Raw genomic sequence first — 61021 nt, forward strand, 5'->3', positions numbered from 1 at the left:
GTGTCATGGCAATTGAATCAGAATCAACTATATTATCAACTTCATATTTACAAAAGGGAAGGAACTGTCTCTGTGCTGGGTGTGAGGGCTCTGCAAAGATGCTCCTTCCCTATTTCATGAATATGGACAGGGACAGGTCTTAGATGGAGGGAAGATCAGCCCTGATGATCCTCTCTGCAGACCGGATTGTCCATTGCAGTCTATTCCTGTCCAGTTTGGTAGCTGATCTAAACTAGATAGTGCATGAAATGCAGAGGATAGACTGTGTGATGGCAGTGTAGAAAGTGACCAGCAGCTCCTGCGGCAGGTTAAACTTCCTGAGATGCCACAGGAAGTACAGTCAATGCGGGCCTTCTCCTGGATGTAGTCTATGTAGGAGGTCCACTTCAGGTACTGGGAAATTGTGGATCCTATAAACCTGAAGGTATCCACAGTAGACACTGTGGTGTATGGATCACCCCTAGCCTGAATAAGTGAACTATGTAATGAGGTGAGAGTCGTTATACTCACACTTCTGAGTTGGTTTCACCTCACACCTGTTACTACGTTCGTTAGATGAACACTGGAAGTGAACCCTTTATTTTGATGACATATTTTGATGAGGATAAAAACCAGACTTAACTTTTGGTTTGGGGACTCATGCTACGGCCATACTAGCAATGGTAGAGAAGATCATTCTTCTTTCTAATAACATATGCAGTTATTCTACATTCCACTATAGTGCATAATATCTCCAATGACATAATATTAAATTAAAAGAGTATTGCCATATGAAAACGGTCAAAATTTTCCACCAAAATGTTGAATGACTCAGTGAGTATAGTATGTGATAAGGATGCTTCCCCCTGTGGCCGGTTTTGTGTATAGTAGGTTAGTTATGGCAGCTGTTTGAATGTTCCAGCACCATTTATCCTAAAGGTGAGGTACTCTCCAATTGCACACACTGCATTGATTATGAGAGGATTTCTTCCCTTCTTCACCATGTTTCCTTGGTAATGCTTCTTGAGGAGGCTTGGCAGATGTATCAAGAAAATGTAACCTCAAAATAGAGTTCAGAGTATCTGCAGCAGCTTTTCATCTAGTAGAATAGATAAGGGAAGAGGGTGCAGAAGGGGTGTATGAGAGGTGGGAGATATTTATTTATTTCCCTCATTAGTCATGTTGCTGAAGCCTGTGACAGGTAGCAAACGAGGGATCTAGAAGAGTATTGATAGCATGCATACATAAGGTCCCAACATGATTTTTCAATACAAGTACAAATACAAGACACCTGTCAAACAGAAAAGAGGATACATGTTTTAGAACATTACCCTAAGGATGTAATATCATATGCTATATGTTACATGTATTTTGTAAATCCTCAAACCTTAAATAAATATTCTGCATTGACAATATTTACTTGGGATTTTCTCATATTTTTGTCCTTGTGTTTCTTCACACAAGACCTGTTGTTGTCATTTCCTTAAACTGTGTGAAAATGTTCCCTCCTCGTTTATTTGTTTTCTGCCTCCCACTGGTATGAACAGCACCCTGATCCAGACAGTAGGCAGTGGCAGGTATTATTTGCAGCTTACCAAGAGATTTTCTGTGTAGCTGCAGATCCAACGATTGGATGTCTTGTTTGATTTAATAAAAGAAAGCCCTTGCAGGCAAAGTCCACAGCACTCAACTATTCAGTGTTTCTTCCTGACTACTATCTTCCTCTTGAGAAAGCTGTACATATGAGTGCTCTCCATGCAATATAAGATTTTTTTTCAGTAACAGGTCCATCTACAAGGCTTAGAACAAAAATATGTTTGATTGATTTGCTTTGTCTGCAGAACCGTTGTCAAAAACTAACACGAGTGAATTATTGATCATGTGTGGAAATCTGACAGGTTCCAGACACATTGAAACATCAGCTATCTCTCCAATGCACTATTTTCTTGAAAAAAACACTCTGAGTGAACATCATCACTCAGTCTTGAAATCTGAAATGTTATCATTTAATCATTTTGACAGCTAAATGTACCATTTCTAGTGACCAATACGAGATAATTCATACAAGTGTACAACTTGAGTTGAAAATGGTCCCATTTATGTTCTGTGGGTAAGGAGTTACACATATTAATCCCCTTTGTGTCTAGATCAGGACTTATTGACATGACCTGCTGCTGAACCAGAACCCTTGAGAGGTTTGACCAGGTCACTGAATATCATTGGAGCCTGGTTATTTAGTATAACATTGAAATAAATGTATTGAAATTATGAAAATACTTCTACTAAAATATGACAGTAGCATGTGATAGATGTAAGCTAAATGTAGATATAATTAACAACCTTTCTCATAGTGTCAAACCACAAGTGAACCATCATCAGAGTCTGTACTTCACTTGAGCTCTACCAAGTGTTTTATTGCATTGTATTTCAATGTTTTGGTTTTCATGCAGGAAACTTTATATAACTAACAATGTGTCTGTGTTTTCTGTTCACTGTTATGACCCTAGGTCATATGTGTGACGTTTTACGTGGTTTGTGTGTTGTTAGCTCTCTCCTCCCCGGTTCTTGGTGTGGGTATGTGTGTATGTGTGTATGTGAAAGAGAGAAAGGAGTGGGCGTGGAGCCTAGGTGGACCCATGGGGATTGGTCAGTTCAAACTGGAATGATGTGCCTGGATTGGTCCAGTCCTCCCGCGAAAACTACAAGAAGCTCCCACTGACTGCAGCTAGAGAGCTCATTCTCCATCTCTGCCACTCCCAAACCAGCATTCGTTTTTGTGAACTCTGTGTTCGTGAGAAGTCTAGGATATATATATCAGAACCAATGATTCGTTTGAGTAAGAACTTTTGTGACCATATTTGCACTGTAAATATTGAGCACTAAATATTCTTTTTGTAGTACGAAGCCAGTTATTTCACTTTTGTTTTCTCCTGTTTATTCGGTTAGGAGACTAGGGTAGTATACCTGTCTTTTTGTTTTGTTAGGTTATAGTCGGGCTGCTTCAGCGTTTCTGTTTGTGATTTGGGGCATTTGAGTTAAACAGAAAATAAATGTTTTCTTTTCGTTATATTCTGTGGTCGGCTGGATTCATTTGAGAGTGGGAGAGTTTTTGAGAAAACTCACATCGTGTTATGCCCGGTACCCCTAGGCTAGGCGTAACATCACCTTACTGTGATTCCCACAAGGGAATAGACAATCAGTCAATTCAGCTTTACAGCAGTTTTGGTCAAGGGTTCAAGCAATGTGGGCTCTTGAATAAGTTATTCTTAAAAAGTTTCAATGTCCAAGCCAAATTATCTTCATAATTAACATTGAGCCATGAATGTCAACTCTGCTGTAAAAGAAATAAAATATATGCAACACTAATTCATTTTAAAAGAACAGTTATTGAGCAATTTAATGAATGAATAAAATGCGCTAAAGAAAATTAGCCTTTCATCTAACCCTCATACTGACTATAGTCCTGCCTCAGTATAATTTTAAAGATAAGTCCAGTTATTTATCCTGACATGTGATTAATAACTTTGGATAAGAAAAGCACAACAGTCAGATCAAGTGCACTAACGCAGAAAACATGCTTAGTTTCTACTTGTGGTTTTGTAAAAGATTTTACCTATAATCTTCAGATTTTCAAAACAATAGCATCTGTTTTGGTGGAGTTTCAGAGAGTTCTAGATTCCTCAAGTACTTTTCAGCTCATAAGTGAGGTGTTTTGTCTGCACAGAATGTCTCTGTTACTGACATCATAAGACACCCCTGGGTTCGGAGAGCACTGACTATGTAATGGCAGTACAGTTTGTGGTTTACTGGTTCTAATTGGCACACAGTACATTACAGTTACAGGTGCAGGAATCACCAAAGCCATCAGTAGTACAAATCTCCACTGTCACTGGTAAGTACCTCTCCAAAAATACAGCTACCAAAGGATACCTCATGATAATATGGAACATTTAGGATGTGAATCTATCCAGCAGCTGGGTCACAGCCCATTTCATCTTCTTGCGTTGGCCCCATGCAGATAAAGCTTAGATGGTCAAGGAGGAAATTATTAAAATAGGCTTAGAGATTTGGCTTTGCATTGCCTGATGTGATTGCATCACCTCAGATGAAGCCCATTATTTGTGCAGCAAAGCTGAATAGCGTGCAAAGGGAAATCACTGCCATCCCTGACAAAATTTGTTGAGAAGATGGCCTCTAATTTCAGCCTGTAATGTAATTATTTCAGCATAGCCTTATGTCCTCCATGACTGAAAGGGACACTGCTTAATGGTCCCTCTCAGGCATTCCCCCATGAACCAGCTGCATTCATCAAGTTTATCATTTATGAATCTGTTACATAGAGACAGTCCAAAAAGGACTTTCAAGTTAGGATGTGCCAGAAGAGGAAAAATAAAGCTCAGTCATTAGAAAGATTCAGGACTTTCTGAGGAAAAATGTGATTTATTTTCAGTGATACACTCTCCAATGTATAATTTTAAGAGCAATGATTATTGAATTGACTATACTGCCAGGCTACTGGCAGTATATATACAGCAGCTGTTGCAGACAGCACTTCACTGAGATGATATAACCAAATCATCTGCAAGCACAAAATAAAAAGTTATGAGATTAATAAAAATGCAATGAATTTTTAACTGCACAAGACATCCAAATATGAGTAAAGCAAGAATGGGTATAACATACCAATCTAATACAGTATCTTAGTCTTAACCTGCATGGTCTGACAGGCACATACAAGATGATGATATAAATATACAAGAATATAACCTGAACAAGTAACAGATTAAGGGCGAGGTCTGAGGTCCTACAGTAGGGACAAGTGACGTACATTGTAAATTAGGGACTTATTTATAATGAGTTGAGAAGGCAAAAAAACCAAAAAAAAAACTATTGAAACTCAGGGATTATTATCCAACTGAATGTTTTCTGGGTTAGTAATGTGCCTCGTGCTTCAAGCATATACAGATTTGCTGTCCATTAAGACGTTGGGCGCGAGAGTGCATCACTTTGGGGGAAATTATGTAGTGGTGGATTGCCTGATGGGCTGATGATGGGCAGGCGCATCACAAGGCTCTGTTGATCTGAAATATGTTTAAGTTTAAAACAAGTTCTTTTGCAAGTCAAAGAGACAGTACAGAAGATTTTCTAAGAACTCTTTTCATGATAAGTGGCCAACGAGGTATTTCACTTGATCAATGTGTTGGACGACTGTGTGTTGTATAATTTCTGATGTGTTTGTACTGTGCTCATTTATGAATACAGTTCTCACGGCGTGAAGGCGTTATGATGTTAACAGCAAGGATATAAAGAAGAATAAAACACCTGTTCTAAAGCACCAAACTGTGTCTGTGTTGTTATGAAGAGAGCTACACCCTTAAAACCCTGTGATGCACCTTCAAAAAAGTCAATAGGAACGTTAATGTCCCTTCGACACAAAAATGTGCTTGAGCGCATCAGAGGGTTAAATAAACATCACCCATCAAAATGCAAGCAGTGTGGGATTTTTTGATGTACCCTACACTGCAGTCTCACTTTAAAGAAACTGTTAATTCAAAAGCATATTCACTCATAGGCTTTCAAGTAGTATCACGGACAAATGTAAATCCACACACACAAACAGACACACCTATTTTCACTGTTTCTGTGTGCTTTTTGCATTGCTTTAATCTGAGACCTTGTCGACACGCTGTCTGGAGATCAAACATCAAGCTACAATTTAGGAACATGAAACTTATTTTGGCTGAGTATGACTTTCCTTGCACTCAAATAAAAACAGGAAAGAACAGAAAAGAAAAGAATAATTAAACACAAGTGCATTAAACACAGACTACAAAGAAAAATGTTTTTCTTCTGACTCCAGTTTGTTTAATATTCCCTAGATGGGCCCGAAAGTGTAGAAACTGTATTTCCAGATGTATTACAAAAGATTGTTGGGTCACAATAAACTAGAAAGTGTCTCCTTTCCAATGATACCAAGCTCATCAATATAAACCTTAAAATGTAAGTACAACAGCTAGTTTAATTTGGGTATGCAAAAGGAGGGTAGGTAACAGTTTAAAGCGCACTAATACAATTTACGTCACACTACAACACATTTACATTTTCAAATAGAACTTCAAATGAATGAATACAAGAAATTATTGAGGTCATTACAAATAATTAATTACGAAACAAATACAGAACATCTGCATAACAGCACTTACAAAGGGGTTGTCTAATTTAATTTATTTAAAGAGAAAATGTATTCATAGAAGTATGGTTGTATGTCAGACAAAGGTTCGGAAATGTTGGATTTTTGTTTTCAATGACAAATTTATAGAGAACATTATCTGACATTTTATCTTTTGTCTCAGGCTTTGAATGTCTAGAAGCCCAATAAGCCATTGCATAATACTTTGCAACATGTTCTGTCACAAGGTAGTACCTGATACTCAGTGACATTGAGGATGTTATACTTAATTATGTTTAATTTCCCTTGTTTGCACTTGCATAATTTAAATGTTAATTGCACAGTGGAAAGAAAATCTCCTTATCTATATGCACTTTATCTGTTACTGCCTCACCTGTGGCAGTTAGCACAACAAGAGTCACCAGTTCTTCTCTGCATATATTCAGTACTGTGCATTATACATGTAATATTAGCTTGTCTCCTTTCAGATACATAGTGATTCATCATCTCATCATCATCCCCTGAGGTTCCTCTAACCTGTGTTCTAATGCTGCTCAGGGAATGTCTGTACTAAACAGCACGTACAGTAAGATGTGTTACTGGTCAGCTTGTATTTCAGCAACATGTGGGAGAGCTTTTATGAATTCTCTTTTGCCGGTATTGACAAGGGACTTCAGGTTTACAGGCTAGCCAGCAATGAAAAACTAACTCTAACTCTGGACAATTTCCCTCACCTTACAAAATGTCAAAGTATAACGGTACCACCACTTTAAATCAAAGAGAGCTGCTTATTCATTGGTCCCTGTGTGCCCACAAGTTACAAAGATTACCTGGAGACACATAATGAAGTGCATCGGGTGGTTACAGAATCCAGCAGGGGCATTTCACATTGAAGCCAGCGGCTGTTGTAGCTGTGACTCATGCTCTGCACCTTGATTTACAGTGCAGGTGGTCACATATTTCAACACACACTTCAAGAGTGTACTCAAGTGTCTGCCTTCTCATCCACCACTTATAGGACCGTCCTTTGTCAAACGATGACTTGTACTGACTCACTGAATCCATTATAGTCTGAAGGTTACCTTTATAAAGGAGCACTATTTTAAAATTAACTTTTTGTGAATAGGAGAGATTATAGCACAATAAGGTGCATGTAAATCTCTGGAAGCAATGCTTCATTTCTTGCTAAATCACTCATACCTCATGAGTGTCCCAGCAACATCATCTGAATATTTTAAAACATCTTTCCGTTATAACATGTTTGCCTGCAGCAGATAATTTTTTAGTGAAGCTAAAGAGTTGTCTGAAGTCTTATCTGAGCCAAACAGGGTTTAACCAAATGAAATCGGCTGGATCAGATACTAATCCAAGTCTTTTGGATAGAGCTGCAACAGGACAGAGAACCTCTAACAATACTTCCAGAGCTGTTATCATACAATTTGGGATGAAGACTGTCTAGGACGACTCTTCAAGGATCTACACATTACATTTAGACTTAGACTATAGACTTCTTCAAGGACAACTGGCCGCTGGCCCAGGAAGCCAGGAAGAGGGGAAAGAGAGCCTACCTGAAGGAGGGCTACAAGCTGATTGATAAGAGAGTGCATCCAGATTCAACTGTCATGGACTGGATTTTTTACAATATAAGGTGTACTTGTACTTAGTAAAAAGGGCTATTGCACTAAACATATATTTATAATGCTACCTTTCTTCATTCCTGCGCATCATCATTGATATATTTGCGCATTTAAGTTGACTGTTATTTTACTCTGTTATCCTTATCGTTGAATACTAGGGGACTAAAAAATAATGTTAAATGTAAGGTTACTTTTTTTTGTAAAGAGCAAAAGGAAAATTGCTTTTTCTTGCAAGGAATGCATTTGGTAAATGAGGACATACATTTGCGGAAACAGCAACGGGGAGACTTTATTTTAGTCACAGAACATCTCATTCAGCTGGGGTTATGATTTTGTTTCATAAATTTCCTGGGTCAATACTTGTAACAGTGGAAATTGATGGAGTCAACTTCAGATTAGTGTGTGTATGGTGAACATACTCTTTTATGCAGAGTTGTGTGAAATGGTAAAGCAATGGAAGGTCTCATATTCAAAAGATCAAGTGATTATAGGAGGGGACTTTAATTTGGTTCCGGTCAGCTCAGTTGCCCGTTTTCCTTCATATTTGATGAAATCTTTAGTTACCAATACTAATCTAACAGACTGTTGGCGGTTAAGGAATCCCATGACTAGACAATATTCTTGGTTTAATGCAGAGAACAATGGCCAATGCTTAAGGCTTAACTACTGGTTACATCCCACATAATGTAAAGTAGATCACTGGAGGGTGAGAACTATTCTTTGTATTTTTTTGATCTTGAGAAACAGAGACAAACAAAAAAAGTAGATTTTAAAATTAATTATTGATGGTGTTATTACTGAGGATTCTAATCAAATCAACAGTGCTATTAGACTTTTATAGTAAGCTATATTTTTTAACTATTCTGAGTCAAATTATCGATCCTTTTATGGAGAAATTAAAGGCTTTGGTGAAACAATTAATGCAGAATTTAAAAATAATATGGAAGATGCTGTACAAGTTACAAATCACTAGCACTAGTTTATGCTAATCTCTTTAATAGTGGTTTAGTTGATGTTATCAATGAATATCAGTCAGCTTTCATTAAAGGAAGGAATATACATAATCATATCGGACTTATTCTGGACATGTTAGATTAGAGACATTTTATTGACTCTTGATATTACCTTGATTTTTATAAAGCATTTGAGTCATTGGAACACTGTTTTATATCTGAAACACTACATATCATGGGATTTGGTCAGAATTTTTGTAATGTAATCAACATGTTTTATGCTGATGTTAGCAGCTCAGTATCTCTTAACCCAGGAATGACCCCCAGTTTTTTTCGGCATGGGTATCCAATTTCACCTAAATTATTTATCTTGACTACAGGCTCATATTACTAATTAATAATACAGTAATCGAATCCTACATGGCATAACAATTTTTGATAAAGAATTTAAAATAAGTCAATTTGCTGATGATACTGCTTTTTCCGAGAAATCTATTGCCTTATTATGGCAGAAGCCGCAGCTTTATTTTTAAAAGATTTATTGTGCTTGTCTTCCCCCCCCCAAAAAAAAAAAAAAAAAAGCCAAACAATATTCAAAAAGTGATAAAAGTTATGTACAATTCCGTGTGAAAAATCACCAAATTGTATATACATATATATTTACAGTATTTACAACAAAACAAACCTTCTTGACTCTTAGGGTTTTACCTTCTTTGTAACTTACAATCTAACAGACAAAACAACTCCTTGCTCCTCTCTCTCCCTCTGCTGGAGGAGGTCTTTTTACAAAGCCCATGAACTCCTTCCAACCGATTCCATTGAAAACTAAAAAAAATGTTTGTGTGGCTTGGAATGATTATGGCTGTAATTGTGCAATTAAAGTGTGCATCCTTGATGCCCTACAATGGATGTTCATGACCAGGCAAGGATACTGGACGGCTGAGAGGTGAGTTATGACTGATCTTTTTGTTTATGTATACAGTGGGTACAGAAAGTATTCAGACCCCTTTAAATTTTTCACTCTTTGTGTCATTGCAGCCATTTGCCAAAATCAAAAAAGTTCATTTTATTTCTCATTAATGTACACTCAGCACCCCATCTTGACAGAAAAAAACAGAAATGTAGAAATTTTTGCAAATTTATTAAAAAATAAAAACTGAAATATCACATGGTCATAAGTATTCAGACCCTTTGCAGTGACACTCATATTTAACTCACATGCTGTCCATTTCTTCTGATCCTCCTTGAGATGGTTCTGCTCCTTCATTGGAGTCCAGCTGTGTTTAATTAAACTGATTGGACTTGATTAGGAAAGGCACACACCTGTCTATATAAGACCTTACAGCTCACAGTGCATGTCAGAGCAAATGAGAATCATGAGGTCGAAGGAACTGCCCAAGGAGCTCAGAGACAGAATTGTGGCAAGGCACAGATCTGGCCAAGGTTACAAAAGAATTTCTGCAGCACTCAAGGTTCCTAAGAGCACAGTGGCCTCCATAATCCTCAAATGGAAAAAGTTTGGGACGACCAGAACTCTTCCTAGACCTGGCCGTCCAGCCAAACTGAGCAATCGTGGGAGAAGAGCCTTGGTGAGAGAGGTAAAGAAGAACCCAAAGATCACTGTGGCTGAGCTCCAGAGATGCAGTAGGGAGATGGGAGAAAGTTCCACAAAGTCAACTATCACTGCAGCCCTCCACCAGTCGGGGCTTTATGGCAGAGTGGCCCGACGGAAGCCTCTCCTCAGTGCAAGACACATGAAAGCCCGCATAGAGTTTGCCAAAAAACACATGAAGGACTCCCAGACTATGAGAAATAAGATTCTCTGGTCTGATGAGACCAAGATTGAACTTTTTGGCGTTAATTCTAAGCGGTATGTGTGGAGAAAACCAGGCACTGCTCATCACCTGCCCAATACAATCCCTAAAGTGAAACATGGTGGTGGGAGCATCATGTTGTGGGGGTGTTTTTCAGCTGCAGGGACAGGACGACTGGTTGCAATTGAAGGAAAGATGAATGCGGCCAAGTACAGAGATATCCTGGAAGAAAACCTCTTCCACAGTGCTCAGGACCTCAGACTGGGCCGAAGGTTCATCTTTCAACAGGACAGTGAACCTAAGCACACAGCTAAAATAACAAAGGAGTGGCTTCGGAACAACTCTGTGACCGTTCTTGACTGGCCCAGCCAGAGCCCTGACCTAAACCCAATTGAGCATCTCTGGAGAGACCTGAAAATGGCTGTCCACCAACGTTCACCATCCAACCTGACAGAACTGGAGAGGATCTGCAAGGAAGAACGGCAGAGGATCCCCAAATCCAGGTGTGAAAAACTTGTTGCACCATTCCCAAGAAGACTCATGGCTGTACTAGCTCAAAAGGGTGCTTCTACTCAATACTGAGCACAGGGTCTGAATACTTATGACCATGTGATATTTCAGTTTTTCTTTTTTAATAAATTTGCAAAAATTTCTACATTTCTGTTTTTTTCTGTCAAGATGGGGTGCTGAGTGTACATTAATGAGAAATAAAATGAACTTTTTTGATTTTGGCAAATGGCTGCAATGACACAAAGAGTGAAAAATTTAAAGGGGTCTGAATACTTTCCGTACCCACTGTATATGTGGTGGCAGCCAGTGCGCATGTTTTGTGTAATGGCAGGGATGCGGGCCATACGTCTATGCCATAAGAATCAGTGATGGTCTACTCCATCACACCTCTATCAGAGTGTGAACTGAGGTGAAATATTTGGGTGTAACAATTTCAAAGAATCATCAGGAGTGAAAAGGTTAATATTAGTAAGTATTTTTTTAAATGCAGAACTCTTTGAGTCATTGATTAACAAGGGATCCTAGGGATCAATCTTTGGAAGAGGTCTTTGTCCAAAGCTCTGAGGGAGTGTCCAAACTGATTTATCCATAATCATTCTTTATTTCTGGAAACAGTATTAAAAAGGCCAATTCAGTCATTTTTTAATTGCTTTGGAAAAACAAACACGCTACTTAAAGAGGTCTCAGTTAGTTAAGGACTACAGTAAGGGTGGAATTAAAGCCCTAGATTTTGAAGCATTACTTGGTTCCTTCAGAATAAATTGGTTAAAAGCCTGACTCCATGTGGTTTTACATTCCCAGAGTCTTAAGTGAAAAGCTTTTACAGAAATGTGATTTTGAGTTGACCAAGATTCCTATCCAGCTGACTAAATTTCACAAACAAAATCTTTATTTTTGAAAATGTTATTCACTCATAACCTCACTCACGTTAATGCAAATTCATTCTTATTAAGGCGCATTTAATGCACAGCACGCATTTCCTGTTTGAGCCGTGGCCTAGCCCATAGTAGGAAATGCATCGAAAATGCAGCCATCAGAAATGGAGAAAGAAAAAGGTCTTCTGAACGATAAATTCATTTACAAAATGATGTCTGATGGTTCTGTCAACGAGACGCATTTATTGTCGATGTGAATTAAGTTGGCTTGTCTGTTTGAGCAACTGGCTCAGTGCAAAGAAAGAAATAATGGGAGCTTATGTTTTTTCTATGTTCTTTTTTTCCATGTGTTTAATAGACATGAACAAGTTCCTTTTAAAACATATCTACTGTCTTTGAAACATGTTCTTTATGTTGTATGTTTAGGGTAGTTTCACTAATAATAAACATACATTTGCTTAAAGCATCCATGTTTGTCCATGCCCATGTTGATTAGAGTATTAAAAACTTGAAAAGTAGTAATTTAAGGTACATTTAGAATTTTAGATAAAAAGTGTGATTAAATTGCAATTAACTGACAATCATGTGATTAATTATGATTAAATCTTTTAATCGACTGACAGCCCTAATTTAAACCTGACTGGTATGAGAAAGGTGTTCTTTGTAATTGACTTAATGGATTGCTCTGCTTGATCATAGCGCTTTTATAAACACATATGATATTGGTTGTACCAGTTGGAAATATTTTAAAATTTTAAAATTTGTAAAGCCATTCCGGCAGCTCTGATCTGCCTAATCCATAACCCTATAACTCAATCTTATGTTACTTCGACCTTACCAAATTTGTTAATTGGAGAGTACAAATTGACTCATAGAAAGTACAATAACAAAGTGAGTACTGCTACCTTTCAATATGTATTGTTCTATGATTATAATAGAAACTGTTATAATTAGACTTCTCAGACTTATTATATAAGGAACACTCTAAATATGTAAAATGTCTATTGTTTTGATTTTATTATTACTATCATTGGTTTTTGTGCGCCTTATTTGCCTTATGATGTTGTTGAATAGTTATTTATTTGATGTCCCCAGGTTTCCATGTTTTGTTTTGTCTTTATAGTGGTGGATACTGTTTGACTGTTGTTAACCTCCGCAAGATTTTTTCAATAAAGGTTTAAAGAAAAAAAAGTGTCATCACACGTGTCAACCAATGAGACCATTTTATGAAATGGTAATTTCATTTCACATGAAATCATTTCTTTCCTTTTCCTTTTTTAAACATTCTCAACATTTCCTCCATCAATAGATACATCAATAATGTATTGTTTTCTTTTGTGCTCTGCATCTCTAATACATGTTTTCTCTGTAGACACGTCTGAAGTGACTGAGCAGCTAGTCTATGAGAACAGAGGAGAGATAATGACATCAAATCATTAAACTATGAAGTCTCAGTTGTCTTGTGCTGTATAACATGGTTTTGAGTGAGAAATATTGAGGTCATGATAATGTGGGAAAAGTAGCACAAAGGAAATTCCATCAGGGCTTTTCTGTATATTTGACCACATGACTTTTACTTTCTTTCACACACAAATTTCCACACACAAGGTGGTAGATTCCAGAGGCACAGTTTCCCTGAACAGAGTGAGTAACAGCCCCACATGATTAGTCGCACAGACGGGCACATTCTTATCCACTGACATCCCATACATCTGCACAAATGCACAACCAAGCATGCACACCTAGAAATACACACACTGTCAATGTACCAAGATGTGTTGCAAGTGATTCTGTCCCCTTTTTAGCCTTCATTTTATCAAAGCAAGAACACATTTACTTTTGGGGTGAGATATTTCAGCCTTTCAAGTGTGGATTGGTGTCTCAGTGAGTCTAAAAGTGTTACTATCTTAAAACAAGACAAATTTTTATTGTACTGTTACTGTGCATTTAACTATTTGTCTGTAAATATACCACAGTCACATATCATGAAATAATGCTTGCCATAAATCTGTCATTACAGGTTACTATAGTACAAATGGCCAAGATAAGAAAAAGGATCCACCCTGTTAAATGATTTGAGAAAGCTATGTGTATTCTGAGAGAGAATTACTGCTGGCTGGGTTATGCAAAGTTACAGATATATTAGTAAAGCGGGATATCAGTCTCTTTAGCCCCACTATGGTCACTAATTTGTTGCTAAATGTATCAAGTGCTGTAGAGTAGGTTTGTTGGATTAAACTTGAAATGAATTGAAACCTACATTGCTATTGATGGATAGCTACAAATGAATGTTCTTCACAGGAGACAGCTTTGTCTTGGAACCACAAATGTGGACTAGCTGATCTGAATACAGTAGACTCCGTCTCAGAATATGAAACCTTTGCTAATGATGACAAACTTTTAAAACAACTCAGCCTGTAGTTCTCATATTGATCTTGGCCTATGTGAAATAAAATAGTCATAGTTTACTCAGGGTGGGCTGATGTGATTTAACTGACTCATAGAGTTGGTAACAGTACCTTACGCAGTTATCTTTATATGATTTTATTTCCAAACCTTTATTTAACTTTGCCTTTTTCCTGCTTTGCATGACACATAAAGTTTCACACAGTCACTCCTAGAGCTGACCAGTATGACCACTGTTTTCTGCTGCTGACTGGGCTCCATGTCCAGCCTGTTAAACCAGTTGTGGTTTAACAGGCTGGCTTCAGGGAGATGAAGCAAATATTAGCCTTCCCTGCAGATTTTCCCAGCTGTTCTGGGGAGCAGAACCAGGATCCCCTGTCACAGTCTTGGACAGAACACAAAGTTTGAATGTGGCCATACATTTCAGAACAATATCAGCTTCCAATATTTTTCACTTCATTTTACACTTGGCATTGATAAAGAAAACTACTAGAATTAATTTGATCAGTTGTGAAAACCGTTAGTCAAGATATGGAGTACAGTGTTACAGTGTTTAACAGTAAACAAAGTAGAGATGTTCAGTACATGTACAAATTAATAATTACAAGGATGCTCATTGTCCGCTCAGTATACTGAGTCATTATTTTCACTGACTGAATCAGTGTTTTTTATTAGCTTTGGCTCTCCCCTTCCCCAGCATGTTGCTTCCTGGCTAAAAGCTGGAAGGCTTGGAAGTCACAGAAACAGCCTTGATGCATTAATGTTGGTGTGGATTGGTGGTCTCTGCTTTAGTAACAGTGTCTGGTGTTGTGCTGAATTGAACAAAATATGGTTAAAACCAGCAGCAAACTGAAGTGTGAACTGTCATAAATAGCACTGTAATGTTGTAGAGTTATGAATGGTGATGACGTGATCACTTGGCTAAAACATATGAAACAACTATGTAGCTAATGACTACAGATCTTTTAAATGAATTAAATGATTCAAATCTGATTGTTCAGAATGTTTACCTGTAATTTAATTTAATGCTGGTTATAAATTACATGACATTTGTATGTGGACACCCAGGCTTTATAATCTCATGTGACTACTGAACAACAACAAACTAGATGACAGCATTGTTGGATTCTTAATTTTATCCCAATAGTTTAGTTAATATATATAATTTAGAAAATACTCCCCAGCTAAAGGAGTTCTGCTTTGTCAGACTGCATAAGTGTGAGATAGTCTTGAGGTCAGGGCTCTGTCCAAGCCACTCAAGTTAATTCCATACCATCCATCCATCATCTATACCCACGTATTCCTTAACCAGGGTCACAGGGATCTGCTGGAGCCTATCCCAGCTCTCTTTGGGTGAAAGGCAGGGGTCCACCCTGGACAGGTCACCAGTCCATCACAGGGCCACATAGAGACAAACAACCTCACACACTCACACTCACTCCTATGGGCAATTTAGAGTCACCAATCAACCTGACATACATGTTTTTGGACTGTGGGAGGAAACCAGAGTACCTGGAGAAAACCCACACAAGCACAGGGAGAACATGCAGACTCCACACAGAAAGGCCGGGTTGTGAACCCAGGACCTTCTTGCTGTAAGGCAATGGCACTAACCACTAAGCCACCATGCTGAATCCATACCAAATTATGAAATTCAATGTACCTTTGAGCACTTGGGAATTGAAGCATGCATAGTTAAAAACATCACTTCATGGTTAAAGGACTATTTTGACATTTTAGGAAAAGTGCAGATTTGCTTTCACTCTAAGAGATTAATGAGTGCATCAGTGCACTTACCAGACTCACACTGGTAAGTCTGTGTGCTAAAAATGAAGCAATTCCTAGAAGTGGAGGGCGCGGACATGCCTGGCTCTGTCTAATGTTAAGAACATCTTATAATTAACATGAACATTCATCCATCCATCCATTAGCTATACCTACTTTTTCCTAACCAGGGTCACAGGGATCTGCTGGAGCCTATCCCAGCTCTCTTTGGGTGAAAGGCAGGGGTCCACCCTGGACAGGTCACCAGTCCATCACAGGGCCACATATAGATACACAGAGACAAACAACTCCTAGGGGGGAGTCACCAATCAACTTAACATGCATTTTTGGACTGTGGGAGGAAACAGGAGTACACCTATGCAAGCACAGGGAGAACATGAAAACTCCACACAGAAAGGCCGGTGCCAGCTTGCTGTGAGGCAACAGTGCTAACCACTCAGCCAAAGTGCTGCCCTAACATGAACAGTAATAATTAATTTAATACATGCAAAAAACAAAATGCAAACATTACAGGTTGCTCTTTTATGAGCGGTGTATCTTCAGCTTTCAAATATTAAGGCTTAAAGGTTGTCACAACTGTGCCTGGCAGTGGCTCTGTGGATTGTCCAGTACACGATCCAGCCCAGTTTACTGAGGCTTTCTCATATGTCATTGCTTTTGTATTTTGCATTGCTTTTTTCATCTGATTTTATTTCTAACTCCTCAAATCACAAACATGTCTCAAAATGCTTTGCCATTTGTACAACAGACGACAGCCATCTCCAAACTCTGATTTAATGAAGAAAAAACTCTTCTAAATTGCCATAAATGACAGTGAATACATGAATTTCTATTCTGGGCGACCTCAGCTGTGTATCAACTGTCTTGGCAGCAGTGCAACCATCTGTATATAAGGTAGCATAATTCCTCCATATATAAAAACCAGAGTGGTATTTAACACAGTGTAATGAATTTATTCAAAGTATGAAATTATCGGGTGCATAGTGGCAGGCAGGCTATAATTCCAGTCTGACAACCTGAAGCTTAATTACACTGTATGTCACTAGCAGAGACCTAAAAGGGGCATCAGAACCTTTCAAATAGGCTGTAACTCAGGTATACATTTCTTGAATCAAGCAGACAGCTGAATCTGGATAATGGACTTCGGATAAAAATTTTGCAGGGTCAGTTTTTCTGCCTGGATACGATTGTAAAGTTTGTCCGCAATTCTTTTATTATTAATTAATTTGCGTCATACTCCTTATATGGAATAATAGTGTAGACCGGTAATATGACTTAATTCTTTATAAAACGTTATGACTCAGGGGGAATATTGTGTTTTTCCTTACTTTGAAACTTCCCTTCAGGAGATTACTGATAATTTCAATTTTATAGTGCCTGCAGACTGACACGGTGTTATCAAACGGAAGTGTGCACCCACCCACACAACTTCAGCCCTTACACTTGATGAAGTTTTCCTCTAAACTTTACATTCAGCGCGGATCAGCCCCCAATTCGGCAGCATGGCTCTGTCAGACAAGTGGTGGATTTTGTGCGCTGTTTTCTGTGTCGCCCGTTTTGGGTCTTGCAGCAGAAATAAACAAGGTAAGATGATTTAAAAATAAATCTATGTGCAGATGATTACTTTAACTGCGTTTCACAGTTCGTCTGGACTCTGACTGCGACGGCAGTGGGGGGAAGTTTTCTCCCGTGACATGTGCGTAAAATGGAACAGAGTTCAAAGTTTGTACGAATACACACTTATATCACATGTCCTGGCTTTAGTTTGTTTTTGTTGGAACACCGCATGTCGTGTGATACCTTACGGATCGCTGTGATGTTTGTTTAATATTCAATGTTTTTGCTGCGTAAACTCCTTTTCAGAGGGAAAAGTCTCTTCAGAGTGACTTCTTAAGCTATACTATACTATACTATACTATACTATACTATACTATACTATACTATACTATAGTAAAATAGAAATTGGCTAGCCTACCTGAAAAAATGTATTATGGATCTTTGCTCAGGACTTTATTGATTATAAGTGTAATACCCCCAAACAAATACATGATCCTATACTTTAACAGATTACTGAAGTTCTGCTCAGCAACACAGCTGACGCACTGGTGAGTTTCTTTTGTTGTGTTGGAGGCCCCTTAAGTCCCTGTTAAAGTCTGCAGAGATGTGGTGTCAGGCTGGGCCAAAGTCCAGATCAAGAACGGTTCTCACTTGGGCCACAACCCACATCAGAACCGCTGGGCACCTCCTTTTGTCCTGTTATGTCGCAACACCTGCCTCGAAGGCGTTTATGAAACTGCTGCGCGTCACATACCCAACAAGCTACAGTTTGAACAGAGGCAGGTCGGCTCTGTTCAGGGGATATAAGGGGAATAAGCCTACTGCTGCTCCCTTCCTCCATCCCTGAGTGTTAATAAGGAGCTGGACTGACCTCAAGAATGAAAACTATGCAGTCAAAAGTTTAGTACAAAAAGTCATTCTGAGTGTGTGATCAGATATTGTCTGAAGGCAGCAGAAAAGTTTGGTGATGAACTGCAACATTATGCCTTTAATGTCAGTGTCTTCTTTTATCTCTCAGTAATATACAGTTGCTTTTATGCAGCCTTTGAGTAGAATTTGTAATGAGCAGCCTGAAAACCTTCTAATGGATGCAACATGACACATTGCCTCTACATTTTACAAATAAGTCTTGAAAGTGTTGTTTTGATTCAGATATGTATTTGCATACCTATACTTAATGGTTCACTAACACCTAATCCTACTTTCTATTTGAGATCACTACATAAAACCCCTTTCTATATTTTCATATGAAATAACTAACATAAGCATTTAATTTTGTTAATTTTGAAAAGAATATATATATATATATATATCAAGAAGCAACAAACATCACAGTATTGCCCTTCGTGCTTGGCTGAACGACCACCTTGGATTAAACCCCTAGTGGTCCCCAAGGCAAAAATGTGGGTCTTTTTTTGATGCCGCCGCATCTTCCCACTCTCTGCAGTGTGTATTCTGTTGTGTTTAAGTACCCATTCAGGACAATGCACAATACAGTCTACTCATGGCAGCCCTGATATCCAAAGACCGGAAAACCAACCATCTGTTATATGATTAATCAAGATGAATCCCATGCAGTGAAACGTGAGTATAGTTGAAAGTTGTAATAATAATAATAGTTCATTTATACTGGTATTGATATAGTTTTCAAAGTACTTTCCAGAGCAGGGAAGCTCAGGGGTTAATACAAAGCAAAACCAATTCTTAAAGAGATTTTCAGGCAGTGCAGTGAAGCTATAATTAGTGTGATGTGTGAGAAACTCTCCTGAATTTTGATCGGTTGGGAGCGGTTTCATAGACTGTCCAGACAAGCACACAAGGCTTGACAGAAAACAAGGAATGAGGATATAAAAATGAGGATATATATTTTTCTCTGTTGCTCAGTGAAAGATTGTATCTAAATTAAAGCTATTGGTAATATTCAGCTGACATGATTGCAGTGCTTTTTATATTTTGCTTCAGGCTCCAGTCAGTGAAAAATAACACCCAGATTTTTGGGTGGGACTGATGTTATCCTCAGACTGAGGGCGCCTGGGTGTGGCTGTATTTTATTGGCTAAGTGTTTAAGGGTAATTGTCATTGTCAGTGAAGCCAAACTGCTAATGTTACAAGATCAAGTAGGGCTGTAGTGGAAAACCCCAGAGGGTACTACTGGAATGTTACATGCATATAATATGGCCTATAAATTAAACTGTAAATATGTCGGAGAATGACGTATTTATTCTTTCAGAATGTCCATAGTCTTGTTAATAAGAATCATCCATCCATCCATTATCTATACCCACTTATTCCTTAACCAGGGTCACAAGGATCTGCTGGAGCCTATTCCAGCTCTCTTTGGGTGAAAGGCAGGGGTACACTCTGGACAGGTCACCAGTAATAAGAATCATATATAATTTAATTTCCTTATATAGCACTTCATTCTTGCTGGGTACCATTGTTTTGTCATGGTTGTATGCACTTTTCTATAAATTCTTGCACACTATTTTGTGTTGTAGATGTATTTTTGATTGATACAATTGCCATTTTTGTCTACAAATCTACACTCAATATGACAAAGACCACACTTTGCTGTGACATTTCAGATTGTGTTCAGGTGCATCATGTTTGCTTTTATTATCTTTGATCTGCGTCTAGAACTAGATTATAGTTAAACTGAACTCCAGACTCTGGGACCTTGAAATGCAAAATTTACTTTCATTTTAAAAGAGGACTTTGGACCACTGAGCAACAGTGCCACAAGGAATAAGACATTTGAAGCCCATGTCTGTGCGTGGTGGCACTTGAAGCACTGACTCCAGCTGCAGTCCACTCCTTGTGAATCTCCCCCAAATTGTTGAATGGGCTTTGTTTCACAATCCTCTCAAGGCTGTGGTTATCCCTTTTTCTACCACATTTTTTCCTCTGTGAACAGCCAGCGTCTTTAGTAATGACCATTTGTGTCTTATCCTCCTTGTGTAGGGTGTCTATGGTCGTCTTCTGGACAACTGTCCAGTCAGTCTGCCTACCCCATGATTGTGTGGCCTACTGAACCACACTGAGACCATTTAAAGGCTCAGGAAACCTTTGTAGGTGTTTTTAGTTAATTAGCTGATTAGCGTGTGACACCGTGAGTCTATTGAACTTTTTCACAATATTCTAATTTTCTAAGATACTGAATTTGGGGTTTTCATTAGCTGCAAGTTATAATCATCAAAAGAAATAAACAGTTGAAATATATCAGTCTGTGTGTAATGAATCTATATAATATATGAGTTTCACTTTTTGATTTGAATTACTGAAATAAATCAACTTTTTGATGATAGTCTAATTTATTGAGATGCACCTGTAGTTTAGGCACATCTGTGAATATAAGGCCGCAAACCATAACTTCTGGGGAACTCTCTGTAGACCTCTGTGATGAAATTGCCTATTCAGAGGATTACCAACTATCTAACTATTGTCATAGTTTTGTCCATTGAACGCTTCAGTTACTGTTTAGTTTCCATCAGAAAAAAACAATTGGACAGGATGAAACAGCAAAATCAATGTTTGCATATTAATTAACTTTAACTGCATCTTGAAATGTATTATACTATAATACCATTGTGTTGTACAAGCAAATGCCACATGGCATATAATATTGCATCTTATCTGAATTAATTAGAATTTTAATGTATTTTAAATATATTCATTATGGGATTGAGTACTCCCATACTCTTTCTCTTCATTTTTTGATATTTAACATTTGGAAGCAACTTCTCTTTGTTTTTGTAACCTGAAAACACATATGGAAAGATATTCTTAGTGTCTGTGGATTGTGTTATTTCAACATATTACTGTTTGGTAATTTTATTTTCCATCCAAATTAATACAGGCAAGCTGTTTGGCTAAATTTAAATGTCACCTTCAACAAAGTTTTGTTCATAGAGGAACATTAGCAGTTGCTATTTGCATATTATTTAGGTGCTCTTAAGAGGTAAAACAATCAGGGACTCACTGAGCCCCTTGAAATCAAACATCAGTATCATTGGTCCATGATCCTGGTAGCTTTACGCTTCACTAATCAGGCGTAAACACTGTGTTTCATTAATTTTTGGAGAAATTTAATTAGATGCTTGCTTGCTGTTTGAAGTAGGCCTTTTGTTAGGTATCCCCAGGCCATAGAGAGAAAACAGTATAGCATGTGCCATCTTGATTAGTGTTTGCAATAAAGGGTAGACTTCAGAAAAGTACTTGCCTAAACTCTCACTAAAAACAATTTTACCATTAAATTAATACAACTTTAGCCTAACTGGAAATTGTAGATAGTTTCATGGCTTGTTGAGTGATACTTGTTTTCAGAATGTATTATTCACAATGAGAAGCAATTTCACTGAATCAAAAGTAGCAACTTTTTCTGGGCAACGCAACACGCAAGTATTACAGTACAGAAACATTATGAAAAATCTGCATGAAATTTTCACTTCACTATTCTCTGCCTGTTGTATTTGAACACACATGCACCCCCGCCCACATTCTGTTTGATTGTGCTTTTGGTCCATGATATTTGTTAAATCTTGTTTGTTTTGCCAGTTGTAATTAGCATTTTTTCAAAATCATTTGTTTGCCATAGCAACAAATGTATTTATTCCATATTTGTTTTTTATCATTGACTATAGTCTTTATTGTCCTTAAATCAATCAGTAGCATTTTCCTTTAAAAAAAACTGTACACAAGTTTAAATTGAGTCACAAAAATAAGGGCCTGCTGCACAATTTAGACTCCTCTCCTGTTGAGACTTGATCCTTGAGGCTAAATGAAAACTTGAGGCCAGAAAGCTGACAAGACTTGACTTGTTGTCCCACACATATGGAAAAATGTTGTACATTTGGGATATTGCGAACATGGTGATCTCGAACACATTTGCAGCTTTTTGCATGAAAAAAGATTGCATGGCTTACTGTGATACACTAATAATAATATAATAATAATATCTATTCCCACTTATTCCTGTTTATGGTCACAGGGATCAGCTGGAGCCTATCCCAGCTCTCTTTGGGTGAAAGGCAGGGGTACACCCTGGACAGGTCACCAGTCCATCACAGGGCCACATAGAGACAAACAACCTCACACACTCACACTCACTCCTATGGGCAATTTAGAGTCACCAATCAACCTGACATACATGTTTATGGACTGTGGGAGGAAACCAGAGTACCTGGAGAAAACTCACACAAGCACAGGGAGAACATGCAGACTCCACACAGAAAGGCCCCTGATGGGTTTCAAACCAGGAACCTTCTTCCTGTGAGGTGCTAACAGTGCTAACCACTAAGCCACCATGCTGCCCCAAAACAACAGGGAATTTTATTAGTGTTGCAATATAAAAATGTGGGTGACCAGGTTAAATTTTTCTAGAACTTGACAATTGAAATGCTGTTATCCATTCATTGCAATTACTTGGATGTTCAATGCATTGTTTCTATGATAGTGTTAGGTGTGATTTTGTACTGGCCAAGCAAAGCAAAGCCAGGTGAGTTACAGCACAGTTTCTTTAATTCGGTTAGCATGAATGCAACGACCCACCTTATGTTCTAATAGTAAGGTCATTCGTGAAAATCTTGCACATTTGAAGTACAACTTTGTGAAGACTCTTGAGAATGTTTACAGACTTGAGCTACAGCCTGCCAGTCCATAACTAACACCACAGTGAAGTTGGCTTGTTTCCCTCAAAAACAGATCTTTCTTTTGAAAACTAAAAGTGAATCACAGATTCGCAACTCCACATTAACTGCACTCCAACAACAGAAATGCATCTTCTTTTAATCCCCTTCTTAGCTTTTTCTACTTTAAACTCACAAACATCTCTGATGTTCTCTCCTGTATTTTTATTATGTTATTAACTGGATGCCTTTATCTGTTTATTATATTTTATAGTGACATTTTTTATGTTAAATGTTTAGTTTAAAATGTTATTTGCATTATTCTATAACATACTAGATCTTTAAACTTCATTGCATGTGACTTTAAAAATAGTGGATTAGTATAATCATACTGACCTGCATAATGAATAATTCGTATAGGTTGTTTTTGTAATAAAACTATTGAATTTATATTTGTTTTAAAAGTTTATCCCCACAATTCACCACAGTAATTTAGATAAGGAAGAATCAATGAGCAGTAAATTATTTGTAAGCAATTATAAATTAATATGTCCCTATCTTTATGCAAAATTGCAACTATATACATATATGACATATGTTACAAAATATAATATATCCCCTTCATATTGAATACTGAAATTTCATATATGGTTAATTGAAATATAATGTACATTATATAGACAAATATTTTAATACCTTTCTCTCCCTGTTCCAATAAATTGTGTTGAGTATCGACTGTATATTCCCATTTGGTCAAACCTTTTTGTGGAATATGTCAATACTGCACAGCTGGACTTATTATGACACTTGCATTATGTCATCTTGCTGATTGGGAACAACCTGTGACTTTTGTTTATCTTTAGCAACTATGGAGTGCCACAGGCTGGAGAGTTCAAGTCCTTCAGTTGTCTGCTGCAGAATATATAAAATAAAGGACACCTTGGTGTGTACATCAGAAATACTAGTTTACGGTGCTAAATGAGTGTGTGCTTTTGGGATTAGTAGGAGTAATGTAACTGACAAGAATACAAGGGAAATACAGTGTCTGCTGAATTGATGCCAACAGGTTTTCTGAACCATGTACAGTCATGTTTGTCAGTAACACACCATACTGATTTTCCACATGTGACTTATACTATGTTGAATACAGATTCTGAAACAAAAGATGTGGCTTGGAAATCATTTCGCATCAAACATCTTAATGACTATTACCTACTGTCAGATAAATGGCTGACTTCATTGCAAAATGGAGAAAAAATATATCCTTTGAGAGAAAATATCCCTTTCATATTGAATGTGAACTCAAGCTTGTTGGAGAGAGGACAAATGCACTCAGAGGAGCATCAGCCACAAGTTAATGTGTGTGCTGTACACCATTGCCTGTGAACACCAGGCAAAAGATCATGTACTTCCTTGGCTCTGCATTTTGTTTTCCCACTAACTTCACAAGATGGCTAGGTTACCTTTGTCTTTCTCAGTTATGCAAGGTAGCCTCAGAGTTAGGAGCACCACTTAGGTGAGTGGTTACGGTGCATAGAAGCATGTGGCTGCAGAAAACTAGCACCAAACACATCTTGTACTTTGTATTGACATTTGGGATGTTTTAGTGCCTTGAGGTTTATAGTTTAGTTTATAGTTTAAAACTGAAAGCTACCAATGCCAGGTTTTTGACTCATACGTGTGTCCAAATCTCCTTTCACGAACTGATGGTTCCCAAAATAAAACCACTTACTTTACTCTGAAATGAGCAGGAAATTGATAGTTGGGCACTTACTGCATGAATAGTCCTATTTTTGCTGCTTCAGAGACAGTTGCTATGTTACATGATATGATGTAAATGTAATGTGATATATGGCTATCATATCGGCTGAATATACTGTAGGCGCCATCAGATCCTTGGGACCCTAAATAGGAATAAGCAGGTATAAATAATGGAATTCTTAAAATTTTAGCAATAATATTTATGGTTAGCACTACAAGTGAATTAAATATTATGATAATAGTGCCCAAAGGAACACAGTATGTAACCATAGAGACAGGCTTACAGAAAGAGACAGCAACTGTTTTTTACTGTTGACACTGGTTCCTTTTGGTTTTTGTCTGAGCTTAAAGGATGTATTACAAAGATTGGTCTGAAAAAAAAATACAGATTCAGTTAATGAACTCAGTTAAATTAAAGGCAAGATACTCAGTTTTATTATTTCAGACAGGACTTGTTCAGAATGGATGATGCATCTGGATGCTGTGTCTATTGCTAGGATTTTTCATATGCAAAATTCTCTAGTGGGCCAGCTAGGGATGCTGCAATTAAGGTTTGAGGTCTGTCTCAAAGAAAACCTTGCTTTCTACTGGGGTTCTGATAGTTGGCTATAAATCGGCTCGTGTGGTGCTTGTACAATTGGTATGGTGTACCATGTTTTAATTTTGGTGATGTTTCTAGGAGCAAACCAGACAAAGGACGGGTTTGTACAAATGCTCCTGCGTGTGTACAGTACATGCATGTGCAGTGTGATAAATCCATCCAAATCTATACCCGCTTTCCTGTTCAGGGTCACGGGGATCCGCTGGAGCCTATCCCAGCTCTCTCTCGGATGGAAGGCAGGGGTACACCCTAGACAGGTCACCAGTCCATCACAGGGCCACATATAGACACACAAAGACAGACAACCTCACACACTCACACTCACTCCTACAGGCAATTTTAGAGTCACCAATCAACCTGACATGCATGTTTTTGGACTGTGGGAGGAAACCAGAGTACCCGGAGTAAACCCACGCAAGCACAGGGAGAACATGCAAACTCCACACAGAAAGGCCGGGATGCGAACCCACGACCTTCTTGCTGTGAGGCAACAGTGCTAACCACTCAGCCACCATGCTGCCCTGTGTGATAAATCATGAGGGGAAATATGTGGACAGCAGTCTGGAGTTGGCGATACATTATTAGTGTCTTGCTGTAGGTTACAGAAAATCTTAATCTCTTTAATGTTGGCACATAATTGGATAAATATTTTATATGTTGCACTGCAGGTGCAAGGATACTAATTAGAGATGGTTTTCTGCTGAAGCCATGCCTTCTTGCCTCACTGTTTTTGGTTTGTTTAGAAAGATAATGGTATCATTTCTGAGCCTGGAAAGTTTTTGCAAGAGTTCAGCTAACTGTCGATGGATAAGGGTCTGGCAGTGTTTCCTGCATGAGTCCTAGTGACAAGAATTGTAACTTTTATTTAAGGGGGAGAGTTTCAGGAAGTGATGTGTCTTATAGGATACTGAACTTGTGGGAGATAACAGTTATTGTAAGTCACACTGGAAATGAGCAATGTACAGATACCTAAAGTAAATGGAAATCCATTTACAGTCTTATCTGAACACTGGAAGATTTCTGACAGTGTTATTGTATTCTTTTTATTTAAATATATTATGCAAAGACTATAAAATCAGCCTAGCTTTTGATTATATTATAAAACACTGATTGTAGGTTTTGCACTCCCATGAGATCTAATGTCAGTATAGGCTTTGTAAAGGGTTTAGGGAATAAAACAAATAGGTGAACTAAGTCTGAACTTGTTGCAGTAGCAGTCATGATCAAAGCCTGATCATTTGTCCTAATTCTGTGCCAGTTCAGACAACACGGATGTTGGGCTTCTTGTTTTTGACTGCTTTGTGTTGATTGTCACTGACATTGAGCTGAATCCACTCTTGCACGCCAAAGCTCACATTGTTAATGACTAGGTTTAATTAATGTCAGTTTTTAAGGTAAACAGAGAGCCATCTACGGTAGCAGACGTTGGACTGGGTGTAATTGGATAATGTGTTTGGATCTGTCTCTGTTTACTTTCAGCTCTACATTTGCAACTCAAAGAACACAGAGTGATGCAGAGCAGTTTCAAGTTCAACGTACATCCATGAAAATCTAAGCAAATTGCACAACCCCTTTCTGGGTACACCGTGCTTTCTTTACTAAGTGTTTCCAGCTATCTTAACTTCATCAGGGTGGTGCTTTAAGAGTGACAACAAGACAACTGCGACATGACAACAAATGCATGAAGAAATTACCAAAAAGGTACTCAGATAAAACCAGAACAACTGCAGATGCATAGCTGGCTTTTTATGGTAGTGGAATATTTAGATATCCCATATAATTAAATGTACATCTTTGGGTCATGGTTGTTTCCTAAACTGAAAATCTATAACCTGGGCCATTTTCAATAAACTGTGTCATTGTTTTGTGGTTCCTATACAATAATACAAAATTTAAAGGAGAAAATTGCGATCTTGCAATAGAGAGTAACTTTCTTCTCCAGCTTATGGAATGACTCTTGCAACTATTTGATAGATTAATATTAAATTTATGTATAGAACTTTCCAGACTTTCTAATCCTCTGACTGTCATAGAACCAACAACAGGTTAAATGAGAGTATCCTTTATCCTTTACTACCTGTGTTGGTGTAGAGGTTTGGCAGATAAATTATAAATATATACATATTTATATTTATTTCTCTCAAGAGATGTGTCTTCATATCATTCTGTGCCACTCACGGCTATTTTTACACCTGGTCACACCTTTCCATTGAGTTTGTATGCAATTGCACCTCCCCTATAAACTTTACTTTGGTGTCTGGATGTTCATTGACCACTGAAGAGACAGTCCTGTCAAACAGTAAATCAACACAAGCTTAATAGTTCCAGCCCTAAAAGAACCTGAATTTCCAGACACGGAACCATGACTTCTGCTATTTCTTTCTGTACACTTATGACAGGGACACAGTGACCATGTCAGACAGGACAGATGCTTCTGATTTGGACTCAGTGGAGATGAAACAAAAACACTATAATCTCAGCTGAACTTTCAGTATTTCATCTTTAATCATTTGGTCTCAGTTGTAGCAGGGTTAATCCCTCACGGGAAAGCACAGTTTCAACTAAACTTTCAGTCTCACTGACACACCAGTCTTCAATAAAAGAAGCATTCCCTTTTTTTCTCATTCGTGTTGTGTGAATGATAACCTGCACTGCTGAGAACGACTGCTGTATCGACCCTCTCATTTAATTTAGAGTGCATCTACAGTACAGTCAGTTGAGGATGACATTTGCACAGACGGGGAATAAGCCACTTGCTCTTGCTTTCTGACTGTGCCATCGATTCAGCTGTGTAATCGGATGCACATCAAAGGAGAGACCAAGACACAAACATTTGTGGTTGCAGCCTGTAGAGTCCATGAGGCTCCATTCAGTGTTAAACAAATGACAGCTTTATTGTAGTCCGGACAAAAATGGCAGACTAGCCTGATGATTATGTGCAATACAACAGTTTCTTTTTTTTTTTCTCCATGTGGTTGACACCATTACTGGCTGTACTTCAGAAAATCTATGCTGTGGTTCTAGCCTGTGGGAATTATTGACTTGCTAAAGTGTTTGGCTTTTTCACATTTTCTGACAGCAAATAATGCTGCCTCATAGAGGCACAATCTATACATATTTCAGTGGTGTCATAATAGAGATAGGGAATAGGCCATTGCATGGTATTCAATGAGATCTCACAGTAGTTCAATATAGTTGTTTTTTAAAATTCATGTTTTAATATTCACGTATGCTGTGATTCATACCTATATCTTGATGAACAAGATATAGGTATGAACATCTTCCAGAACTGATGTTTTACATGCACAATAAACTCAGTTTTAACTGAAGTTAAACTGCTTGTTGCACTCCTACAGGTCAGAATTTGAGGAGTACAGAACATGGTGCAATACCAGTAGGCGAATGAGGCAGTGCTCTTGCTCTTGTGAACTCTTGCATCAACGTGTTAGATATTTAAACATGGCTCCAAAATAGAACCAATTATCATAACTCATCCCTAGGAGTCAGTACAAATAAGTGGCTGAGGATATATTCTTAGTGTGAATTTTTAATATTATACTGACATTTTTTTAAGAAAAACACACACACACATTTGTTGAAAGACAAGATACTGCAAAATATTAATATTATAATTTGTCAGTACAACTAGAATCTAATTGATTGGAACTGCATCAAAAATTAAAGGAATCAAAGATCACAGTGTGTTTTATGGACACCTTCTAGTAAAACACAAGGGGCTCATCAGTTAAATCATAAAATTAATCATAACTTATATTGTATAAATCTGTAGTGATCAATCTACATATGAACAAAAAAGAATGTGCTTTTGGCCTCAGGGTGTTGTGACATGTCTTCAGTGGCATTTTGAGAGTTTAACTGTGTTTGGGATGAGATTGCACTGTGTGGGGATGCATACCATTACAGCTTTAAAAACGTATTTATTGTCTCTGAAGATTTTCAGTCATCCAGGTGACATTATCTAAAAGATAACTGGACTTCTTGTCGTCGAGTCGAAATGTTTCATCCAAGTGGCTTCTTGAGTCTGAAGGAAGTCTCAGATTTATCCTCCAGGTTGGCTTCACTTCATATCTATCCATATTTATTGTACTTCTAGTTTGTCAGTGTTATGTATTTATGCACATGGTTTACATACATGAACCACTATACTTCTAGATCATCTACAGTTAAATGAGATCCAAGCAAAAATTCCTGAATGGAAGATAATGTCAGCATTAAACATGTGCATGTTAAGGTAACAATTTTGCCTTTAAAGACATTTCATCTCTGTGTCATCTTTGGTAGAATCAAAGGGGCATGACAGGTCTGATAGCTCCTGGTATGTGGAGGTAAAGCACTTGCAGTGCCTTACGCTTAGCTGGACTCCCAGTTTTGGAAGGCTGCGTGTTAAGACAAATGCTATGAGAAGCCAGATGCTAGTTCAACCCAACAAAGAGTTTAACATTAAATATCCCACACCGATATATTTGGTCTATATTAAATACATTCACAAGCAGATATCATTAGAAAGCCACATAGATCTTTTGTGAAAACACAAGGACGTGTCATGAATTTTGCTGTTAATGGGTTTGAAGTTGTTGCAAGAAAACTCTGTCCCCCTTTAAGTGTGTAGCCTAACTTGCCAGTGACTAGATCTTACTGTGGCTGTTCTCTGTGTCATTTAAAATAGCTCTCACTTCTCTGGGATCAGCATTGTGATATATATTGTGACATATCCAACTTGCTTACATTGCTAAATATGTCACTTATTATTTTTAACGTCAAAATGTACTTCGGCTATTTTGGAAAAAAGGCAGATTGAAATTCCACTTACATTCTAATATTATTAGGAACCAATTGTCTGCTCTGCAGCTTTAAGCTTATGTAAAAGCAAGTGCTCACCAAATGATGTAGTACTTTCAATTTTCTGTGGAGATTAGAATTATGTAGTTGGATTTTATATAACATTTTATTTTTTTAATTTTTTAACCAAAGTTGTTCACAGAACCTCATCCTCATTTGGATATTTACGTCTAATCTCATTATGATAAACCAGCACTCATTGTATCAACAGTCTGATTTTTTTTCTTTCATGGTACAGCATTTTTTAAGACTGGTTTGAAAATCTCCATTCATCTAGTTGCTACTGCAAGTGATGTGATGAATAATGTACTGAGTGTTTTGTAATTGGGGCTCCTTCATTTTGGCAGATGGAGCTATGGTACTTTCTTCCCTGTAGGCGTGTGTAACGTAAGGCAAACTCACAGCATATCTTCATATGTTCATATCATTGTTTGCCATATTTACGCTATGAGAGTGCAGTCCAGGAAACATGCTGGCTGAGAAACAGCCGAGACAGAGTCCAATAGGCATTGAGTAGGATTGTTCAGTTCTGCGGATTTGTCAGAATCACTGGAGGGATTTCTGGTTCCCACTATTGTTTTCTTATCAAGGGCAAGTGGGAAACAGGTAAAGACTCGACTTAGTTATTGCCAGGAAAAGCTAATACCATTGCAGAGTGGAAGGTGCATAGATTTCCACCAATGAGCTGACACTGGAGAAAAGTCAGCTGGATTGATAAAACAGGTATTCATGTTTGTTTCTCCTAGATATAAGGAAGAGTTAGTTGTAAAAAGGCTGAGATAAATATTGACTGTGTATCTTTTTTTGTTTATCTGTCCAGAGTCTCCTGTTCTAAAGAGCAGAAAAAAGTTTTTTTCAGGTTTTTTCAGAGGTTTTAGGTGGAAAATGCAAGCTGAGGCAAACATTAAATCGGACTTGACTTGGACAAATGGGTGCACAAATGCTATTGAGTTGTGGAACAACAATTAACTCACTCATTACATTCTGCTCCTTCACCACCTGCCATACCAACACAGACTCTGATTAAAAATGCATTGGTCTCACAAGCCTTTTGGATAATTAAGAAGGTTTCCCTGTAGTGATACTAGTTAGAGCAGAGGAGACAGCATAATAAACTTTTGAGCAGCACCAGATAAAATACATAAAATAATGTCATGCACCTTTTGTAAGATAACCTTCTGGGAATGGATATTGTTTCTTTTACGGTGTGTGGCTGTGACATCAGTGCCAAGTTTTTGTACATGGGTAACTCCAGCAACCTTCACACCACCAATCCTGGCAGAGGTTGTGTCATGCTCTGTCTACTCAGCATACAGGACCAGGCTTGTTGCTATCCAAACATGAGTAAATTCACTACTCTCTCAGGCTTCAGGGTACCCCCCCATCTGTTCCCAGACCACACAATGAGCACGCTCAAAGCTTTTATTGTTCATAGAAATGGAAACAGATTCCTCCTGGAGACATGAACGTGTCCATGTTACTTTGGGATTCCTTTGATCTGCTGGAAAAAATGCTGTGGAAGGTGCTTGCAGTCCACTTTGTTCTTCCATTGTGAAGCACCATAGGAAGTGTAGGAGCGGTTTCTGCAGAAATGAGGACATCTTTTTACAGCAGTACAAAGACCAAGGTTGTTTTAATGAGGATTTGAAATGATCTACCTTTCTGCCATTGTTTCTTTTTAGTTTCCCAATAACCCCTCTTGAGCTGGTCCATTACTTTTTGTTGCTGTTGCTGTTGCTGTGCTGGAGTCATGCAACATTATCTATCTGTCTTCAGGTGTTATGAAAGAAGTTCTGCTCTTCCTGAATTTCATCCAATTTGACAAGCAAATTTAAAGTGAAACCAATATGTTTCACAATATGTTGGCACAAGTAATAAAACACTTTACAACACTGAACCACTAAATTACCCACTGAAAACAAACAATCCTGTTTTCTTTGTTCAGTTAGTTGATTGATGTGTAGTGAAGTGGCTAGTAACAGTGATGATCTTTTCATATCATATGATCCGAAAACACTGGTGATGATAAATGCCTTTTCATTTTCCCCACCAAAATCTGAATTAATAGGAATGAAGAAGTATTCATATTTTAGTCAAAGGAGAAAAATGGTTACAGAAGACTTGGTGCTTGGTAGCATTTTACATTAGCTGCTGCTGTTTGGTTAGGTTGCATAACTTTTCGTGCCTGTTAATGTTAAAAATTGTTTTGCTTTTTTTTTTTTATTCTTTGATTGGTTATCTCTTATATTTACTACTGTCATAACACAACATATATGAGTTTTTATTGTACAAAAATAACACATATACAGCATCAACACAAATATCTTACTATAAGTCATGTAAAATACATTGATCAGCCTTATGTAGCCAACAGTTTAACAGCTTTGATGCAGATTAAGTTTTATTCAGTACCAGCATATTGGAAGTGTGCTCTGCACTCTTGTGGCTCAAAACACTCAAAAACTTAAAATACTCACAATATATGTTTAAACCGTCATGGACAACACATCTTACAAACTGTTTCTGAATAAACATAACCTGATACTTACTATAACTGTGTTCAGAGAATGGAGATTTACCTGAGATAGATTTGGCAAACCGATTGGTGAGTTGCTACCTCTCTGGAGCTCTGTTGTGTCAATCACATACTCGGCACACTGTCCGGCCAGGCTCTTGGAAACAGTTGTTCTCGGGGCAAGGTGACATTTTCTGACAGCTAACATTTCTCATACATCCTCTGTGGCCTTATATGTGGTGTGTATGTTAGGAGTCGCTTCCTTCTACTTAGGAAGCTGTGTATTTCCTCCGCTGTAGCTAAACAAGTGACATGGACGGGCAGACTGGCTGGTCACTTTTGCTGCTGTCTACTTGTAGCAGACCTGGAACAGTTTGGAACTAGTCAGCATAGCAACATTAAGGATGCAAATGACTCATGATGCAAGATCCTTTTAAAGTAAAGTAAAAAAACAAAAACAAAATAGCTAAAACAAAAAAGGAAAAATCCTATTGTTTTGAAGACATATATAGCCCTTGAGGCAAATACAACCCCATTTTTTCAAACACCAATAGCAAAAGAAGTTTTTTTTTTTCACTAATATATTTTTAGCTCCTTCTGTGCTTTTGAAAATAGTATAACACTGAAACATATAGTATACACAAAGAGAAATGTGTGTTTTAAATGCGCTCGAGTACACATATACAAAAATGCAGAAATACATATTGTATTTTTTGCTCTTTCTCTAATGATAAACCCTGGCACAGGCTGTGACTCACACTCAGCGTTTTGTCGTCTGGCCTCAGGGCTTGGCTCTGATAAACTCTGACAGCCATTCGTATGATGTAGGCCAATCTACACTGAGTCTGTTGAGTCACTCTTCTTGGTTTCTTCAAAACCACACATATACTATGGTGTACTGCAATAAACTGAGTGTTGCAATCCAACATCACACTTGTTTAATGGAATTTGTACTCTTAGCTTCATTAACCACTTAGCAAAATGAGTCACTACAGAAATGAGCCCAACAGCAGTGACTAACTTGACTATTTATAAATGCATTGCATGCATTGAGTTCACCTTAAATTGTGATGTGAGGTCATTTTGTTTTTTTGTTTTTTTTACATCTTTAACCTTTTTAGTAGGCATATAGAACCTCCATCTATCCTTAGACCTTTGATTGCCAGCTGTATTTGATACTTTGCCATAAGTTTGACTAAAACTTCAGTGCATTGTGCTTTTACAGATACATTTAGGAAAGAATTTAAAGTGGAGCCCGGTAGACTTTTAAAGGCCATAATTCAGTGGTAATGGGTGCACATTTGCATTTCACAGCTTGTCATTATACAACAATTTTACCAAGAGGAGCATCCATATGCTCCCAAATTCCATTTAGAATATTTTTTGCACAAATATAGAGAATTGGAGCATCATCTTTTTTGGTTTGGGAATGCTAGTTTCAACTTTAATCTTTAGGAGGATGGAAAACAAAAAGCCCCATTGATTTCTGTTCTACTATTGTAATAAGTGCTGTTATTGTGCTGTGTTATATTAGTACATAATCAGACTCACTAAATAGCTCAGCACTTTAGGGAATCATCTATAAATTAGAGTTAGATCATAAAAACTGATGTTTTCAATTTTCTAGTAATGAACACAGAATGTACTCTTGCCATCCACTGCTTATTGTTCCTTTTGTTGCTACTCTGAACATGTTTGTTTGTTTTTTTTTTCCACATGGTCAGTTTAATGACCATTTCTTTTACAATGACAGAACATGAGAATGTTAAGAGGGACATCCTTAAGAGAGCATAGACACATTATCCTGTTGGAGCTACACATGAAAACTACTGGAAGCTGTCGACATAGTTCAAACTCCTTTCTACTCCCTTCCATCTGCCTCACATCCTATTTATTTATTTATCTATTTGGTATATCATGTACTGTCATCCTGATTACTGTGTGTGCTCTTTGGTCTTTCACCGTGTCTTCAGTAGTGGGCTGCTTCTTATTGTTTGCTACTCCATGGCTGCTGCAAGGTTGGTGTTTAAGCCTCCTCTGCTGAAGGACCTAGAAATGAAGATGCCAGATAATCTTCTGGTACACTAAACAAGCTGGGACTGGGCCTCAGAGTGAACTTGCCCAGATTGGGAATCATAGAGGTGCTTGGCATAGTGTATATGTTGAGCAACTCTGATCTTTATCCAAATGTCTGTGTTTGTGTGTACTTGTATTGCCTGTGTTGCGAGGACCATTTTAAGCAGGGTTCTGTCAGAGTGAGGACATTTTGACTGGTGCTCATATTTTCAGACTCCTGTTTGAGGATTAACTCTTGGTTAGGGGTAAGAATTGGCTTTAGGTTAAGTTAGGATTAGGGTCATGACTGAAATTAGGCATTTAGTCATGGTGGTTACGGTTAATGTTAATTTCTCACAAAGAAATATAAATATATGTGTTTCTGTGTGTGTGTGACAGAGAGAGAGAGAGAGAGAGAGAGAGAGAGAGAGAGAGACAGAGAAAGAGAGAAAAACTTGGCCAAGTCAGCAGTACTTAGCTGACAGTGGAAATTTCAATCATCTAAAATCTATTTTCCTATTCAGCGTGGTCCATATTTTTGAAAGGTGGGTGAATTTGTTGGGTGACTTTGCTTGTTGGAAGGCTTTGCTAATCATTGTGTGAGGAGGACTATTTATTTACCTGCTGTTCAACAGTGGAGGATTCCTGATGACAGATCCAGAGCTTTATGTGGATTTGGATTGCTTGAAAAAGTTGTTTGTATTTAGAACCGTCTCAAAGTGCAAATCCAACCATCCATCCATCCATCCATCCATCCATCCATCCATCCATCCATCCATCCATCCATCCATCATCTATACCTGCTTATTCCTATTTACAGTCCCAGGGATCTGCTGGAGCCTATCCCAGCTCTCTTTGGGTGAAAGGCAGGGGTACACCCTGGACAGGTCACCAGTCCATCACAGGGCCACATAGAGACAAACAACCTCACACACTCACACTCACTCCTATGGGCAATTTAGAGTCACCAATCAACCTGACAGACATGTCACCTGGAGAAAACGCAACCACACGCAACCACAAGGAGAACATGCAAACGCCACACAGAAAGGTCCCTGATGGGTTTCAAACCAGGACCCGTCTTGCTGTGAGGCAACAGTGCAAACCACTAATTCACTGCACTGCCCAGGGTGCAAATCTTTCTTTTTTATTGGTTTCTTTTTTAATAGGATATTTTTTAACTCAGTACCCAGTATTACAGAATTTATAGTCTGCAAACTAAACAATGCAGGATTCATTGATTATACTTCATGTATGTCATTTTCTAGCAAGTATCAGCCTGTAAGAGTGTTGGGGACCAACAACAGGAAGAAACCAAGTTGATGCTGTTCATTCTTTTAGTTTTAACATTTGGTCACAGTATAGTACATCAGTGTTTTTCAGTGGTCTTTTGTTATGAAATACAATAATGCATTAATCCTTCCTTGGGTTAGGGGCCAGTGTAGAAGGGCTTTCCACCATTGTCTCATGCTTATGGTATAATCCCCACCTAAGATGTCTTTCAGACTTTTTAACAATCCATTACAGACACTTCACAATAAATGTGTTGACTGTGACAGTGAATGCAATATAAAGGACAGAGGGCACAATTCGGGTGCATATGCACAGTTCCCAAGATTTTTGTGCTACACCACTGTAATGAGGTGTTTTTACATAGCCAAAATGAGTTTGGGAGACCCATATCATCTGTGTGTAATTTTTAACCTGCTGGACAACCCAATCTACTGCTGCTTATCAGCCTCGACAACAAGATTGCGCTGTAAATAGGAAACACCATTAGCTTCTGTAGATACGCCCCCATTGCCCACGCCCCACCTCTAACATGAAATTGCAATGCTACAGGTCAGGTGGAAGGAAAGACTATTTGGAGGAGGACAGATTATAGAGGTGGATGCTGCCCTCATTACCTTCTCTAGCAGAGGCTCGGTTTGCTTGCTGTGCTGATAGGACAGGGCAGGGTGGTTCCCATTAGAAGGTGGGTTTTGAAAAAACTGTACTTTACAGGAGTGAAAATTTAATGTTTGTTTTCCAGTCTCACAGAAAAGTATAGTTGAAGGATGATTAAACTACTTATGATAGCACTAAACACAAAGTGCTACAGTTAGATATTAGCTTCATGAAGACACTGTTCTCAGGGTAGGTACCAGTATGGATATGTTGGTGGAGAAACAAGAAATTGCAATACATAAATGTCAAACTAGTTTTGAGATAGTTGTGAAACAGTGCACCTTTCACTTTCTTCTGCCCTTTGATTTCACTAATTGTCATTCTGTGCTGATATTGTAAAAATGAATTGAGTTTGAAAATGGGAACTCGTGTAACAATATTATCGTTATTGATAGTATGTGTTAGTATGTGCAATGGAGAAAGACATTTTTGAACACAGGTTTTGACAATCTGCTGATCCCTCTCCTCTCAGTGGCTTTTGAAGTAACTGCATCGCTACGGGCAGGCATAACGGAGATGTGACCTAAAAACAGCAGGGATGTGGGCAGAGGTAGTCATTTCTCAGCAGTACACTGAGATAATGATTTAACATTCACAACAGTGATTTTCTAGAGCTCAAAGGATCACCTGTTTGCTGAATCAGACAAACTCAGCTTCAAACTTTATAAGTGATAATGAAAGAAAAAAAATACAGTATGTCAGTGCAGAGTTCACAATTTTATTTGATCTTGACAGTTCTGAATAATGTAACCATAGTACCAGTATATACTACCAGTGATCAGACATGCTAGTCCCTCGATCTTATAATATAGGATACTGCTTTATGCGCTGCACACTATTGCTGTGTGCTGCATGCTGTGAAATTTCCACTGCTTTCTCTCACTCTTCTCCTCCCAGCTGCCACCTGCCTTGATCTGCTTTTATGTACAGGCGAGATTTAGCTGCTCCCTGATGGATCCTTATTTTCACTGCAAGAGCAATAAAATACCTATAGAACTGTAAAAATATTAAACATACATATGGGGGCTTTTCCGATTTCTCTGATGTGCATATTTTAAATCCTTCAGTCTACATATTCAGTTAGGTCACACAGCTCACCATTCTCTGAAGTTAACAAATCCTCCACGCAGCCTCCCTCTGCAACCCAGTGTCTGAAGACAGTGAGCTGTCAAGCTATTTGCACCAAAGTGTTTCTGAAATTATACTAGCATGCAACTTTACCTTATCTTAAAGCCTGAGGTTACAGTTTGATGCTGTGACCTAATTTCTTCCCCTGTAAAAAATGCTTTACACAGAGTGCCACAAGAGGCAGAGTGCTAAAAGTTGTCTTTCTCCTCAGCCCCACCAGATGGAGTACAGCCCGAGCTCTTCATCTTCAATGACTTTTGCGCCCTAAAAGACGAGCCAGGTCCTTGCAAGGCCATTAAGGAGAGATTCTTCTTCAATGTCGACACAGGAAATTGTGAGATGTTTGAATATGGAGGCTGTGGGGGAAACGCCAACAATTTTGAGACTTTGGAAGCATGTGAGGAAACATGTGTTGTCTCAGGTGAGTCTCACCATTTGACTGCAGTTTTCAATATGTTTTCACAGATTCACCTTGATACCTGTTGAACACAGACATGACAATCACTGACACAAAAGAATATAGATAATCACCATACACAGGACAAGAATGTAATGTACTTTGCTTTGTTATGTTGTTATCAACTCATCTCTTATCAACTAATTTATTTTGTTTTCAAAAAAACAAGGAAAGTTGTTCCTCATTAGCCTTTATTGCCTTCTTAGCCATAAAATCCTATTACAGTGTTGTTTGCTTAGTTTGGGGCTTAAATGGAAAACTGCCAACACATTCATTCTGAGTTGTTTTCCTTGCAGCATCTGCTTAATAAAAAATGACTTCTTTTAAGAGAGGTGGCCAGAATTGTATTATTGAAACTGAATTAATTGCATCTCAACCTCAACAGATGGTAAATGTGTGGAGTGCAATAACATAGCACAGTGACTAAAAATAGGATCATTATAAACTCTCCATTTGCTAGTTTAGTTAGTTACTAGTTTTATATACAGAACAACAATACTAAGGCCCAAGTAAATGCTTTCAAGAGAATGTTAAACTAAATGAAAATAATTTTGGTTGGCTTGTAAAAGCATATGGTGTTGTAGCAAGTCTAAGATTAGCAGACAAACTCTTTCATTCATTAGGAGTATAAATGCTAATTGTTATTGGACAGAACTTTGTGGGCACATCTGAGATATCTGCTGGGTTTGAACACTAAGAGCATGTCTGAAGAGTACAATAGAGCCAGACCAATAAGGACGTTTTATATGTGGAGAAAGCTTTTAAATTGTTTTGTGATAGCTACAGGTAGCCAGTGCAGGGCTTTGGTAACCGAAGTAATGTGGTCCGACATTTCTGTCATAACTAGAACTTCTGCAACAGTGTTCTGAGTAAATTGCAATCTATGAATTGTTTCTGTTGAAAAACCCATAAACAGGGAGTTGCAAAAGTCTGACCTGTTCCTGACAAGTGCATGCATGATTTTCTCAGAGTCAGACCAGGACTGAAAGTCTCTGACTTTAGAGATATTGCATTATTGGTAAAAGGCTACCATAGTGAAGCTTGAAGTTCAATACCCATACGTACTCACAGGTTTTTAACAACTTTGACTCAAAGTACTTTCAGAGCAAGTGTCTGTAAACTTCCACAGCTACTTTGCTTCCTATACACCTTTTTACATTCATTCATGCTGTTGATTAGGATGTTCATGAAAAAAAAATCTGCATACCATCTGCATAACTATGGTAACTAATGTTGAGGGGGGCCAAGCTGAATCATCATAGTTAAGCACAGCGCTTATAGTATTTATATGTCACCATTGCTAAACCAGCCAGTTTAGTTGTTTTAAACCCAGGGTAAGAGGAGTCTGTTTACATCCACAACTCTCACTCACATATAAACGTGGCAGTCCCTTCATGACAGACACTAATAATATCTCATTATGCAGTTAGATAAAATAAAACCAAGTTTACAAGTATAGCAATCAGTAATACAGTGGAGTTTACATGTTTCACATCACTAGTGTGTGCAGGCACTGTATTCTATGTGTTAGTATATCTATTTGTTAGTATTTATCCGTGTTTATAGAGAGTGTGGGGTGCACTCAACTAAGACCTGCTATGAAATATTCTAATTATGGGTGTTTTTTAAGTTGAATAAAAATAATAAACATTGAATAAATCCTCCTGTATTCCAGTTGAGTTTCTGTATTGCAGCATTCCCCAGTTAGTTCTGAGTTCAAAATATCTCAATATCTATTACCAGTTTTATCTTTTTCTCACACCATCTTAAATGGCTGCAGTTGATATGCTGGTTCCCACATAATTGGATTACAGTTATAATATGCACCTATGTTACAGTTTAGTTGGTGATTTGTAAATTTTAAATTTTGTATTTTAAGTATATATATAGATGTATATTATATATATTTGGTTGAGTTGAGCCACTCAGAACCAAAAACAGACTTCTTTGCGGCAGGTTTTTTGCACCAGCTGTCATCATAATACAGGCATTTGTTCCCTCGTACACAGCCACCATCATTGCTATAGCTGTCTTCTTCACATGATGAAGAATGAGAATGATGAGATGATTGCTGCAAGTTCAAGCATGCTATGTGACAGTTGTGGAAGGTTTTTCTGTGATGTGGTGTGCCTGAAATAAGGGAGACACACTGAAAAAAAAATAAATGACATTAAATCATGGATTAAACAAGAGTGAAATTTGATGTTTTTAACAATGCAAAAGAACAGAGGATTAAAAGTAAGTGTCAGCAAGTGTACATGAATATGACTAAAAAAAACAACACATTGACTGAGCCTTGCTGTGTTTTCCCTGTGCTTGTTAAGAGCATGTTGATGCATGCTAAGACTTAACAGTGCAGGAATACATCATGTCATCATGATAAGTAGGATGTCAGTAATGTATCATGAAACTCAAGTCTTAAAAAGCAATCAAAGCTGCAGAAAAGTACTTTGATCAAAAGTCAATGAAATAATGTGTCTGAAATACAACAGTTGTCCACAAAAGTGTTAAGTGGCGGTGGTGTGCTGGAGAAGGAGAGGCATAGGACCGAAATGCACACAAAAACAGTTTTATTTCTTCATCCTGGAATCACCAGGGCACAGGGAAAATACAACTAAAAGACTCAACGGGGTACATAAGTTAATGCTCCCACAAAACACAAAGGAAAGCAGGATGTATATAAAGGGAGCAAGAACAAAAGGCGGATTGAACACAGGTGAAACTGAGGTAGACTAACAAACATGAAGCCAACAAGTGTCGGCTCCCAGACGGCCATAAAGAAGTCCTGCTACGAGAACTGGGTAGGAGGAAGGGAACTTGGAGGCCATTGAAGGCAGTGCAGACCGAGAGGGCAACCCCTTGGGTAGTCGAGTGTCTGGGGTTGCTCTGGAGGTTGGCCCCTCAGGCCCCAAAAGTTCTGGGACCGCTCAGGAGGACGGCCTTTCAGACGAGTAGAGACTTGGGCCTGTTCTGCAGAACGGCCCCTGAGGCGAGTGTAGGTCTGAGGCTGTTTGGGAGGATGGCATCTCAGGCAGGTGTGGGTTCTGGACCAGTCGAGAGGACGGCTGCTTGAGCGGACTGAAATCCGGGGCCTCTTGGGAAAAGGGCCTCTGGGAAGGCCTGGAGCCCGGGACCGCTCTGGAGAATGACCCTTCAAGGAGGCAAGGGTCTGGGGGGAAGGTCTGGCTACGAACTCAGGCGAAGGTCTAGTTGTGGACTCCAGCTGGGCAGTGCTGAGGGACTCCGGCTGGGCACTAACCTCTAGCCTGAGAGAGCTGGGCTGAAGCTGGAGAGCGCAGGATTGAGGCTGGAGAGCGCTGGCCTCTGGCTAAAGGGTGCTGACCTCTGGCTGAAGGGCGCTGAATGGAGACTGGTGAAGTGCAGACTGGTGAAACTCAGGTGAAAGGCTGGCCAGAGACTGAAAGGGAACCTCAGTGGGGATGCTGTCATCGGCGCACTGAAGCTCTGGAAGCAGGACTGGAACTTCAACAGGGACACTGTTGTCAGTGCACTGAGGTTCTGGACTCCTGTGTGGACCCTCAGCACGGATGCTGTCATCGGCACACTGAGGTTCTGACAGCAGGGCTGTCATTGGCGCACTGAGGTTCGGAAGTTTGTCTCTTGGAGCGACAGCGACGCCGTTGTCGAGGCTGCAAGGCAGATGATCCTGGTGATGGGTCCGGTGATTCTGGCTGTGGCACTGGAGACTCTAGCCAAGGCGGCAGCACTGGAGACTCTAGATGCTGCAGCTCTAGAGATTTGGGTTGCTGCAGCTCTGGAGACTTTGACCGAGGCGACAGCAGGGATTCTGGCTTCTTGGGCCGGAACCATGAGTGCTTATCTGGCAGTGGCTTGGGAGGCAGAGGCTTGTCCAGCTGTGGATGGAGAGGCAGAGGCTCATCTGGGACGTCTGCTTTGGACCAATGGGAAACAGATACTGAAGAGGAGCCTTGGCGGGGACGCGATCATCGGTACACCAAGGCTGATGCAGCTGAGAACAAACCTTGGCAGGGACGCTGTTGTCGGCACACTGAGGTTTGGAAAGCTAGAGAGGAACCTCAGCGGGTACGGTGTCGTAGGCACACTGAGGATGGAAGCACGACTGGAGCCTCGGTGTGGACACTGTCGTCAGCGCACCAAGGCTCTGGAAACCTGGGTGGAACCCGCACTGAGGTTCATACGGCTGAGAGGGAGGAACCTCAGCATCGGCACGCTGAGGAATCTGCTTCTTTGGATGGCAGCAATGCTGTTGTCATCGAGGCTGCAGGACAGGAGGTTTTTGCTGTTGCAGCACTGGAGGCTCAGGCTGCGGCTGTGGCGCTGGAGGCTCGGGCTACTGGGGCTCTGGAGGCTCGGGCTGCTGGGGCTATGAGCACTCGGGCTGCTGCGGTGCTGGAGGCTCGGGCGGCAAGAAGGTGGCTCTGGGCTGTGGTTGCAGGACCGGAGATATGGCTACCCCTCTCTGACGGCACCACCGTCAGTGGCGATGCTGCAAGACAGAGGACCCAAGCTGAGGGAGTTAGAACTCAGGCTGAGAGAGTGACGACTCAGGCTGAGGGACAGAAAACTCAGGAGGTAAGGAGACTGGACCGAGGTGAGAGGTGTCCTGGTCCGAGGAAGGAGCGTAGCTCGGACCGGACCGAGGTGAACGGCGTCCCAATCCGGAGAAAAGGTCCGGACCAAGACGCCACTCGCCTTGGCCCGGGGAAACCAGGAGAGCTGGCGGTGGTGAAGCCAGGGGGGAAGCCTCGATGGGAAACTAGAAAAACTGGCAGTCTCCCAACACTGAGCAGACCGAAGCAAGAGGGCTGGCATCTGGTCTGCCCTTTGCTCAGTCACATAGCCGGCTGGATCTGCAAACTTTTTCTGCAGCGCGGTGCAAAAGTCCAGGATCTCCCGGTCTCCCTCGGCGTTACGTATGATGGTATCCAGGATGTCCAGGAGACTGGTGATCAGTTGGTCCTCCTTGGTGGTGTCCGCTGGGTTCATTTTTGATGGAAGCATTCTGTTAAGTGGCGGTGGTGTGATGGAGAAGGAGAGGCGTAGGACCCAAATGCAGGACACAAAAAAGAGTTTTATTTCTTCCTCCTGGAATCACCAGGGCACAGGTGAGGAACACAAGAGGGGGAAACAGGAACTGAAAACAAAATAAAAGTCCTCAGCGGGAAGTCCAAAAAGGAATCATGACAAAAAGGAAACTTAATAAAACTAGAGGAACACCTTCTTCTCTTACATCTACAGCAGGCAAACAGTACACCTTTAATAAATCGAGGTGTTTAGATTATGTGTTATTCTGTAATATGACAAAGTTCTTTCTCCCAGTGGCAAATAGTGACCTTCCTCTTCTCGCATGCTGTAAGATACATTAATTAGACAAGAGGATCATTTATGAATTTGTAATCTGCAATCATTGCCTTATACACAGTAAATGCCTCCATCAGTCATCATACAGACTAATCTGCACTGTAAAGACAAATCTGGAGGTGTGGAGGTTTTAGCCCCAGCTGATCCAAAGTTGACATGAAAAAAGTGCTTGGACAGAAATGAAGGTCACATGTTTGCAGAGTGTGTGTGAAGTCTTACTCATGAGGAAGTAAGAAACTGCTTTTTGATCATAAAGAAAATGACATTGAACTACAAAGCTATAAAACATACACAGTTGTGTTGGCATTTATTGGTTCTTGGTTGAACAAAAAACAGCATGTTACAGCACAGCATATCACCTTGTAGTTGCTGCTTTTATCTAAATTAAATCACACATCTATGTGTGTATGTATTTTTGCAGTGCCAGGTGGCGACTTTGGCTATTAAACCAAAGTCAATGCTACAGTGGAAAGAAATAAACTTTTTCCCAATTCCATCCTGCAATTATTGGACACATATATTTTGTACATATTATGTATGGTGTATATTATATATTTTGTTTGTTGCTATCGTTTACATGTTTAGTATTAAATCTATTAAATCTTCCTGTTTCAAATTTGTCAGTGTCTTTCTGTAGTTGTACATTGTAGTTGTTCTTATTGCCCATTAGCAATAAATATTAAATATATTAAATTGCTCAAACTTCGTTGGCCCAGCTACTGCACCACAACAAACTCATGGAATAAAAAATCTAGTGGAAAGCATTATTTCCCTCCAAAATGTGCCAATATATAATGGCAAACCGACCAGTCGTAGTAGTCAATCAGTCAAAATTTATTTATATAACACTCAAACTATACAACTATAGGTTGACTGAAGCACTGTATACAGCAGAGAAAAAGAATATACAACAGGAAAGATAAAAATGGAAAGAAAACTATACATAGAGAATATGAATGTGTGGAATAGAACAAACAGTAAAATTATAGAGAATAAAACCTGTCAACTCACTACAAATAACTTGTAAGTAATAAGTGAATAATAAGTCTTCAGTTTAGATTTAAAAGAAGTAACAGAGCGAATGTCAACAGGCAGAGTTCCGCAGCATGGGTGCAACGACAGCAAAGGTACGATCACCTGTCCGTCTGCATCTCGACCCTGGAACTTCCAGAAAAAGTTGAACAGATAATTAGAGTGGTCTGCCATAATATGGGAGGTTAAAAGATCAATTAAATAAGGTGGGGCTAGGGCATGGAGTGCTTTAAAAAAAAAATTTTTAAATCAATTCTAAAATGTCATGGGAGCCAATGAAAAGAGTAGAGGATGAGAGTGGTATAATCACACTTGGAGGTATTAGTTAAAAGATAAGCAGCAGCGTTTTGGATCAGTTGATTAACACCAACATAGAGAGCATTATGGTAATAAAACGTGGAACTGATAAAAGCATGAATTGCTCAAGGTCGCTGCAAGAAAGAAAAGGCTTTACTTCAGCTAACAAGCGAAGCTGAAAGAAACTCGCTTTGACTACAGAGTTTATATGTTGGTCAAATATGATGCAAAAACCCCTAAATCTGAGTTTGATTATAGAGACAAATCCTTGCATGGCTGTGGCACCAAATATGATGCACTTAGTTTTACTTTCATTTAAATGTAGAAAGGTTTGTGACTGCCAAAGTTTGATGTCTTTTAGACAATCACACAGTGGCTGTAGTGACCTCCGTTAGGCTTCAGCGGCAGGTATATTTGTAGGTCATCAGCACAATAGTGGAAGGAGGGGTTGTACTGCTTAAATATTGACCGGAGAGGGTGAATGTATGATGAAAATAGAAGAGGCCCAAGAGTAGAACCCTGCAGCACGTAAGAGGAGGTAAAAGACAACATGATGTGACCAATCAGGACAAAAAAAGTTCTATCAGCTAGGTACGATTGGAACCATTTGAGGGCAGTGCCCTGAATAACTACTGTCTGAGCTAAATGGGAGACAAGAACTGTATCAAAAGGCGCTGTGAGGTCCAACAATATCAATAACACAGAAGTGGTTGCATCGACAGATAAGAGTATGTTGTTGTAAACTCTTAACATGGCAGACTCAGTGCTATGACGTGCTCTAAAACCAGATCGAAATTTTTCAAAGATATGATTATCTTGGAAAAAGGACTGTACTTGTGAGAATATAGTCCTTTAAAGAGGAATGGCAGATAAGATATAGGTCTGAAGTTGGATAAGACAGAGGAATCAAGTTCAATTCAATTCAATTCAATTTTATTTGTATAGCGCCAAATCACAATACAAATCATCTCAAGGCACTTTACAAAAACTAAAACTAAAAACCCAACAATTCCCTGAGGTTGAGGTGTTTTGAGAAGTGGTGTGACCATAGCATGTTTGAAGGCATCTGGGACACAGCCTGAGGTGAGGCAACTATTGATAAAAAGGTGTCCTTTAGCAATTTAGCAGGAACTGTATCTAAAGGACAGTACTAGGAATTTAGTGAGAAGAGTGAGGGAGACAGGTTCAAACTGGTCAGAAATGGCAGAATGGCTGGGATCAGCTCTTATCTCAGTTGTAAAGTGAATTGTAGCCTGTCTACGTGTAGCTACTTGTTGTTGCATTAGTTTGGGCATTACTGCAAGGATTAACAATAGAGTCTATGGTTTTAAAAAGTACACTCGTGCAATGACAGGTGTTAGCAATGGTCCTGGATAAACACTGAGCAGCTTTTACAGCATTCTAATATTCTGCTAATCAGTCCTTCAGAGCACCAGAGATCTGTAGCTTGTCTTCTTCCACTTGCACTTGGCCTGTCTACAACGTTGCCAAGGTTCTGGTTTAGGCTTAGAAGATCTGCCCTTCAAAGAGGCAATAGAATCTAAGAAAGCAGAGCAAGTGGAGTCAAAGAATGAAATAAAACCCTCAGGGCAGAGAGAGGGGACAAGGGTATTCATGGAATAAATTGAAGAATTAACTAAGGCTGCAGCAAATTCTCCAGCCCAGCTTCTAATGCTGGGCTGATCGGTGACATGGAAGTGGCACCTAAGAGTCGGGGGTTACCGGTAGGAGCCACCGGTAGCTGTATTCCAAAGATCCCTGCCAGACATAACAGGCACACTTCTCCAGTAATCCAGGTGAGGAGAAACAGGAGGTGTATAAAGGGCAGGTTGCCAGGTAAGCCTTAACTTGCACTAGCAGACCCCTCTCTTTTGTATTGTGTGTCATGGAGTCGAGGGAAGGGATGGCACTGGAGGCATAATGGTGTGTCTGAGCAGAGTGGTGGAGGAAACTTCAAATGTCAGATAGAGCTATAGATTGGTAGTTTTTCCATCACATTATAAATATTGAGCAAGGCCAGGTGACATAGTGATGTTTCGAATAAAGACACAGTCTTTTCATTTTCACTGATCATCACTACCCATCAATATTTTTTGTTTCCTCTTTAACCATAGCATTTTACTGTTTGGTTCTTTTTAACCTTGGCTCTAAATCCTCCCAATTTAACATTGCATGTTTCTCTATATAAGAACGTTATATTGTTAACACTGGTTCAGTGTAGCAATACTAAGAGAATGTGAGGCTAGACTTTTCCAGGAAGGATTTTATTTAACAGTTTGAGGCATTTGAAAAGGTCATCACACCTCTAACTTGCAGAAAGCAGTTCTTGGGGGCTAATGTGTTTTTGTGTACTGCATGTAATTTTACCCATCCTGTGCAGCATCAAATCAGTGACATTTTAAATCTCACAAAGAATGCACACTATTAAAACTTCTGGTTTAGACACAATTATTGATATTATTCCACCTATCAGTTAGTCAGTAACCTTCTCATGTTTCTTACATGTGACAACAGCCACACACAGCTTAACAATGTTCTTGTAAAGGTCACACACCAATATGGGGAACCTTCTGGCTTTTGGTCTGGGTATTTTTTTCTCTGCAGCCTAGCAAAGGCTTTTACTCTCTAGCCTGCATGTTTTACAGAAAGCTTAATGACACCTGGCCATTGTGTCCCATACTCTTCCTTTGTTCTGATTTCCTTTTGACTGCTCTGCTTGAAGAAGTCAGATACATAAACAGTTTCTCTGTGACGGGTGGCAGATGTACTTTTTGTCCTTGGCTCTTGACTTATATTCACACGAAGTGCAGACACAAAAACATACCGATTAAAAAAAGTACAGGATAAAGGGCCCAAAAGTAAATAGTCCAAATACTTCAATGATATTAGAGCTGGTAGAAATTGATAGATTGTTGAGGACATCTGGAATCTGAAAATGTGCATCTACACTAATGAGTGGAAATAATTGGTTGATTATGTGATTACTCAATCAACAGATAATGAATCAATGATTTTTACAATTAATAATTATAGTCATTTTTGGTTTGGGTTGTATTATATATTTGGGTGGTATAGTTTTAGGTGGCAGTGATTACCTTGCAGCAAGAAAGTTGTGAGCATGAGATCTGTATGACCCATGCCTTCCTCGCACAGTCCAAACACATACTGTACAGGGGTATGTGTCAGCCCTGTGATAGACAAGGTGTACCCCATTAGCTAACACCATTTCTGCTAATATCAGCTGGAATTGGTTCCAGTTCTCCCAACCCCCACACAGAACTTTTGATAGGAATAAGAAGTATAGATAATGGATGGATGGATGGATGAACTGGTATATTATAGGGCATATATTAAACTGATTAGCTAGAAAATTAAAATGTTTCTTAGCTGGAAGATAGATAAGCTACTATTGCTGCTGAGGTCAGTGCCTCTCTCTAATTATTCTTGTCCCCATCCAGTGGCTACTGGTATTTCTTTTTATCTGAGCTCATTTATTTTGCTTAAATGTCTCACCAATAAAATAAAAATCAATTGTCTTTTTCACCACTAGAGGTCTTGCCAAGTCAGTACTTTTTGAAGCTGAACAAGAAAATCTCTTCAAAATATTTTGAAATATATTGAAAAGGACTGAAAGATGAAAACAGGTATTGAGAAAGCAATTAAACAGGGATAATGGAGAGATCGGGTACTATCAAGTGTATTCAAAATACTGCTTGTTTTCAATGGATTCATTGTAGATGTGTCCTAAAATCTCATTATTATTCCTTAGGGGCATGACACTGGGTTATGAATATCAAAACAAACTTTATAACTTTTTTCATAGACAAATGTGGCTACCTGTCAGGATCTGCTTTACTGAAATATTGAGGTCCTCCGTGGGCAGCAGCCAGAACTCTCTGAGGTGGACCGTATGATTCACACCCAGAAAAAAGAGCTGACCAATAATTCTACACAAAACACAAATCACCTTTTCCACCTTCACAGCTTTAATAGAGAATTGTGTTTCTGAATTATTCATCACTGCATTGCACAGGAGAGAGTGCTAGACTACCTTTTAACATACCTCTCTGCCAGGCCTTTTAAGTCAAAGTCACCTCAGAAGATGTATTTAGATGTTACAATGATAGCACTTTAATCATAGTCATTCTTCTATAGGTTGTGGTTATTGAAAGCCTTAACAAGTAAACCACAGAGCTGGTGAATTTTTCTCAGTGCTCAGGTGTCAAACATCTCAGCAGAGTTCTGCTTTAGCTTCTTGTATATGTGATTGATTTTGTGTTTGTCAGGTAATTGTCACCTTGTTGTAAACATGTAATGGCAGTGCAATGGCTGCTCCTTTAGAAGCTAGTGGGTGACAGTTAAAGCTTAAAGTAATAGTTTGACATTTTGGAAATAATTGTATTCATTTATTGGTTGATGATGAGTATATGTAACTCTCATATTCATCCTTAAATAAAGGGCTACAGTTGATTAGCCTAGCAGCTCTTGTGAAGTTCAAAAATGAACATATGTTTTCTCATTTGAGTGTAAAATTGACAACTTCATGTTTTACACTGTGTTTCCAGTCGGATTTAAGACAACTGGTGCTGGATCAGTCATCAAATTTAGACAACAGTGAAAATATGTATTTTCCAAAATATTGAATACTTCTTTTTTCATGATGTTGTTTACTACAACACATTAAATCAGCTGGGTGAGGTAGTTTGTTTACTATTCTCTCTTTTGCAGAAATATTGAAGTTCTCTCTGGAGATCAGAAGGAAATACGTATTCAGGTCTCTAAGCTGATATACACGACTTTAGCCCAGTGTGGGAAGACATTTGCGAGCTATAAATCACTATCTGTGTGTGTATCTTCATGGTCAACCATTTCACCCATTACACAATCTGTACACTGCTGTTAAGAAATGATAAGCTTGTCAGGTTGAACTTGTGTTGGTTAGCAGCGGCGATAAAGTGTATTCAAGTCTGAGCCACTCTATGGATGCATTTGACACCTTGTTTGTGACTGTGCAATGGACTCAAGCACGAGTCTACTACCAGTTTGTAATTTGTGACATCATATTGAAATAAACACCAGGGATCCACATCAGCACAACACATCAGCAATTCTGTTCTCTTCACCTTAGAGTTCTTCACATTACAGAAGGCGATAACGCTGAAAGCAGTTGTAGATTTCTGATTAAAGAGAATTTTACAGATCTCAAGTACACAATTATAAACTTTTCAAAAAGAATCACATGGATGGAAAGGTTGACAATCAGGAAACACAATGGTACAATGACAACAAAAAGCACAGCAGAGTTTGAGTGAGCAGCAAACTTTAGCTAAGAGTTGTGAGGCCCTGATCCCCATCTTCCCAGACCCAAGGGAGATAATATATGCAGCAACTGCTGAGAAATGAAACAGAGGGGTGGGAGCTGAGGTAAGAGGTAGAAAGATATGACATGAGAGAAGAGATGTGGTTCACTGGGGACAGAGCAACTGCTGGAATTATTGACTTTTCAGCTTTGCAGAGAAAGATTGGGAGTGAATCTAAATCTGAGACCTGAGTGGCGTGGAAATGTCAGCATGCCACTGAGGAGATGGGAAATAGTTGAGACCAAGGGACCAGTGATTGCAAAGTGGGTTATGGCCTGCACTTCAGTTATTGCAGCTTATACTGTACACTGGCTTCTAGTTGGTATAAATCCCCTCCCTATGTCTTCATTATAATCTGAATGTTGAGTCATGGCAACTGGACTTTCAGTTTTTAAGTCAAAACATTTCACCACCCATCCAGGTGGCTTCATCAGTCTGAGAAAAAAGCTGGCTCGTTAGGTGAACAAAAGAAGTGAGCACAGGTGAGGGTCATTAGGATCTAATGGTGGACTCTTGTGACCCCTCTGATTCACCAACTGGCTGTAGAGTGTGTCCTCCCTGGGAAACATTTGATGTGTTCCTTAATTTGCTGGGAACAGATGAAAGGGCAGCCTGGTATATTGAAGACAGGTTATGTCTGAGACCTCCACCCCTGTTAAGGGAAGGTTTTTCCACTTGAACATATATAGCTTCTCTGGCTCCTCTCTCAAACCACTTACTGTATCTTCTAGGTCTAAAATATGTACATCACTGTCTTCAAAGGAGTGTCCTGTTTCCTTTAAATGGAGGTGCACAGCTGACTGTGGTCCTGAGGAGCTGCTCCTCCTGTGCTGGACCATCCTGAGCATGAGCTGAGCATTCTTCCTGACACTGGATGGCATATGCTACATTGCTCCTCTTTTGTTTTGGTATCTGGTCTTTAGGGTGAACCAGTCTCTATCTCAGTGTGTTGTTGGGTTTGAAGTGAACCGGTATCTGATGTTTCCCAAAAATCTGTTTAGGCCTCTCTGAAACACCTGTAGTAGGTGTCATTTCCTATGTAGCATGGGGAATGACCAGGTTTTTCCTCTGTGGATCTTGAGGCTCAGCCGTGTCTCTTGTTTTTCTGTCTGATGTGGATGTTAAGGAACATATCAAATGTCTTCCAGGGAGGACACACTGCAGCCAGTTGGTGAATCAGAGGGGTCACATGATTTACACAGCTCACCTAGTGAGCCTATGGGAGTAGGGGTGGAGTGAAACCAACCTGGGAGATATATTGGAGGTTCCTGTCCAGCTTTTTTTATGAAGCCACCTGGATGGGTGGTGGAACATTTCGACTTAAAAACTGAAAGTCCAGTTGCCATGACTCAACCTTTAAATAACTTCCCGTGGACGACTGAGAATCTTGGCAGACGTCTTTATTATAATGTATGGAGCTAGAACAGTGACAGTTGAACTTTGGCACTGAAAACATAATCGAAATTGAAAAATAAAATATTGCCACTGAAAAGAAAAACAATGCCATTAAAAAAAAGTATTAATACTGAAAATAATTAGATCAGATATCTGTCTTTATGCAGCAATCATGCTATTCTTAGCCCCAGCCCTCAGAGCCCTCTCCTCCCTGCAAAAGCGGTGACAGAAATCCAAAACTGAAAAAAAAAACCGTTGGCACTGAAAGACAGACTTCGACTGAAAATCAGAAGATTTTCATTGAAAAAAGTAACTTTGGCATAGAGAAAATACTAAGATAATTTTAATTATTTTCAGTGTTAATACTTGTTTCAATGCCAATGTTTTTCTTTTCATCACAAATTTTTCAATGGTAATGTTTTAAGTGCCAAGTGTTATTTTTCACGGCCAAAGTTTATTTTTCAGTTCAACTGTCACTGTTTGGCAGGCTCCATAATAACATCCCTACTTTGGTTTTCTTGTTTTCTTCTCTGCTTCACTGGACTGTATTGTGCTCACTGCTCTCATTCAAATGTGTCATTCACTGCTCAAGGCCTTGTATTATATAATAGCAGTGGTTTGTTGCAAGATGTTTCATACTTACAAACGTAATTTACCAGTGACTGCAATTTAGATGCTGTCACAACAGAACTGAGAAGGCATTTGAGGCAGTGAAGTACGTTTTCATTGAATGAAGTTGATTTCAGAGTCATTGGAGCTTGGTATAAAACTGACCAATACCCACAAAGTGAAGATTGTGGAAGCCAGTTTGACACTTCTGTCTGACTCTTAGTCAAACAAACCCACTATGAAAGAAAACTGAATCTTTATTTTCAGTAACTCATACACAATAAGTCATACTATTGATAAATATTTAATAAATATTGATTGTCATGCTCTGAAAATAAACCATGTACTATTTATTTATTTAGAAACATACTCAAACTAATGAATTGGTGTAATGGAGTCTTTTCTAAGTTTCTTACCCTCGTTCTCCCTCTTCATTTCCTAGATGACAAGAACCCATGTCATTTACCAGAGGCTCCTGGTCCCTGCAGGGGGCTGGTGAAGCGCTACTTCTTTGACAGCAGGAGTCAGCAGTGCACATCCTTCTATTATGGAGGCTGCTTTGGCAATGCTAACAATTTCAAGAGCCTGGCACAGTGCCAGGCAAAATGTCCGAACCCAGGTAGGCCAGCTCACACTGTTGTTCTTTTACTGTGAACTCTGGCAAATGGCCAAGCATCACTGCAGCACCATTGTTAGGTTCCATTCACTGCCACACAAAAAATCTAGAGGTTTACTGTGTTCAGCCATTGTGAATGCTCGAAATGTGTTCATTTAGGGAAAATGGCCTTTACCTTTAATCAAACATGCACACAAGGAACACCAAATCTACACCACAGCCTTACAAGTCATCAGTAGACACCCAGGATTTATTACTGTAGTCTGTCCCATTTTTATCTTGTCATTATAAGGATTCTTATTTGACCAAATAGAAATAATTACTTTCCTGCCTTTACCTCAAAGCAGGATGCAAGATGACATTTATATATTTCTGAGTTCACTGACAGCACAGCAGATTGCAATTACACACTAAATGAACTCGTTTCAGAGTGGTGACATAATCACAACAGTTCTTCTTTAGAAAATTACCTTTCTGGTGAATTTTAGCTGACCATGAAATCACATTGCACCTGGATTTAGCATTTAAATCACTTTGAAGTGACCAAAACACAGTTACACTAGACTTAGAAGACATTTAGAGTTGTCAAAGAAAATAACGAGCAATCCTCTTAACTGTGTTCAGCAGACAGCGCCCAAATCAATTGGAAGGGTTTGTGTTTTTTTTTTAGATGTCTAGTTTTCTTAGTAGATCATATCTGTTTGCAGACCAGCACCTTCCTACTCCAATAGTAATTAAATGAAACATAAATTAATTATGATACCTGCAGTGATTTAATGAGTTTTGTTCCAAGTATAGAGGAGGGAAAAACCCTGGGTCAAAATAAATTTCATGAAAAGGAGACAGGCACGCCTTCTCATGGTCGTTTTCTTTCTTTCTTTCTTTTTTTTTTTTGGACAATAAAGCAAAACCCACTAAGGCACCAGAACTTCACATACAGTATGTTGTCCAACCAACCATTGTGACTGGTAAGACTGGATGTACACCTCACTGTCATTCTTGTCTAATAAAAATAATAGCTAGTAAGTCATCTTTCTAACTGAGGTCAACATCATCATGTCTCTGTGTTCAAGAGTAACTACACCCTTAACATTTTTTGTATCATATATATAATCACACATCACACTAGTGAAATCTGATACAAGATGAAGAATGACATACAGTTTATAAACAAGATTTATTTCTCAGCAGAGGCAGTAAACACAACAAACTGATTTGCTGATTACTCTTATGTTCTGCACTAAAGAAGATAGTTAGGGCTGGCAAACAGTAATGTTAATTAGAATAAACAGCAGGGCTACTGACGCTCCCCTACAGACACAGACTCTCAGTCCTCTGTTGCATTTTTAAATATGGCTTGTAGCGGCTTGTAGCAGGATTTGAGAGCGTTATTACACTTTTAAGTACAGAGCAGGAGTTTATGGGCGACTGTTGCCCTGGCTCTGTCCAAAGTTCAAAAATCTGTGCAGAAATGTGCTCAGATCATCTCTCTCAAAAAGAAACCAAGCAAACATGTTTTAACTAAATGTTAAATTATTTTTTTAATTACTGATTTCTGTGTTTCTTAGGAGAACTGACTGCGAGTGAACCTCAAGTACAACTGAATGGCACTAATCAAGAGACAGAAGGTAAGAAAGCTTCACTCTAAAGGCCTCATACTTTTCTACTTCAGTTCACAAAGCCCTGTTTGTGCTAATGCCAGGGCTTTAGTTACTTCATGAGCATGCAGAGACAAACTGTGTCATCATTGTGTATAGTAAGCTAGCTATAGCTATTGTCTCTGCTGTTTGTATATTGACTGTTTGGGACCAGTGGTCAAATTTGTGGAAATAATGTAAGGTGAAAATTTTCTTCCCTTAACAGTCTCAAAAACATCAGTGATCAGCCTGCTGTCATCCATGCTGAATTCTGAATTATCCCTAAACTTCAACCTAACCAAATCGTGTTCATCTTTCAAACCTGCTGCCAATAACTTTACTCTAAAAAAAAATAAAATGTCAAGGTGATGCATAGATGGTAGACAGCTTGCAAAATCGGTTCTGATGTGAAAAGGGTAGGCACAATATGTGTCAGTGTCTTTTTTGCTTCTTCTCTTTGTCACATCTTCCCACTCACTAATATACTGTGCATTAGCAGTGAGGGAGCATATATCACAATTGTCAGGTTTCAAGACTCATTTGTGCCGCAGCAAGAGAGTACAGGAAAACTCTGTCCCGCTTCCCTCGACCCATTCATTCAAAAGATGTCTGATTTTTCTATGTATTTGTGTAATAAGATTTCAGGCATGTACCAAAGTATCTCTCAGAATCAGTGCAGGTGAGAAAGCAGAACTCTTCAGAATTAATTATTCAGATAATAAATTATAGAGATCTGAATAGTAATATTTGGTAATGATTGCCTCAAATGTAAATTGTTTCTTGTTCATTTCTTGAGTTGAAATGTAGTATTTGAATTTCAAAGTCACCAAAACTAAAAAGAAGCATTATAAAATTGGCATAGATGTCAGCCTGCTAAGCAGATGTGGTGAAAACAAAGACTGACATCTTGTGGTTAGACAGTGATGTACACTTTAAGTAATAGTGGGGGAAGCTGTAATGAAGGCCTTTGTGTATAAACAGAAGTATATAAATAAACCTTGACACTTGAGGTGTTTCTGATTTGAAACAGAGTTTTTTCAATGCAACAGTATGGTTATTGGCAAAAATCCATCCATCCATTATTTATACCCACTTATTCCTTAACCAGGGTCACAGGGATCTGCTGGAGCCTATCCCAGCTCTCTCTGGGTGAAAGGCAGGGGTCCACCCTGGACAGGTCACCAGTCCATCACAGGGCCACATATAGACAAACAACCTCACACACTCACACTCACTCCTATGGGCAATTTAGAGTCACCAATCAACCTGACATACAGTGGGTATGGAAAGTATTCAGACCCCTTTAAATTTTTCACTCTTTGTGTCATTGCAGCCATTTGCCAAAATCAAAAAAGTTCATTTTATTTCTCATTAATGTACACTCAGCACCCCATCTTGACAGAAAAAAACAGAAATGTAGAAATTTTTGCAAATGTATTAAAAAAGAAAAACTGAAATATCACATGGTCATAAGTATTCAGACCCTTTGCAGTGACACTCATATTTAACTCACATGCTGTCCATTTCTTCTGATCCTCCTTGAGATGGTTCTGCTCCTTCATTGGAGTCCAGCTGTGTTTAATTAAACTGATTGGACTTGATTAGGAAAGGCACACACCTGTCTATATAAGACCTTACAGCTCACAGTGCATGTCAGAGCAAATGAGAATCATGGGGTCGAAGGAACTGCCCAAGGAGCTCAGAGACAGAATTGTGGCAAGGCACAGATCTGGCCAAGGTTACAAAAGAATTTCTGCAGCACTCAAGGTTCCTAAGAGCACAGTGGCCTCCATAATCCTCAAATGGAAAAAGTTTGGGACGACCAGAACTCTTCCTAGACCTGGCCGTCCAGCCAAACTGAGCAATCGTGGGAGAAGAGCCTTGGTGAGAGAGGTAAAGAAGAACCCAAAGATCACTGTGGCTGAGCTCCAGAGATGCAGTAGGGAGATGGGAGAAAGTTCCACAAAGTCAACTATCACTGCAGCCCTCCACCAGTCGGGGCTTTATGGCAGAGTGGCCCGACGGAAGCCTCTCCTCAGTGCAAGACACATGAAAGCCTGCATAGAGTTTGCCAAAAAACACATGAAGGACTCCCAGACTATGAGAAATAAGATTCTCTGGTCTGATGAGACCAAGATTGAACTTTTTGGTGTTAATTCTAAGCGGTATGTGTGGAGAAAACCAGGCACTGCTCATCACCTGCCCAATACAATCCCTAAAGTGAAACATCGTGGTGGGAGCATCATGTTGTGGGGGTGTTTTTCAGCTGCAGGGACAGGACGACTGATTGCAATTGAAGGAAAGATGAATGTGGCCAAGTACAGAGATATCCTGGAAGAAAACCTCTTCCAGAGTGCTCAGGACCTCAGACTGGGCCGAAGGTTCACCTTTCAACAGGACAATGACCCTAAGCACGCAGCTAAAATAACAAAGGAGTGGCTTCGGAACAACTCTGTGACCGTTCTTGACTGGCCCAGCCAGAGCCCTGACCTAAACCCAATTGAGCATCTCTGGAGAGACCTGAAAATGGCTGTCCACCAACGTTCACCATCCAACCTGACAGAACTGGAGAGGATCTGCAAGGAAGAATGGCAGAGGATCCCCAAATCCAGGTGTGAGACACTTGTTGCATCATTCCCAAGAAGACTCATGGCTGTACTAGCTCAAAAGTGTGCTTCTACTCAATACTGAGCACAGGGTCTGAATACTTATGACCATGTGATATTTCAGTTTTTCTTTTTTAATACATTTGCAAAAATTTCTACATTTCTGTTTTTTTCTGTCAAGATGGGGTGCTGAGTGTACATTAATGAGAAATAAAATGAACTTTTTTGATTTTGGCAAATGGCTGCAATGACACAAGGAGTGAAAAATTTAAAGGGGTCTGAATACTTTCTGTACCCACTGTACATGTTTTTGGACTGTAGGAGGAAACCAGAGTACCTGGAGAAAACCCATCAAACACAGGGACAACATGCCAACTCCACACAGAAAGGCCCCTGATGGGTTTAAAACCGGGAACCTTCGTGCTGTAAGGCAATGGTGCTAACCACCATGCGACTGGCAAAAATATTTATAAATTTCAGATGATTTATTTTTGCAAGCAGTCCCATAATCTGTATAAATCCACTCTGACCATGTAAATGATGTTACCAGTCCAATTTATGTTTGACATATGATACAAAGTGTTGAGTTTCCCCTGCACTTGTCATGGTAGAACTAACCCATGGAAAGAAAGCTGCTGAATAAATCCAAGAAGATAGCTTGCACAGCTCCCTAGGGAACAACCTACTTTATAAATCTGTCGATTTAAGTCTGACAGCTTGCAGATACTGCACAAAATCTCTTCCAGACAAACTTGAGCTAAATATGTGAGCAGAAGAATCCACATGTAATTTAAAGAAAAGTAAATAGACACCCTTGACCTTCAGGTGCCTTAGGCCCATGAAATGGATCCACATTATCCAAATATACATAATATATAATTTCAATGATAATATAAAGGATGATATGTATCTATTTTGGTATCATCTATATGGTGATTCAAAACACTGTGAAGTTGCAGCAAAAATGTAGAACTTTTGATATTTTCTTTATACAGAGCTGAGATCTGAAGAGGTGTGCTTCAGTCCTGTGGACAAGGGAACATGTCCCGGTGCAGAGAAAAGGTTTGCATACAACCCCAAGACCAAGAGATGCCAGATGTTTTACTACAGTGGCTGTGGGGGAAACAAGAATAACTTCATACACCGGAAAAGCTGTTTTAAAACATGCATCAAAAACAGAAGGGGTATGTTTATTTTATGTATTTGATATTAGTCACATTTAAGAAAACCTCTTCTAGAACATCATGAAATTAAAATTTTGTCATTTTGTTGTTGTGTTCTGTTGCAATTCTAGGGAACAGGATGATCCGAATAAGGAAGAAAAACATAGACACCATTGTTCGCTTGCACTAGATCCTGCACTACTGTGGTATCACATGTATTTATGTCTATATTTTATTTTTTAGCTTTATTCATATACATTGGTTGTAGTACTATGGTACACAAGTACCATAGTAAACATATTTACTCTACCTGGATTAGCTCTGTAGTGACTGAATCATTATGTGCATTATCTCTTTGAAGAAAAGCATTTGTTTAACTCATGTTTACATTAGCAGCTTTCTACATTCCGTTGTATACACATATCTCAGTTTTGCTATTTCAATACTGTTATGATACTTATACAAAACAGTTTATGGAGCTTTTATGAAAAACACCAAAGTTGCAAGATAACTGTTATTCAGTTGCAGAATGAATGCCAGTAACTTTATGCTTTTCGACAATGGTTTTGGTGCAGCTTTATTATTGTTTCTCAATATGAAGTATTAGCAGATTAAAGAAAACAGTTATTCCAAGATCAACAACAAAAATATGTAGAACACTGATCAGGAGGACCTTGACCTTTCAGATAGAAATCGATGTAGAAGAAGCTTGGCTTTGGTTTATCAGATTAAACATGGTTTTTTGTTGTTGTTGTTTTTAATCAGTAGTTGTTTTTAATCAGTAATTGTGCAGTTTTATAAGTCAGTGTTGTAGAAAGTAGATTAAGTGGGAACCCGAAGCTTGTTAACCCTGACACGAGGGAAACGTTTCACTTCCAGAAATAGAGATCACCTTAACCTGCTTGCTTTTCTTCAGCAAACTGTCTCTTCCCACTGAGCCTGAAGACTCTGTCTCAATCACTGTTTCATCTCCTCAGTCTTTATCAAAGCACATATCAGACCTCAAAACCCTGGTTGGATATTAGCTGGAATCCAAAGACTGTACTAATGTTACAGATTTTATTACCAGTCATCGGAGGACAGAGATGAGTCAGGTTTTAATAAGTATAGATTTAATGTCTGTAAATTAAAGACATAAATCTTTTAGATGCACTGATCTATGAAGATCTGTCTGTGAGAGAAGATCAGTGTTGCGTATCCAAAAAGACTGAGATCTAAGAACTGGACCACATATAGTTTAAAAGTGAGGTTTTGAACATTCATGTGTCTTATCTTGCTTTAGCAGCATTTCAGTGATGTTTCAATCGCAGGTACAGGCAAATTTCAACTCTTTGTTCGTCTGCGATTCCACTTATAAAATAAAAAATAACGACTCTTTGTCTCCCTCTCACTCTGTTAGTGCTGCTGTAGATGATACATGTCTTTTAGTGTACGCATTCATATTTCTAGCTGTACTCAGCTCTGCGTTCTATTTAACCCTTGACATGGTTTCTTTAGCTCTTCAGACTTGACCGAATGGACTGATCAGCTGGACTGGAACTGAGATGATTGTTGAACTTGCTGTCTGGTGTCATTGGTTAGGAAAAGCAGAAGGGGGCAGTGTTGTGTAAAAAATGTTTTGTTGTGCATCAGCCCATTTTGAGTGCATAGTATTTGTTTTGCTGTTGTGTCTTACAGCTGTAAAGATTTGGACTGATTTTATATAATAAATTTTTACTGTAATCATCTTTTCTTTCCTTCACTGGGTTTTATCTGTAAAAATGTAAAACAGTAAACAACAGTAAAACAACAACGAAGAAAACCAATAAACCATAAAAGTGTAGAGATAATTCCCACAGGTCTAAGGACTAAGGTTCATGAAGTGACTGTATGGCCTTGGAATCCAATGGTTTTCATTCCTAAAACATCTTTTCACACCTCATGTGGATCTTGCACTTTAAATGCAGATTAAAACATTGTGAGGGCTTTGTGTTACACTGCAGCACTGGACAATAAGCTGTCATGAAAGTCCATGTAAAGTTACCAGAACCTAGTGTGCTGATGTTTATTCAGGGCTGAATACTTGAGGGCATGTTGGGAGAGATTTGAGTGTTACACTAATGCAAAAGCTAGTTTAAATTGCATGGTCTATACAAGATTATAGGATTCCAGTAGTTTTTTTATTCAGATTTTACCTCTATAAAGTTTGAACCAGTGAATAAAAAAGGCATAAGATTAATATTTCTCTGTCTACACCTTTGTCTAAATCCATGTGGCCCAGGGCCTAAAAAGCCAGACAGCAGCAGAAAACCGTTCGTGGTTTGGTTTCC

General features: G+C 39.0%; 1 protein-coding gene across 1 annotated transcript; it reads left to right on the forward strand.

Annotated features, from left to right (window-relative positions):
- The first annotated feature begins 17533 nt into the window (after window positions 1-17533).
- On the forward strand, window positions 17534-59198 carry tfpia (tissue factor pathway inhibitor a). Its single transcript, XM_026296384.1, has 7 exons — window positions 17534-17712; window positions 38388-38597; window positions 53133-53309; window positions 54212-54274; window positions 54875-54934; window positions 58545-58733; window positions 58844-59198. The coding sequence occupies exons 1-7, from the start codon at window positions 17631-17633 to the stop codon at window positions 58900-58902; spliced, it is 840 nt and encodes a 279-aa protein (XP_026152169.1). The 5' UTR covers window positions 17534-17630; the 3' UTR covers window positions 58903-59198.
- The last annotated feature ends 1823 nt before the right edge of the window (window positions 59199-61021 follow it).

The sequence above is a fragment of the Mastacembelus armatus genome, chromosome 21 (genome assembly GCF_900324485.2).
Source record: "Mastacembelus armatus chromosome 21, fMasArm1.2, whole genome shotgun sequence".
NCBI classification, from domain to species: Eukaryota; Metazoa; Chordata; class Actinopteri; order Synbranchiformes; family Mastacembelidae; genus Mastacembelus; species Mastacembelus armatus.

Coding starts and splice junctions, on each gene's coding strand:
- tfpia (XM_026296384.1), top strand. CDS start 17,631: ATGGCTCTGTCAGACAAGTGGTGGATTTTGTGCGCTGTTTTCTGTGTC. Junction 38,598..53,132: donor GGAAACATGTGTTGTCTCAG/GTGAGTCTCACC, acceptor TTCATTTCCTAG/ATGACAAGAACCCATGTCAT. Junction 54,935..58,544: donor CACTAATCAAGAGACAGAAG/GTAAGAAAGCTT, acceptor TTCTTTATACAG/AGCTGAGATCTGAAGAGGTG.